The following is a 72,089-nucleotide window of genomic DNA, read 5'->3' on the forward strand; positions in this document are numbered from 1 at the left end:
TGGCAGAGCTGGGCACTGAGCAGCTCTCTAGGAAGCCATTCCATGCCTGAGCAGCCTCTGGGTGAAGAGCTGCCTCCTAATGTCCAGCCCAAATCTCCCTGTGCAGCTCTGAACTGTTCCCTGTGTCCTGTCCCCATGCACAGGATGGGTCAGGCTGGAGGGGCTCCTCTGGTGCCACCTCCCTGCTCCAGCAGGGCCATCCCAGAGCCCAGCAGTGTGTCCAGAGGGTCTGCAGTCTTGATTTCTTTTTGCCAAGGTCAGGATTAAATGTGTGAGATGGTATTTCTTGTTTGGACTCAGATGTTTGTTAGTTCTTATCTGTGTTACAGTCTCACAAACCCTGAGTTCTACAGCACTTCACTCCAACAAACTAAAAATGGAGCCCCATCTCTCTCTCTCTACAAGGCCTTTCAAGGATAAAGGTAAGAAATGACACCTAAATTATTTTTACTTTTAACCCAATAACCAACCACCCATGGCCTGCAGTGGGGATTTTTTTATCCAATTACACAAAACCACCCAAATTACACAAAACCATGGAGAAGAAGGACCAGCCTCTGTCCTAAAACCTCCATCTTGCTTTATATCTATTACTATATTCTAAAACCTTAAACTCTGAGTTTTCCACCATGTCATATCACACACTTCTATTCAAACTCCACACCCACAATCCCAGTTCTGTCATTCCATTTTGGAAGCTTCTCCATGGTCTCAGGTCAGTGCAGTGTTCTCCTGGCGGTCAGTGCCTGTCAGCACAGAAAGTCTGAAATTCTCAGTGACCAGGGTTCCAACAAGAGGGATTTGGAGTATCCCTAGGGAGGAGACTCCGCAGCCTCTCTGCTCCATCTGTTCAATGCACCAGGGAGAAGAATTCATTGTGCTCCTCTCTGGGTCCCCTCCCCAGGAAGGACAAGAGGTCACCAGTTATTCTCAAAATGGTAGCAGATAAACAAAACAATTCTCTTACACAAACACTTCCAAGTGCTCCTCTCCCCCTCCAGTAGAACCCATCTTGCTACCCTGAAGGGGTATTGTGAGGATGAATTGTTCCTTTGTTTCAAATAAGGTGAGAAAATACAAATTATACAGCTCTGAGGTTACCAAAGGAAAAGCTTGTTCATGTTGGCAATATCTGAAGTGATACATGTAGAGACTTGGAACAAAATAATCTGAATTAGCAAATGCAGTTTGAATTTTTAGCCCAGTTAAGATTTAATACCAAGTACAGCTTGCAGGGTTTTGCCTGAGGGATTTTTGCTATCACTTGTATTTGTGCTCATACAATTCCTTACCAAGAGCAGTTCTACTGTGTCATGATCAATTGTGAAAAGTTTGGACAGTGTAAGAGTTTCAAACATTTGAGTGCCAATTATTGCTGAATTTAAGGAGTTTTCACTGAGTGTTTGCTATTTGTCATTGATCAGTCCTTATGCCACCACTCGGAAAGACCTGCTGAGCAGGACAGGAGTGTTTGCAACTAGAAGGTCTCAAGGAAACCCATCCTTGTGTTTCTGCAGATACAGTTGGCTGTGCTCTGAGCAGCAGGTTCTGTTCAGATCCTCTAATGTATTTAATGTTGTATTTATCAACAGCCATGTAACCAGAAACAGGCAAAGTGTGAGGAAATTCCAGCTTTTTCTGTGTGTGGGTGAAGAATGAAGAAGTTATTTTAGGAGTCCTAATATTAGAATCACTTAAAATTGTTAATATTACCAACTCTCTATTATAGAGAACTGAGACTGCAACTGTATGAAGTGTTCCATGTAAACAGTCCTCTCAAGAAGCAGAAATGTGACTGTTAACAATAGAAACACCAATCTTTCTCAGCATGTTAAAATTCAAGTATTATAACAAAACTTTAGAGTTCAGGCAAGTTAAGGATTTCAGACAACCAGCTCATTTTTCACTAGGTAATATAATACAATATACAAGAAGCAAAACAAGGGAAAATACAATGGGCCTTCTTTAAAAGAGCCAATTAAATAACATTCCAAGTCTGATGGATATGATTCCCAGCTCAGCAGAAACTGTGGAGCAGATGTGAATTTCAGCTTGTTGGCAGAGGTTTCCCTGGGTTGTGCTCTCACAAGTTATTATTTCATTGGAAATTATGCCTCTCACCTGTGGTTAAACATGACAAATACTTTAACAGAACCACATTATATCAGGATAACATTCCCCTGTTTGGATTGTCCTAGTTTTACCTTAAGATATTACCCATTGGCAGCTCAGTAGAGTTGACAGAAAATATCCTTGTTAAGCAGTCTACAATATCATAGAAATTTAGCTCTAGTCCAGCTACATTATCCTTGAAAATTAGTTCTGTGAGGACATAACTCACCAGCAGTGATGGGTCAGAACTGGGCACTCCCAAAGTTCTGAAGCCTTGCAGAAAGCAGCACAAGGCTCTTTCTAATCTGAAACCACAAAGCTGTTTTTTTATTTTTTTTCTAGAAGAACTTTGGATTTAGCAAAGTCTGTGGCTAAAGGTGTGAGATTAGTTCTGCTCAGAAGAATCTCAGTGTTATAGTCTTGATAAATAAGAAGACTGTTGGGGTCATTCTCAGATCCCTGTGTGTTCTCCCTTCTCTCACCCCTGTACCCTTCTATTAGGTTCTTGTATTTGGCTGTAAGGGATAAGGTGCTTTGTGCTTCTCAGTTTCTAATTAAATCTGCTTCAGAGTAAGTCTTCTTGAGTGCTTCACTACAGCTGGCTCCACTCAAAGTTATTGAAGTACTATTGTTTTCTGTTAGTGACACAGAGTGAGTGGAAAAAAAGTTCTCAGTTCCTGTGAGAAAAGGATTAACTTTGTTATAGACTGGTAGCAGAGTTACCTAGATTGCAGCCCCACAGGTCAGCAAGGCCAACTTGCTATTTGAAGAAAAATTATTATGAGCCAACTGCTAGATGAGGTCAATAGCTGTGTCTAGCAGAGGTGTGGACTGGTGATTTCACTACCTGAAAGGACAACCTCACCCAAGGCAGCACCATCCTCCCAGTGAATTAGTGATGGAGTGGTTTTTGTTGTTTTGGTTTTTTTTTTTTTTGCTTATTTAACCTGACCCTTCCAAACCTGACTTTCTGCTTTTCTGAGTTTTCAGTGTGACCAAGAAGAGTTCAGGCCCACTGCAGTGTTCTATAACTAAAAGTGTATTTACAGACTGTGGTTTTCTGGTAGCCCAATTTTCCATCCTCAAACGTTGATTTTATTGTCTTGGTCAAATCAGCCTTTGATTGGGAGTGTCCTGGTTTCAGTCAGGTGCTCCAGCAGGGCCATCCCAGAGCACAGGGCACAGCACAGTGTCCATGTGGCTCTGGGATATCCCCAGGGTGGAGACTCCACAGCCTCTCTGCGCCATCTGCTCAGAATGGATTCTGAAATTCCAGCAGGTTTTCCTATTTCCTGCTGTTATTGACTGTGTGATGTTTGTAGCATTTCACTCCAATGGAATTGCAGCTATATAGGGAGATGCTGAATAACTTGGAAATTAAAGTGGGAATGAAGAGCAGGTCTTGTGCTAATTATTGCCACAGAACCTTTTCTCTTTGCCCAGGGTGACCACAGTGGCTGCTGCAGCCCAGTGGATGATTCTGTTTCAAACAACTTATTACCTCATGGTTGCAGGACATTGATCCTGCTCCTCTGTTTCATCTCCATGTTCAGCTGCACAAAAAGTGTAAAAATGCTTGTTAATTTTCCAAACAATCTCCTCTCTGGTACCTCAGTCCCACCTAATTGCATTGCAGTGGATTTTGACATCCAAACTAGAGTATAAAAAATTTGCTTTAAACTGTGGGGCAAACCCTTTTTTAATTTATGCTGATGTCTAAAGAACTTTGACACCAATGTGCTGCAGAATGCCATTTCACTGACATTGTAAAGCAAGGTTTTGCTATTTGAATCCCATACTGGGAAATGGAAACTATTTTTTATTAGTTTTATTTGAGAAACCTGGAATGCTTCCAAATATATGTCATTTTACTTAAATTTTATTTAATCAGTCCACACCTGAACCAGAAGCCAGTTATATTTTTTCAGTTTAGTTTAATTAGGAGGGGTTTGCTGAAGATTTCATCGTTTAACGCAACAAAACCAAGCAACATCTCCTGTCTTTCCCTTCTGTGTTTCTGATCTCTCTTTCCCTCTGTGGCATTGGCAGTGCATGAGGATGGAGTGGTGATATCCATGCTGGTGCCAGCTGGTCATTTTCCTTTAATTCAGGTTCCAGGTAGTGGAGCTGCTTGCTTTGCAGTAATTATTTGTTGCTCTTGCTGCTCAAGCTGAGGGCAATTTTAGTGCCCATTACTGGAAACGTTTTTAAACAAGGTAATTAGCTATTTACCAGTAATTCTTGAGTAGAATAAGAAAAAAATCCACCGTGCTACCTGATGTATTTTCACCCTAATCTGATATAGATTCTCAGCTGCGTTAATTGGCCTGGCTTGGTGGAAGCCACATTCAGTAGTGGTTTATATACCTGAGGATCTGGCCTATCTTTATTTTTTCCCTTTTACAAATCTACGTGGCTGCTCTGTTTCATTCTTTCTTTTGATCTCCACTTTTTTTCCTGCCGTCTACTTAGATCAACTTTAACCACAAAAAATAAGTAAAAAATAAACATTATTTTTAAAGATGTATATATGTGCACGCATCTGAAAGAAACTTTGTTAGAGACTATCAGCTTTGAGAAAACAAGTCTGTAAAATTCAGAGATGTGGTAATTAAACTTCCATGCATAAATTCCTTATTTTGTCTCCCCACTTGAGATACCCAGAGCCTGTTGGCTTTCACAGCACTTGACATTTTGATGGCCTTTGCATTTTAAGCCAGTTTCATTTCATCTCATTCAACACCTAGTTCAAGTTAATTTCATTTTTGGATTAGTGAAACAGGGACTGAATGCAGCTTGGAAAAGCTTGAAGAGCCTCAATTAGGAAATCTCTTTTAAAGGCAACAAGGCAATCTAATTCTTGGTGCAAAATTTAGATACTTTATACATAGATGCTTTACACATAACACAATGCAGATTTTTGTTACCTCTTTTGTTGTCTACTTTTCAGATACTGAGTAAAACAAGGGAATTAGCATCCTCATTAACTTTGGAACTGCAATGCATTTGTGGAGAATCAGCTCTCAGAATCTGTAAAAGAGCCTCTCTTGCTTTTACCTCTTCTGCAGATTTATTTGGTCTATTTGAGTTTTAACCCATGGTTATGGTGAATCAACATCGGCATTTCTGGTTCTTCTCCAAGAAGATTGGAATGTTGATAACAGGAGGTTTCTTCCTTTTCTGAGAGGTAGCTGATTATTGATAGTGCAAAAATGATTGGTCTCATCCTCATACTGGGTTAAAAGTTGTTTAGTACACTGTAGATACTTATCAGTGTGTTCTGAGAAAAGTAATTGCCCAGCACTTGGGATGTAAATGTTGCCCTGTGAGCTCTTATTAATTATTGGCCTGACCAAAACTTAAACATCCTAAAAAGAGGGGGAAAAAATCTAAAGCTACATAGGACAGGGGAAAAAATAATCAGGTGATGCTGTGAATACTGTATATATATGTAAATAAATATATATATATCTCTCATATAAAATCCATGGAATTTTGTTTGATTCTCTATTTTATTTCCACCATTATTACCATATTCTTCATCTAACAAAAAGATACAGTTCACACTCCTCCCTAATTTCTTCTGTGGAAAGAAATTCAACAGCATGAACTCCATCAATATACAGAATATTTCCTCATGACTGTCACTTTGAGAGGGGCATGATAGGAAGAGAAATGAGATTATATTGGTGTTGTTACTAGTTGAGTTCTGATGTTGGAGTTCATTAACACAGAAGGAAACACAGCTCTAGAGCCAAGACCTTCCTATGAAAATATACAACATTTAGTGTCTGCATAGTACAAAAATCACGTTTCAACCAACAAGTACTATATAGCCTTTGTTACATTTACATACTTGATTAAGGATATATTAGTTATGAGTTCTGTCAATTTACTAAAAAACAACCTAATTTCACAAAAAGATCAGTTAAACACTGTTATTTTGGTAGCTTTTTACAGTGATGGTCTTCAATAGCCACTTACTGTAATCATAGACTGTAGCATCTGCATATTTTAATTGATTTGCATATTGTTTGCTTGTTCTAGGTGGAAAATACTTATTTGGTAGCATTCATGGTTTAAAATCAGTAGATTTAGTTTTAGTTATTCTCCTCTTGTGCTGCTCCTGACTGAATGAGCAATGTTGTGCTGTAACCAAACACAATGAGTGCCTATGGTTTACAAAATCTGATGGAAGGAGCAAGAACAGCAAATATTCCATGCAGAATTTGTGGATTCAGTTGAGATGTGTGTCTCTCACTGTTACCAGTTCATGGGAGACTCTGTCCTTTGCAAGTCTTTCCATGAGAAATATGAAACTGAAAGAGCTGAGGCTTTTGATCTTGTTTTTCATCCCAGCCTCATCAATCTTCAAAACTTTTGCTCTTGGGTGTTTTCATGGATAGAGCCCATTCACCATTGTAGTTCTTACACATGAGACACTGTGGGACTGCTCCTATTGATTGGACACATTATGCTGCTATGAGTGGCTAAAAAGATCCTGCAAATTGTACAAAGATGTAAAATTCCAATAGGAGGCAATCCCACAACATTCTGTGATGCAACATCTCTTGGGGTTTTATTTAATGCCATGACTGACCATGTGATCAAAGGAATTTTTAGACTCCATGGACTAGACCTGATTGAGAATAAAGTTTTCTAATGGATGATATTTTGAAAAGAGATAGAAAAAATAGTGAATAAATAAAGTAGAGCTGAAGCTTTAGTAAGCTCAGAAGATCACAAGGTAAAATCTGCTGTCTAAGGGGAAAAGGGATTCTGGAGGGGCTGAAAGTTACTTAGGGAAGAAATAGTAAGACTAGCAAGAGCTCTCCTAAAAACAAAGGCACAGGAAGATTAGTGACACACCAAGCTGGCTAAATAATGAATTCTTCAATGACTTCATGATGAGAAAGAAGCCTACAGAATATAGAAAAGAAGTCAAAGTATTAAGAGTGTAAATATTAAAAAATAACACAGAAATATAAGCAAAACATCAAAAGACCTGGTAGAGCTCACAAGTCACAGAAAGAACAAAAGGCAGGATTCTGTAAGTATGTTAATAGTTAGAGAGAAATGAAGGGCAGAGCTGATCTGCTCCTCAGATGGGAAGGAAAAGAAGTGACAGTGGATGTTTTTAGAAGGTCAGAGTGTTAATATCTCTTCTGCATCAGTCTTAACTATAAAGCTGTGCTGTGATAATTTTAAAGGAACTAACAATGTCAAAGGAAAAAGGACTTGTGGTAGAGGGAAAGATCAGAGCAGAGACTCTTTTGTGAGTTTGGTTCTTACACATCAGCTGATCTGGGAGTCACTCAAACTGCTTGAGAGGATTGACTGAAGATGTTGGAGGCATCAGGAGCTGTCTTTGAAACAGGGAATGGCTAAAGGTCCAAAAAAGTGCAAAATGGGCATGGCTAAAGATCCCAAAAAGTGCAAAATGGGAAGGCATTTGGCTATTTTACGAAAGAAAGTGAGAGGCTGTGCTTATGAATAAGATGGGAACAAATAATGAAAGCATCTCTTTCTGAACACACACAATTAGTGAAAGAACTGATAGAACAGAATAATGAAAGAACTCATGCCAAAACACCACCATTTCTTTTGTTATATCAGGTGTTTTATTGATACGTGTGAGGTATTAGATATTTTATAGATCTTCATTTTTTTATAAAACATGTAACTCCATCTAAGAGCAGGATATTCTCATTGGCAAGCTAAAAATGTACTCTAGAAGAACCTGTTATAAAGTACCCTAGAGAATCATGCACAGAAAGTATTTTTAGTGGCCCTCTAACTAACTGTGAAGATTCACTGGGAGTGATGATGTAGAAAGTTAAGCAGGATATTAGGAAAATAATTGCTCCAGGTATTTGCTGGAGAAATTATCTTGGACTGTTACAAAATGTCATCACTTCTAGCAAAAAATTACCCTACTTACCTCAGAGATAGATTCCATAAAGGTTTTTTTTTCCCCCCATGGGAGAGAGAATAGTCTAGATTTTCTTTTAGAACTTTTTAAAAAATATTTGTACTCTAAAATATCATTCTCATTATTTTCAAGAAGAAAAAGAAACCACAGCATAGTTTTATTTTCTCCACATAAATGAATAAGATTGTTTAAATTCTTTATGGGTCAGTTATGGTCTGAACTTCCAGAAATTTCTGTTGCTCAAACATACTTCTTAGCCCAAATTCAATTTGAAATTGAATTTCCTGTAATTGATTATTCAGAAGGTTTGAAAAACAAATGATGTCCGATCCATTTGCAGGCTTTCGCAGCTTTGAGTCATTGCTTTGTCCTTGGAACCTATTGCTCTAAACCTACAGTAATAATTAAAGAACAGGATTTAAAAATGTATGACTTTATATGACACCTCCCTAACAGTATTATACTTAATATTCTGATATCCAGGGCACTGGTATTTCAGATCTCCTTGGGCTGTTCTTCCTGAAGCAGAGGGGAAGGCCACTGTCCTCTCTCCATCACCCTTCAAACACAGCCCAGCCTGATGCTAAAAACACACAGGGCTGATCATGAGACTTCACATCTCAATGTGATTATCTCAGCTCCTTTGTGCTCAGTGTGTGTATAGAATTTAATGAGGAACAACTTCTGTGATCCTCACTAATAACAAAATGGTGCTGGGAAGTCCTGCCTCTCTCAGATGTGGTTCAGTCCTGTCATAGATTTGTGCATCTGGAAGTATTGATCACTCATAAAATGGATGAGGAGCCAGACAAAAAGCAGGTGTGAGTTGTGTGTTTAATATCACCTTCCCTTGCCCTCAAGGTAACAGACATGCTGGGGTGCACCAATGTGTGACAGCACATCTCCAGCTGAAGGTAAACACTCTGAAATAATTGATATTTACCATCTTGGTGTATTTACAAAGTGACATGCTTTAACACGAGTAATAATCTCCATGTCCCTTCCAGCTGTGCAGTTTAGGCACAAACACACCTCAGTTTTTCAACTTGGGTTGAAAGGGACATCTTAAAGATCATCTTATCCCATCCCCTGTCTACATTCCTCTATCCCAGATATTTCCAAGCCCTGCCCAACCTGATCTTGGACACTTCCAGGGATCCAGGGGCAGCCACAGCTTCTCTGGGCAACTGTTTCGCTCTGGTTTTTTTGTTGAATTTTTTTTTCTTTCCTTAAAACATAGTAATCTATATTTAGATGCAGATTTCATTTCCTTTCCACTGCTAACCTGTGTTGTTTCCTTCTCCACCCTGACCTGCACTCACCAATTCAACAGGAAAATGTTGGATTTTGTTCTTACCCAAATGGGGGAAACATCTTCAGGAATCACACTGGCACATGGTGATGCTAAACTATGTCTGAACATGATAATTATGAAAATCATGGCTGCATATTTCTCATATGTATTTCTATGATGGTCACAGAACTACAGAATCCTTTCACTTGGAAAACACCTTCATGATCATTGAGTCCAAACTCTGACCAATCCTCACCTTATCACCCAGCCCAGAGTGCTGAGTGCCATGTCCAGCCATGTTACGAGGGACAGACATGTGTCACCCTGCTCTTCTGTAACAAAAATTGTGAGTTCTCTTCCCCACTGGACATTCTATCCATGTAGCCAAGAAAGTGCAAAGCCAGTTCTTTCATTCAAGAGTTAATTTGAGGACTTCCATGAAATGCACTCCCAGTTGTCTCATCAGAAGTGCTCTTTCTTGTGTCACTGCTGTGTCAGGACAGGGGAAGGGCAGTGTGGCCATTGTCACCTGTTCCCTGCAGCCCCAAAGAAAAATCTTTACAGATCTGTGAAATCCTGGGGCTATTTCTGTTCCCCTGAGCCTGGAGAGCCCACCCAGAGCCCCTTCAGTCTCAGTGTGTGTGGCATGGATTTGTGGAAGAGTCTGGTACCTCTGTATTGCAGGAAAGCCAGGACTCCTGTGTACAAGTGACCCGTGGGATCCAGCAGAAGCTGTTTATTGTTTACATTCCACACACATTTATAGTTTCTACAAACTACCAAGTACACACTTCTTGATTGGTGCTTTTCTCTTGTTCACTCCTTTTCTGCCTGCATTTCTTGGAGTATATGATTGGTTACAGTCCAGATGTTTCACAGTCCTCTGTTATCTAGTTCTTGCAGTCTTGGGATTTGGTTTTTCAGCCTCTTCTTTCTTAATTTAGTGCAATTTATGTTCCAATAGCCTTGACAGATTCCTGGGGCTTTGATAACAAATTTAAAAGCAGGCTGGCTGGTGCACACTCTGGCCTAACAAATACATTGCAACACATCTGCAGTGAAATATGTCTCCAGTAGGACAGGGAGAACATTTTGGAAGAGTTATTCCTAAGAGGTCAGGGAGCTGGAAATATGGATCAGAGGCATTTCCAGTGAGCCTGCTCTGACAGTGTACACACTCCTCTGGTAATCAGGATTAGGAAGGCAACAAATAAAAGTCACAGAAATGCAAAATTAAAGATCTATCATGAAAGGAGGAGACAAGGGAAGGTTTTTAATAAGTGGAGGAGTTAGTTTTCTCCTAATTAATGACATTAATTTGGCTGACTGAACTGTGATCAGAGACTCTGAATCATCATCTTGTCATCAAAAGGCTTTACAAGCTGCCACCTCCTCATTTCTGCTGCCAATTCACAGAGGTTGCAACTCTGCAATCTTGTGCTGCTGATTCCAGTACCCTCCATGCACAACCAAATTAGGAGGAGCTTAAAGTAAATCACTTCATCCATAGCAATGTGAGAACGATGGCCAATTAGATTAGGGCTGCAGGACTGGAGAATGGAGTTAACTTCAAATTTGGAGAGATCAGAGGTGAAAACAAACAAGGATGCTGGTCAAGAACTTCCAAACTCTCTGAGCCTCTGAACTTAAGGCAGTTTTTCATTTTTAAAAAATTCCTTTTATTGCAAGTGCATTTTTTATAGGAAAAGACACCAAAGTTTTCTGTAGGACACTTGTGAAATAGAGTAACTAGATTAAGGAAAAGTGAGTACTATGAAAATGCTTTTCTCAGGAAGGAGATCTATTTCCTTCCAGAGGATACTCTATGATGCAATAATATAATACATGCAAAATGAAAAATCATTTGTCTGTAGGTTTTGGGTGTGGGAGCTTGTGCTGTTGGCCCAAAAGTGGAATGTGTGTTTCTTAAATGCTAGAGTAGAATGATTTTTAAAAGCCAGGCTTGTTAATGAGTATCAAACCACCTTTGCTAAAGCTGTCAGTTCTCTTCCCTCTATATTTAGAGGAGATAATAGGTGTGATACATGATTCATCATGCACAGCCTCCTTCCTTATGCAAACTCAGATATGAGAAAAACTGAGATGAGGCTTTCTGCCCTTTCTTCTGAACACAAATCTCTTTGCATCGCTGACATTGAGGAATCCCAAAGACGTAACACAAATAAAGACAAGCAGATATCAGTAGCACATTGTGAATTATGCATAATTAAAAAATTTCTTTCAAGAACAGTGTGACAGGAATGACCTCTCACAAACAGTATAAAAAGCTGGGGAAAAAAAGTGCCTGTTAATTACTGTGCATTATTTAAATTGACATAATCCTTAGAGATGAAGCTGGTATTGTTGCTTGTTAGAGTTGCCAGTTTTTGCATGAAGAATTCTGTTTTCAGTTGCTTTAACTACAAATCTGCAAAGGACCAGTCAATATTTTTTGTATGAAAATTGCGCTACAGTACAATTCACTACACTCCCATATTCTCTTCATAGTAGAAAACTGATAACAGGGTGAAATAATTTCCAAAGGGAAAATGGTTATGGAAGGTTTTGTTTTATTGTACCAAAGAAAATGGCAATTTTGTTTCTATAAAAAGTGCCAGTAGTTGATGTTTTAAAACTGGAACGTGATCTCTGGCAGATGAAAGTGCTCCTTGTTAGCAAAGCTGCCTGGCTTTGAAAAATACCATATTATTCAAGTTACAGTTGGGTCAAGTTGGACCATTTCTAGGATCCAGCGATATCAACACAAAAATTCCTGTTCTCACTCTAATCCTATTTAGAAACTGAAATAAAAACCAAGCCTTTGGTGTCTATTTATTCCCATCTCTGAAAATCCTGGGTGGCCATGACAGACCATGATAGTCCCCTGTTGCTATCAGTTAACTGCAGTTGCATGCAGGAGAGTGGTGAATATTGTATTTGCAGGGTGCCCTGTGGCAGGAAGGAATGATGAATCTGATTCCATGTTCTTAGAAGGCTAATTTATTATTTTATGATACTATATTATATTAAAGAATGCTATACTAAACTATATTAAAGAATACAGAAAGGATACTTACAGAAGGCTAAAAAGATAATAATGAAAATTCCTGACCCTTTCCAGATTGGCCCTGATTGGCCAAAGAGTGAAAACAACTCCCAGCAGAATGCAATGGAACAATCACCTGTGGGTAAACAATCTCCAAACACATTCCACATGAGCACAACACAGGAGAAGCAAATGAGAGAAGAATTGTTTTCCTTTTTCTCTGAGGCTTCTCAGCTTCCCAGGAGAAAAACCCTGGGTGAAGGGATTTTTCCAGAAAATATGAATCTGACATGGTGAAGGCTTGGTGTTTAGCAAAATCATTGCTGAGCTGCTAAAGCCATTGGTGAGACCTTCCCTAGACCATTTCATGTTATCATGAACATGTTATCAGTCCTCCTCTGGGCTCTCTGAGCAGCTCCAGGTCCCTCCTGTGCTGGCCCAGGCTGGGGCAGCTCTGCAGGTGGGGTCTCACCTGAGGGGCAGCATCCCCCCCTGGATTCATGTAAAGCTCAGTGCCCATGCAGAAACCATCAGCTGTATTTTATAGAATGGACTCTAAGGTGATCTTACAATGCTTTTCAACACAGAGGACACTTCATTCCTTGCAGTTTCAGCTGAGAATTTTGGCACCACTGTCCACTTTCAGTTTGAATTTTGCCTGCTTGCAGCTGAACCTTGTGTGCTTTGTGAACGTTGGAAATTGCAGATAGGCATTTCCTGCCTTCTGCATGCTCCTGGAATGGGCACTGCCTGCACCTGGATTTGTAAGGTGTTTTCAAAGGCTTCTGCTTTAAAGGCTGAGATAAATATCATAACCTGTAGTTTCTGATAAATATGCACTATATTCATCTTTCACCATGCTGAGGAACATTTATTTTTCAGTTCTTTAGCAGGAAGCTCCATCCACACCACAGGAGTGACAGCTCAGGATTTTTGGCCTGTCAGCTGCACACGCTTGTCTGGTTTAGAGTATGGCAAATTACTTTGCTCAGCACAGAAGGCACAGAAAGTGTCAAACAGTCAATTAGAAGTATGACTAAAAATACTCATAAGCCTAGTTCTTGTAGGCTCAATTTCTCTGCCTATAAGGACTAGACAATAAGATAATTAACATTGACAACTTCAAATAAGTTACCCTAAATGTAGCTAAGTAGACATTCATGTATAAATTGAAAGCTTTTGTGCATGTCTGTGTAAGTTGCTTAAGTTTATTAAGAAACCACACTGGCATTTTTGAGAGAAACTCAGAACATTGGCAGGAATATGATAAAAATTGAACTATTGGAGAGAGCCCAGAGGTGGCTTCAGGATGAGCAGAGGGATGGAGCAGCTCTGCTGGGAGGAAAGGCTGGCACAGCTGGCATTGCTCACTTGCACAGGAGAAGCTTTGGCTGAGCTCAGGGTGGCCTTGCAGGGCCTGAAGGAGCTGCAGGAAAGATGGAGAGAGACAATTGCCAAGGGCTGGAGGGACAGGAGCCAGGGAATGGCTGCCAGTGCCAGAGGGCAGGGCTGGGATCTTGGCAATGAGGAATTGTTCCCTGTGAGGGTGGGCAGGCCCTGGCACAGGTGCCCAGAGCAGCTGGGGCTGCCCCTGCATCCCTGGCAGTGCCCAAGGCCAGGCTGGACACTGGGGCTGGAGCAGCCTGGGACAGTGGAAGGGGTGCCTGTGATGCCTTGAGAGGCTGAACCTGGGACAGAGGCTGGACAGAGCTAAGAGAATAAAATAGTAATTTACTAAAAGGACTCAATGGATCCACCTTGGGCAGCACAAGAGCCCAGCCAGGGCTACAACCAAGATGGACCCAAAATGGTCACCAAATGGATGACTGGTCAGAAGGTCTCACACTTTTTTAAGTTTTGGCCCATTTGGATATTGGAGTTAATTGTCCAGTTATTTACCTTCTTGTTTACCTCTTTTTCCATTCCCCATTGTTTATACTGTTTGCCTGAGGCTTCTATTGGTTGTCCTTGGTCTCAAGCTGGAAAAGGAATTGTTTTTCTACCTACCCTGTGAAGAGAACCTACCAACACTTAATATGAAGATCAGAGCTACACCCCTAGGCAGCACAGAATCTAAAAATTATGAAAGCCAAAACTGAAGGCATCACCTGCCCATGGCAGGGGGTGGCACTGGGTGAGCTTTAAAGTCCCTCCCAACCCAACGCATTCTCTGAGTCTGTGTTTGCTGCAGTCCTCCAGGCCAGGTGAATTTGGATATAATTTTAATCAATGCTCCCTTGCCCTGTTGGTTACACAGTGTTTTTCTTTTGCCTATTAAAATTGCTGAAGTTGACTGCAACCCACTTTCTTCTGAAATACTGGAATTGAAATGTTTCCATTGAGATTTCTCAGACACATATTTGTGAAAAGTCTAAGTTAAAAACATGGAACAAATAATAGTGAGGATTGCTTTCCCCAGAAAAATTAAATAATAGGCTGTATTGATATGCTGGTAATATTTGGAGATTCAGTTGTGCATTTAAAGTGTCCTCAATTTAAACATGTGCTCACATTCACTGCATAGCAGAATTTGGCCAACAAATTTTAAACAAAACCCTGACTTCCTTTCTTTTTTCAAAATTATCCTAAATTTGAATCCTAAATTTGATTTGAAGATCCTATCTGATCTTCCTCTTTGCCTTTTTAGTACCAATTCCTAAGATGCTTATACACTCTTAATTTTGTGCACTGACACTGTTCTGAGGATGGATGAGTGCATGCAAAAAAATTTTGAAGTGGGGACAAAAAGAATCAAGTTCTTGGTGAAGCAGGAGAATTTTATCTTGGCTATTAAAATGGGGCAGACACATAAAAATGTCTGAACTTCTCTATTTATCAGCACTTTTCAAAGCATTCAAGCGTTGCAGTCAGAGACAGTTACAGCAACTGGTTGCTGGGTCTACACAGGTATCATATTTGTAACCATTAGTATGCAGACAGCAGATGATTAAATGCACTTGTGATAAAATGTGACACCATATTATAAATGAGAATGGAAAATGAATTTATAACCATAAATCATGTATTAAAATATATGTGACACGCTCAGACTGATGAAGACAATGCCAAAATAACAAATACTGGATATGTCAGTTTTATCATAAGAAGAAAAGATGTTTTCTTTGTGTTCTGTTTTATGTCTTTTTTGTTGTTGCTGCTTAAATTCATGTGTCTCAGCAAAGAATAACAACAGAGGTGTGGCTTTGGCAAATCTGTTAACTTTTGGTGGATGTCAGTCAGCAATCCTTTCTAACATTGAATAAGACCATTAAATTCTTCTTCAGAAAATTCATATAAATTGAATTGACATAATCTCTTTAATCATAATAAGCATTTTTTCCAAAGTTTTTCTATAGAAATGTGAAGATTCCATCCAATTAATATAAAATAATTCCCCTGAGAAGCTGTCAGAGGTTTCACTGTCTATGTAGCTTTATTAAAGATTCATTGTCAAGGAGATTGAGGGAATTTTTGAGATTATCTGGGCACACAGACCATCTTCTCAGTCCTGGGCATAAGAGATGTCCCAAACCTGGTGAATTGTCCTATAACACATATTTCTTAGAAGATTTATTAACATTCTCACTGAACTTGGGTGTATGTTCAGGAGATCCAAGTTAGATAGACCCACAGCTTCAGTGTATAAATTATTTTGTGTGCAAACTCAAGTAGGGACTTCTGGTTTTGCTGGATCAGAGATTTTATCCTTCCAAGCTCTAAATCCTGAAGCATTTCTTTCATTTCTTGCTTTAAGCACTCTGTTTCAGTTGATTATTAACCCTGCACAAGCAAAATTAGTCCAGAGAGCTTTAAGGCAGTGTCAGATTGATAACAGAAAAGCCACTGAGATGGATATTCTCAGCTGATAACAGAAAAGCTATTGAGATGGATATTCTCAGCTGAGGTTTCATGGACAGGAAGCTTTTTGGAGACTCAAAAAAAAAAAAAAAAGCTGTTGTTGAAATCTCAGGCAAAAAAATGTTGTCCTTAAATGTAGTATAGAAAGGGGAAATGCTTAAAAAAACCCCAAACCACCCAAACCCACATCAGTTTTATGTGAATTTAGCCTTTAAATAACTTACTACTTTTCTTTAGAAAAATCTTTATTAATTATATTTAAACCCACAGCATGCAAGGTTTGATTAGATAATGATATGTACTGTGTATAACACAGTTGACTACTGTAAAGAATAATTCTCTACACAACATGAAAGTGAATTTTGTTCATGTTTTTAATCTTAATTATTTTTTTGCAATTTACTTTTATTTCCTTTCTATTTAAAGGCACTAATCAAGGTTGGCAGGAATGTATTAGGTGCTTTTACAAACATGCAGGAAAAGACAAAGTTTCAGCTGAATTATTTTAAATCAGAACACAAAAAAGCCCCCATGGAATAGGCATGAGCAGATAAATCTATTTGTCTAAGGTCACACAGAAGGTTGGTGGGAGAGCTTGGAGTAGAACTCCTGATATCTGACTTCCAATATGAGAGTCCTAATAAATAATTCATGTAATTTCTCTGTTTTTATCTCCTCAGACTTGTCACGAGTGTGCTCTGAGACATTCTGTATTCATTCTAGAACCATTTTTTGTAAAAAGCTCAAATATTGTTTGATTATGGCTGTCTGATGTTCTCAATCCTAATTCCTGTTTCATGGATGGTTACATGGGAATACAAGGCCTTTTCCCCCAAAATACAAACCTCAGCCACAGTATTAGACCATCCCAAATCCAGTGGGGCTGAGGTGGGGTTGTGCAGAGGAGGAAATGCTTAGGGTTACTCACAAAAAAAAAACCAAAAGGGTTTCAGCACTGGCAAATGAAAGACATCTCAGTGTTCCTCTCTTCTGGATAGGCAGCATAGTGCTGGTTTTAAACAAATTTATCAGAATTTAGGTAACAGTAATTTTAAGTATCTAAACTTATGAAATTTAGTTGAATAGAAGGTTTAGAGTATCACTTTTGGAAACTATATTTCCTAGAAATGTTCAGTCACTCAGTAATGAAAAAATTGAGATTGAAGTAAAATTTCTATTAAAATTCAAATTACTATTCATGGAAAATACTTTATTCATTCTACTCTGATATTTATAAATTATACAGAAATATATATGTGCCCAGACAGTCTGGACTACATTTCCTAAGTGCCTGACTGTAAATCTAGGGGAAAAATGTGGTAAAATTTGGAAATTACTTTCTCAATCTACAGCTTGGATCTCATTTACATTATGTCCTCCACCATTCTTACTTTTATTATAGGAGAGAAAATATTCTGGTGGTTGCATAATTAAGCTTAGGGAAAGACCTCTGGTTGTTTCAGAAAATATAAAAAACCCCTAATTTACTAGATAATGTTGAATGTAATTTCTGAAATAAAAATGAAAAGCAGGTACTCAGGAACGAATATTTTATTTTCTGCTTTAAGTTCATTTGCACAATAGAAGGGTCTGGCTTTGGAAGTGCTTTCTTAGCCAAGAGGTGGCCACTGCTTTCTGCACTTGGCATCTTTCACTCAGTTAGGAAAAGAGAGTTTTCCTTCAGGGAAGGGAAGCCCAAAGTACCTGACCAAGGTGTAGCCAGGGGGTGGCCTGTGCTCCCAGGGACAGGGACAGGAGGAGAGGGAACGGCCTCAGGCCTGTGAGGAACCCCTGAGGGAGCTGGGGGTGCTCAGCCTGGAGAAAAGGAGGCTCAGGGGTGCCCCCATCACTGCACAGCTCCTGAAAGGGGCCTGTGCTCAGTGGGGCTGGGCTCTTTCTCCAGCAGCACTGACACAACCAGAGCACACAGCCCCAAGCTGCATTGAAGGAAATATAGGTTGGATATTAGGAAAAAGTTTTTACAGACAGGGTGATAAAGTTCTGGAATGGCTGCCCAGGGAGGTGGTGGAGTCCCCATGCCTGGGTGTGTTTAACAAAGCCTGGATGTGGCTCTGGGTGCCAGGGTTTAGTTGAGCTGTTGGGGCTGGGTTGGACTCCTGATCTTGAAGGTCTCTCCCAACCCAGTGATTCTGTGAATTCTGTGAATTCTGTGAATTCTGTGAATTCAGGCTGGGCCAGGGCAGGCTCAGGGTGGGCACCAGCAGGAATTTCCCCATGGAAAGGCTGCTCAGGCCTTGGCAGGGGCTGCCCAGGGAGCTTTGCAGTGCCCATCCCTGCAGGTGTCCCAGGAAGGGCTGGAGGTGGCACTCAGGGCTCTGGGCTGGGGACAAGGTGGGCATCAGGCACAGCTGGGACTCCATGGGCTGGGAGGGATTTTCTAACCTCACTGGTTCTGCAACTGAAGTAATTAATTGCAATATTTACCAACCCTGAGATCAGCTCAGTTAATCAGAGCATGGTGCTGGTAACACAAAGGTTGTGGTTGTGATCCCCACATGGGCTGTTCACTTAAGCATTGGACTCAATGATCCTTTTGGGTCCCTTCCTACTCAGAAATTTCTGTGATTCTATGAACCCTTTGTAACCCATCTCACTGCTTCCATGGGGAAATTCCTGCTGGTGCCCACCCTGAGCCCAGCCTGAGGCCGTTCCCTCTGCTCCTGTCCCTGTCCCTGGGAGCACAGCCCGACCCCCCGGCTGTCCCCTCCTGGCAGGGAGTTGTGCAGAGCCACAAGGGCCCCCCTGAGCCTCCTTTGCTCCAGGCTCAGCCCCTGCCCAGCTCCCTCAGGCCCTGCTGGGGCTCCAGCCCCTTCCCCAGCTCCGTTCCCTGCCCTGGACACGCTCCAGCCCCTCCATGTCCTTCCTGAGCTGTGCAAATCCACGCTGCTCTTACCTCCAGTTTTTTGTGGATCACAAAACTGCAGCAGCATTTTCTGTTGGTGTGGCTGGGATTTAATACCTGATGAATACATTCAATATTACAGAGAAGTATTTCTTTGGAAAGTAGTCTTGGTAACCACAGCAGAAGTGTCACAACAGAGAACTGTCATGCTTAATTGTTCAAATTATACTGTGGCCGTTATTTACCAAATATAAAATTAAATACTTTATGTATAATTGCTGAAGAAATTGAAACAGAAAATTATACAACTGGAGAGCAGGAATTCTGTTAAGTGAACTATTTGTACTCATTATCTTCAGTACCATTATTCTGTGGTCAGAAATATACATTAGCTCTGATGAGAGTGTGATGTTTTCAGGAAAATATTATTATGCTGTTAATAAGATAAATTGTTTCAAAATAGCCTCTAAGACACCTTGATGTTGTGTGTCACATTTTAGAATATCCATACCTTATTTTCCACAGTAAATAAATTAGCTGTCATTTTATCCCCATCTGTATATTTTATCACCTCTTCCCCTGTTTTGCTTCAATAAACACCAGGAGCAAATCAAACATAGAACATAAATATCTACATGAGGTGGGAATGGCTGAATACATATTCCCACAATAGAAAAATAATTTCCTTCATCAGCAGTTGTTCAGGTCCCTAATTCTGAGGACAGAACCTTGACTCTTGTGGTAATATTTATTATCTCCTTCAGCCTTCCTTCCTCTGAGTACTTTGTTGATCTGTGTATGGAATCTGTAAGGATGACACACGATTTTGGGAAATGTTCCATATTTTTTATGGGTGTTGGTCTCTTCTTCCAAGCAATAATGTTTTCTCAAATGTAATTTAGCTGCTTTCAAACATTTGAATATATGAGACTTTTCCAGTACAAATATGTAATTTGGATGCCAGTATGGTAATCAGAGACTGACTAATATTAATATAATGAATAATAATGGATAAATAATGGATAAAATATGAAGTGAAATACCACAAGGATTGACTCCCCAGTTTAACACAGAATAAGATACACATTTGGATTGTAGCTTTGTTTCTTTTTCAGCTAAATAAATTTTAACTTGGGTAAAATCAATATAGCTAAGGATAATTTAATGAAAAGACACAAATTGTATTTTCTTCTCTCTTCAAAATAAATTAATTCACAAGGTACTTTATCTTGTTTAAAACTCAGCCCTAGAGATACCAAATAAAGTTATTTTAATGTGGAAAAATAAACTCAGTGCAGTGGAGAGGAGTTTAACAACATTGATAAATAAAATCTAAACATCAATACTTGTTAGCATTCCTTTACCTGCACTTTTTTCTGATTTAATGAAAACCTTGCAGTATTTCTTAACACTAGAGCAATATTGATTATATAATATTATCATTTGCTACCTGAAAGCCCAGTTTATTCAAATATGTATACACATAATCTATGAAAAGCAATAAAATAAAAAGGTCAACCATCTAAATAAATTATAGCCAAGGCAGTAATTTCACAGTACTTAATAAAAACAATAACTTGTAATGAAGCCTGGGAATATCTTGAAAATTTGACTAGCAACTGGTTGTAGTGTCAAAATGATTCAATACAGAAGGTACATTTAAACAGATTTAGTTGTTGCTCTATCTTCTTCTAAACCCCTGTCTTTAAGAAAACTTTTACATGATTAATTCAGAGAATTGCAGAATGGTGTGGGTTAGACCTTAAATCCCATCCAGTGCCACCCCAGCCATGGCAGGGACCCCTTCCACTGTCCCAGGCTGCTCCAGCCCCAGTGTCCAGCCTGGCCTTGGGCACTGCCAGGGATCCAGGGGCAGCCCCAGCTGCTCTGGGCACCCTGTGCCAGGGCCTGCCCACCCTGCCAGGGAACAATTCCTCATTGCCAATGTGAGAAATGGTTACTCACTTTTCATAATTTAGAAAGGTTTATTAAACTTTATAAAGAATACAACAGAACACTGAATAAAGACAAAGGTTCCAGCACCAGGAGCAGAGGATTTCCCCACCCTGTGCTCACCCACACAATGGAGATTTGGCCTTTTAACCCTTTAACCCCTCCCAAAGTTCTGTCCATGGACCCCTTCTTCACTGTCCAGTGGAGGAGATCTCTTCCCAAATCCTGACTGGAGCTCAGATGTCACCACAGTGACCAGCAGCCCTCCCAGATGTCCCTTGGTAGCCACGTGAGGGGGTACAACAGAACTACAAACCTGTAAAACTTTTCTTAGCCTATAAACATGAAGTTTGTCAGTTAATTGTGAGAGTCAATCATCACATTACTCATTTATCACACCAAGATCCCAGCCAGCCCTGCCCTCTGGCACTGGCAGCCATTCCCTGGCTCCTGTCCCTGCAGCCCTTGGCAGTTGTCTCTCTCCATCTTTCCTGCAGCTCCTTCAGGCCCTCAAGGCCACCCTGAGCTCAGCCAAAGCTTCTCCTGTGCAGGTGAGCAATGCCAGCTGTGCCAGCCTTTCCTCCCAGCAGAGCTGCTCCATCCCTCTGCCCATCCTGGAGCCTCCTCTGGGCTCTCTGAGTAGCTCCAGGTCCCTCCTGAGCTGGCCCAGGCTGGGGCAGCTCTGCAGGTGGAAAATCACTGAGGGGCAGAGGGGCAGAATCCCCTCCCCTGCTGCCCACACTGCTTTTGAAACAGGGCCGTTCACAGGGGAGTCCTGGGGGTAGTTCTGGGCATCATTACATAAAAAAGGACATTAAAGCACTAGAGAGGTTCCAGAAGTGGCCATGAAGTTGGTGAAGGGTCTGGAGGGGCCACCTGAGGAGCAGCTGAGGGCACTGGGCTGGTTCAGCTGCAGCAGAGGAGCTGAGGGCAGAGCTCCAATATCAACATATTGCAGTTAATTCATGCTTAAGGTGTGACAAAAAATGAAAGATATGAAATCTCAGATGGGAATGCTTAGAAGAAATGTGGTCTTTGTACACAGCTAAAAGCTGGAAGAGTGTCAGAGCTGAGGAACAAATTCTGTAATATAGACAATATCCTAAGTGCCATCCTTACCTGTGCTCCTCTGCAATGACCACTGTGAGGCCACAGGACACCTCTTATTGTACATTTTCATTTTGGTAAGTGCTGTATGGTGTGCAGACTTCACCTACTGCTCCAAAGGAGAGAATTATTTTGATTATTACATTTTGATCTCTTGGTTCACACATCCTAGGTTTGATCACTTCCTGTTTGGTTCAAGTCATTAAACATTTTTTCTTGATGGATGAGGTTTGTCATAATTTTAAATGAAATATGTTTTGAAAACATTATTCAAGTCTAAGATTTTGCAGATAAAGTGAAGGCTGTACTATGACCCACTTAGGCAGAAAGATTAGCCAAAATTGTTTTTGGCTGTCTGATTTTCATAAGACACACAGAGGACACAATGAGCCTCTTAAACTCCAGCTGCATCCAAGCAAACCTGCCCCCAGCAGAACTGCAGGGAAAACCTGAAGATGTGGTGTTAAAAACACGAACATGTGATGTTAAAAAAGGCAAAAATCAAAATATTGGTATGCAAAAATCAACTGTCAAGCTATGCCAAAATTCAGACTAGACAAAATGTCCCCCCACATTTGTACTAGGAAAAAAATCCTGCAATGATACCAAAAATAATACAGGAATAAAATCTGTTTGGAGAAGAGATAGCAGGGAAGGGAAGGGATGTGACTGAGATCACTGGAGGAGGAGGATGAGCTGCTGGTGATGCCACCAGAGCTTCTCTCCATGGTTGTCTGGAACACAAAATATCTGTAGAAAACCTAAAAGTGATGGCAGGGTGCCAGATCATTGCCTGGACATATTCACAGGCCATTTCTTTCTTACTGATGGAGCAGGAGGATTGAAAAGGGAAACATGCATAGCCTTGGAATCAATTTGCCACTTCTTCCTCCTGATTCTCATACCTTTATTACAAAATATTCTGGAATACCTCAGCTTTTAGGATAAGGTCCAAATGTGTCTTGTTACTGTTAAAATATTGTATAAATCATAGAAGGTTATTCCAGGCTTTGGGCTGCCTGATAGTAGCTTCTGTGAAATGGGAGAGAGAGCTGTTGCAAAAGCAGTGTTTTTATTCCTCTGATTAATGCTCTACTTAAAGAATTCCACTAAAGTCTCTGGACCTACCCAAACTTTCCAAGTTATGTGCAGATAACTCCTCATGCCTTTGTCACAAGAGTAGGTTGTATCCTGTATTCCTGCTGAGCACTGGAACAGAGAACCATGATGAAATGTATAAAATACTGACTTAATTCCCTGAAAATTTGTCCTTTCCATCATTTCTACAAGTCTTAGATAAAGAATAGCATTGCTGGAATAGGGCATTTGCATTTTTTGCCAGGCTTGCTTTATATCACTTTGGAAAATATCCCAATGAATCCTATGTAAACATTATTAGAAAACAATGCTTTATTAAGACTCCAGGGTCTGTCTGCTTAAACAGCTTCTGCATCTCCCAGCAGTGAGTATCAATCCCATTTTTTATGTATTTTACATTGCATTTTTGACATTGCAAAAGTAACTTCACAAATTAAGCCATTATTTTAAAATTTGCATGGGAATGTCTGTTTTCTGGGGACTTTCATAAAAGTTTAATGAAACCGAAGCTATTAGGTTCAGTTTTTTCTTCTGGAAAGTATTCTGCCTTTTGGAACACACATTATGTTTACATTTTAAGTTGCCCTAGCATATCAATTAGTAAACATGCTTATGAGATTGTCCATTTAAAACAACATTTTTACACTACATATAGCCCTGTAAATCACAGGATGCTGACAACATGAAATGCCAGCTGTGAAATGAGAAACTGATGAAAACGCAGTAATTCTGAATTTTAATATAATATAAATCATGTCAGCAATATTTGTGAATAGCAGCTGTCAAGATTTCATTTGAACTGCATGTATTATGATATTTTTATATTCTCTTCTTTTCTGATAAATTAGACCTCCCTCTGCCCCCTCCCAACCTTGCTGTTATGATAACCTTTGCAAGGATTGGAAATTGGTATAAAAATTTTGACTGAATGGCTTGAAATGGATTGTCACAATGTTCAAACAGAGAGAATAATGGCTTCAGAGTTACAGAAAGCAGCTTTAGATCAGATATTGTGGAGGAATTGTTCCCTGGCAGGGTGGGCAGGCCCTGGCACAGGGTGCCCAGAGCAGCTGGGGCTGCCCCTGCATCCCTGGCAGTGCCCAAGGCCAGGCTGGACACTGGGGCTGGAGCAGCCTGGGACAGTGGAAGGTGTCCCTGCCATGGCAGGGGTGGAATCAGATGATCTTTAAGTTCCCTATCAGCCCAGGAAATTCCATGATTCTCTGAATTAAGACTGTGGTCAGAAACATCACCTACATTATAGTTTTGCTATTTATTTTAAAAACTCGGCATTTAAAATTTTCCAAAGCATGTTTTATTTAAAGATGTGATGGGGGCTGGAGAATTCTATCGAGCAGATTGTGATCTTCAGAGTCTTATCCTGCAAAGAAATCCAATAGATCAGAATGGTTCTTTATGGTGGTGGTTTAGATATGGGGAAGTAGCTGCAGAATCAGATCCCCAGTGTCAGGAGGTCTGTGTCTCTGCACTGCCTGCCAGTGCTGTCTGCATGCTGAGAAAATGAAGTTTAGGCTGGAATGCCTAAAAGGAACAAATATTTTCTGAGGTTTTTCTTATTGTGTATTCATCTAAAGCAAAGGAATTTGTCCATGACTGCAAAAACCCCTCTGTTTTCTTGTCTGCTCTCTGAACGCTGGAGTTTGTTCCCATCATCTCCTAAGGCATCAAGAAAAATCAGGAAATGCTGCTGTATTTGAATGTGCTCTGAAATGCTGGTGTTTCAGGGAGTGATATAATCACAACTAAATGAGTTGCCTGTAGGATAAGGAATTCAGATGTCTGTCAGTGCAAGTGACCCGATTTGTATTGAGTTTTAGGAAGATAAAATTGAATTGCTGGCATAATTTAATATGATTTCCTTCAAAAATCAGTGTATAAAATCATTTAAGCCTATTCTTTGGACAGCAGAAACGAACAGTATTAAACAGTTGTAGCAGCAAGGTGTGATGTGCAGATTTTCCTACAGGCAGCTCCCACTTTGGAGCTGAGGCTGGGTGTGGGACACAGGGAATTCCTAAAGCTGGGAGAGGCAATCATGGGGAAGCTGAGTTCCATCAGAGGAGGAGCAGCTAGCAGCCCTTGCTCTGATTTCCCAGTCCCTTGGCCTTTCCATAGTTTAGGCTGGGTCAGTAATTCTCATGGAAGGCTTGATTTGCTGTGAAGGTTGTGTGGGCTGCTGCTCATGGCACGGGGGTGTCGCCGGCCATGTGCCACCCTGCTGGCACCCCACTCCTCCTGTCTAATGCAGAAATAAACACGCAAAAGCAACATCATCAAGAATTCTTTCATGAGGAAGCCCCCATGTTTCAGCAGCATTTCATGCTCAGCTGGCAGTGATTGGAGTGAAACCCAGAGGGCAATCACAGGAGTTACAGAACTGTCATTTGAAGGAAAAATCTTTTCCCTTTCCCAATATACAGACTGGATAGAGCAAAAGGGAAGGGAACTTCAGCAAAAACAAATGTCAGTTGAAGGTAATGAGGCACAAATCTGCTTTATAGTGGGAAGAAACTCATAGAGAAATTATTAAATAGCTTTTCAAAACATAAACACTTACAGAAACTGCTCCTGGAGTTAAAAAGGGCAAAGTTTGCAAACATAACAACATTGGTCCAAAAGAGAGGAGCAAAATCCCAGTGACTGCCTGCAGGGGTGTGCTGTGCACTAATTGCAGCTCAAGGATTCTAGAGGGAGGATTCAGATTCATATCCAGAATGGAATAACCAGGTGGTTTGCAAACACATACTCTGTAATTCCAGGAGCTCACACTTTGGCTTTGAGGGAATTTGGGACTTTCTATTCAATAAAAAAATTGGTGACCATCCTGAGAAAGTGTTGATAACTTTGATTTTCTGATTTGCACCTCCCTTTTGTGGAACACAGCACTGAGTACAGTGACTTCCTCTGCTCCAACACTATCAAATCACTGAAAAATGCAAACAAAATTAAGTACTTTGATCCACTTCTGATTAAATAATATTTTCCCCTAACATAATGGTGGCTGCTGCAGTCTGGAAGTTCGGAGTCCTTTATCTGGATGAAAATATGGAGCATGTCTTTCCACTCAGAAAATAGCAAATTAATAGTTTGTTAGGAACTTTTAAGCATGAGGAAACAGGCTGGGGCAGAAAAATCCTGTAAACTACTAAGAGCATGAGAGGTAATATTTGCTGACTAAGACAAGAAGCAATCAGAGATGGATTTTTACCATTTTAAAGTTTATTTGTTAGTCCTAGAAGGCAGTAACCAAACCTTTAATACAAACTAAATAAATAAATAAGTGGTATATATATAAGTGTATATAAATGTATATATATATATGTAAATGAACTTCAGAGCTGGTATTATTTGTTGGCTTTTGGGAGCTTAAAAATAAATTAAATTCAAATCAAAAGGCTCTTTCTTTTAATGGCCTGATTGCAGCTCTGGCCAGTACCACATCTATGCCACAGGGAAGATGAGAAATGATCGTTCCTTTTATTCAGGCCTGTAATTTCTAAAAGTCTACGTTTACAAACTTCTAGAAATGGTTGCACCTTCAGAATCATTGTGCTTCTTACCAGATGATGAATAATTCTCATTTAAATTTTGTTGTCTCCTTGAGAATTTAGTGATTACTCCTGAAATCCTTTGTGTTAGAGTAGATTTTTTTAAAAACCCAAGTTGTGATAAATATTTGTCATGGACCCTTTAGGGGATTTCTGCTCCCATCTGAAGAGGTTTAGTCTCACTTCTCTGTTTAATTTCTGCACAAATGCTGTCTCATAGCTCTTATCACTGATGCCTCTTTAAATCTTTTCTACTACTTTATTTTTTAAGCTGAAGTGATCAAAATTGTTGGATTGTGACTAATTAATGTAGTGACATAGTCATGTCTTTTCTCTTCAGTAATTTTTAATGCTCTACTTCCCTTTTTGAACAGTTCTGTTCTCATTTGAATGTATCCAAAGAACAATCCAAAGTGAAATGAAGTTCTGTCTCCCAAGAGAAAACAGTAGCAAAAATATATATCCTGATGCTGATTCTTTTCCATTGGCATTTCTTTACATTTAGCATTATTTAATTTCATTTATTTTATAACCTTTAGTATTGTGAAGTCCTTCAACAGCTTTTCACATAAATGTTTTCTTTCATTACCCAGAATAATTCTGTATAATCAACAAAATTTTACCTCAGCATTCTTTGGTTCTTCTGGATCCCGTGTTGAATAGTCTATGTCTTAACATAAATCCTTCCCTAATTCCCTTGGTATCTTTCCTGTTATGGCAACAAGTCTTTCTTCTTATCCATTATATCCAGTCTTTAAAACTGTCAATATTCCTTAAGAGAAGCTTCTCCTTTATCTATTGCCATGTCAGTTCTCTGCTGAGCTTTTGGAAATGCATCATGTGAAGGAAAACTTTAAATAATCCTCTGGATCTGCAGTTCCTTAACAAATGGATCCATAAGGTTGGGTTCCCTCTATGCAAAGTGATTTGATTTATCAATTTGTTTATAATTTTTGTTCTTTATTTAGATTTCTACAAATTTTCTAAGTGTCAGGGTCAGATTTCCTCATTTGTACTCATGAAATCATACCTGGGTCCCATTTTAAACACAGATTGCACTTACCACCCTCTGCTCAGTTGCTGAAGAAGATTATCCAATAGGTAACACATCATCCTCAGAGTCCAGCAAGTTTATATTTAATTACATTAGAATTTCTAGGTGAATAATTACTTCAATTGTCAGCTTGTGATGACTGTTTTTTTACTTCCTGAAACCATTTTTTTTATTAGCATTTAAAACTGAGGCAGCTCCAGAACTTGTAATTTTTTAAGAATTGTTTAATTGTTGCATATAGGTAAAACCTTACAATGAGAAGGCCTTGTAAAATCATGGCTCAGGCCATCAGGTTTAGCTGCTTTGGCTAAGAAGGGAAGGACTGTGGGAAAGTGACTGAGCTGAATTAGGGGTAGAAAAACAAGTTATGTCACCATTACTTGTTCACATCATGGTGTGTGGTGGTTGGCTGAATTATTGTTGTGCCTTAGGTTGGAAGATGTGCCTGGGTTGTGTGTTCTGTTCCCATCTGTCAGAGCTGGGGCAGTTCTCCTCTGTTCATGGGGCAGTTTTTTCTTTATCTCTCCCACAGCCAATCCTCCCTCCAGGAGATCTCTGCTGTTAATGGTCCATTAATTATTAATTATCTTCTGTCCATGGCCACTGAGTGTCCCTGCATGGCTGATCCAATTCCATCATCCCATGGGGAGATGCTCCGCCCAGGGCAGGAGCCAAGCATTCCTACCTGGATCCAATCTGAGCTTTGGGACAGCCCAGCAGCCTTTGCCCCCTGCATTGCCAGAGGAGCAGCTTCTGCTGCCCTGCATGGCCAGAGGGAGCCCAGGCCCATCTCCAGCAGCCCTGGAGCTGCAGAGGAAAACTCCCCCCTTGTGCAGGATCCCTGCTCCAGCAGAGCCACAGCTGGCACTGCAGGAGGGCTGAGCCCCCATGGGATGGGGCTGTGCCACCCCCTGACACACAGGGGACAGGGCCTGCTCTGACTCTGGCAGGGTTTGTTTGTACTCTTGCATTTGTATTTTTAATTTTCCTAGTCAAGAACTGTCATTCCTACTCCCATATATTTGCCTGAGAACTTCTTAATTTCAAAATTCTAACAATTTGGAGGGAGGGGTTTACATTTTCCATTTCAGGGGAGGTTCCTGCCTTCCCTAGCAGACACCTGTCTGTTCAAACCAAGAGAGTTTGTTATGATTTAAAACCCTGTAACTGATAAAGGCCTAACTGCTCAGAAAGATCTGGTTTTTGTAATGAAGCAGCTCTCCTTTGCACTGCCTGGGGACTCTGCATTGCTTTGCTTCCTACATTTTATGAATCTCCCAAACCTTCACAGGAAGCACTGGTGGAAAGAGTCTGTCTGGCTTTTTTGTTGTCCTCTGAATTTCCTTGAATTCTCTTTTCATTCCTTGATAATCTGTCAGCCCTACCAACTCTGGCATGGCTTTAAGGTCCCTTCTAACCCAAAGCACTCGAGGATTCTGATTCTCTGGTTGATTACAGGATCTCTTCCAGCTTATGGCTGCTGAGACATAGTCACTTCTTTTTATTCTGCTTGCAGATGTTCTATAGGGACTGGAAAGCATTCATATGATAATTAAGTAAGTTGAGATTGTTGGAATATGAATAAACAAGTTTGTAAATACCAATTATATGCATTTATTGAGCGTGAGCTGAACAAATGTTTCTAAATGCTTTATTTGAGAAAGGAAGTTCAGTTACAAACCAAGTCTTAAAAACCTCTGCCTTGGGACTTCATAAGTAAAAGAGAAAGAAATAATTCATACATTCCATCCACACAATCTCCTTTTCTCATAGCTATCTGTATCCCAGAAATCATATTTGGAGTGCCACTATTGCAGAGATACAGCTCCTTTTGGCTGGAATAAGCTTTCATGCATCAGAGCAGCAACAAAACTAAAATTTGATTTTTTCCAGATACATTTTTTATGATATGTCAAGCGCTGCTGCAAACTTTGGGGATGCTTCATGTGACAAGGTGAGCTGTAACATCAAAATATTCTGAGCTTTCAAGTTGAACCTGGCAGTCCTTTGTTCACTGCTCAGTTCAGAGCTGCACATCTGTGCACGTTGTCACTCCGAGGTACACAACCTGCAGCTGGCAGGACTTGGGGAAATGGAGGTGCCCAGGCTGCCAGACTGATCCTCCCTCCACAGGGAAGGGTCCCCATCACTCATTCATCACTTTGTCTCTCCCAGTTTTTCATGTGGTTCCAAATGCATTTGTATTCATCCAAGAGGAGGAGTCAGGAAACGCGAGGCGCTGTCAGATTTGTGTGCTGTCCCACTTGGTCCTTTTAATGTCCTGCTGTGTTTCATTGAAGTTCTTCATCATGAGACAAGCAGCTGTGGTCTTCTGCAGGTGGATTTTTTCAGATTCTTAGAACTGATCCATCGGTCTGACGAGTATGGGAATTTCTTGGAGAAATGCTGTGAAAGAAAACTTCCAAAAAAAGTACTTTTTTCATCACAAATTTTCTGCATTTAGAACAGGCATAAAGTTTATTTCTGACAAAAAGTTAATATAAAAGAATTCCTGACATCTAGAAAGAATTAAGGAAATCATACCAAGCACTTTCTTATTCAGGCAGTTCCCATGTAAGATATTTTAATTTTGAACTCTTATTATCTCATATGTAAAAATGCCAATTCCTCAAATGAAGCCAAAGCATTCACAGACCTTTTCCTTCCAGGGATTCCCATGCTGGTATCCCACATCCTCTGAGTATTTCAGGAGTCATTGTGCTTCACTGCCTTTTACTGGAAACTGAGTTGGAGGAGTATAATTAGTTCTGAATAAGTAGTTAAGACATGTACACAGTGAAGATGAACACTTGATCCAGCAGCCAATCTCATGTTCTAGACCAGATCTTTTTATTTATGAAAAAGCAACTTAACCTTAAAAAACAAAACCAAACAAACATAAGCAAAAACCCCCACAATCTGAAACCTGTGCATTTGGCATTGCATTTTTGTAAACAACTGCTGAAAAAAGGAGTGCAAAAAGTACACAAATTTCAGATTATGTTTAATTTGCTTGGTTTAGGACTTTAACTGTCAGGTCACAAAGTTTAAGAGAAGTTAAAAAATCATCTTTTTCGGATTATTCAGAAGTGTGTTGGATTAATCATCTTTATCTTGTAATTTTTCAAGAAATACACAAGCACAGAGGAATATTAACAAAGAGAAATTTGATTATTATCAAAAAAGTGATTACTAATGAAGAGAATACTGAGTTTTTGTGAAAAACAAGTAAATCCATATAACTTCTTTCACTTCAATCTGATTATATACAGTCTGCTAATAGCATCTAATATAAAAAAAAGCTTAGTTTTTTCCTGTAGTTGTGAATGCTTCAAATGCTGCCATTTTTAGGATTTTTAGGATTTTTAGGATTTTTTTTTTGCTTCGAAAGTGGCAGAAAAGCTGTTTTAAGAATTTGGAAGTGAGCACATAGATTTCTAGTAGGAAAAAAATCAACATAAGACATTGCAAAAGTTTCATTTCAGAGCCAATATATACACATTCCCAACTTTTTTGAATTTTAATCTTTTTTTTACCCTTCCCTCTTTCCCCCTTTCAGCAGAGTTTGGCCTCATGTGCTTAGATCATAAAATAATTCCTTTAAAAATCTGAACTTACTGCAGCCTGTCATTCCGGTGTGGCTGGCATCTTCAGATCTCTTGCAGGAGGAAGGTGACATTAATCTGCCAGTCCTCTTTCACAAGTTTGTGACTTTTTTGAGGCCCTGAGGCAAACACATGTGCCCAGTCACTAAAGGATTTGCTAATGCTCCTGCAGAGCAGCGAGTCTCTACCCCAGCAGCTGTTGTTTAGTGATAGATCACTGAAGCAAAAAATTATGCTGGTATAAAAAATAGATCTTGAACCACAGCTCTCATTCTTATGCCTTTGTTGTGCATTAGTGGCAAACCTCTGGGATTTATTTAGCTGTAATCATTCGTTACTGAGGGGCAGAGTGTCTTTCAGACACTGGTGATGGAGTCACCTTTGAAACAAGTGCAAATGAGTCCAAATCGTTCAGCAATCCATCCTCCCCGGGTTACATTTTGGAACCGGCACATCCTTCAAGAGCCTGTTCAGCATGTATCACACTAACAGCAGTAGAAAGAAAAGACATTTGACTTTTTTATCCTATATTTCTGAGACATTTTAATTAGTTTACTGTCTGGATTTGTACTCCTTTATTGAACAATGGCAGCTATACACAGCAAGCACCAGGAGGCAAATGCTGCTCCTCTTTACACTGAGGGGGAAAAACACCTGTGGGGTGTCTGGCCAAAGCTCAGCGGGGCCAAGAATAGTGGCCAACAATTTGGGATTGACAGCAGAAGTGTCACCAGAGTATTGGTTTTTTGAGGTTGGGATTGAAGGCACTTGAGACAGTAGTTCATGTTCAGACTTAGGTGTTTATTATTTCTTATTAGTGAAACAGTCTCACAACTATGAGTTTGGCAGCGTTTCATTAGAAAGCACAAAATGGCTAACTATCTCTTGTTATAAGATTTTTTGGAACTAAACTATCTAATTAAGAAAGGACACTTAGATTATTTTCTCTTTTAACTCAATAATTGACTTTTTAAAGCCCACAGTGTGGACTTTTTTGTCTAATTACAAAACATTACCTAAACTTATGAAGAAGAAGGAAGAAGAAGTTGAAGAAGAACAATTTGCTTTCACCCTAAAATTTCCATTTTGCTTCATATTTATTTTTATATTTTAAAACTCTAAACTCTAGGTTTTCTACTTTGTGATATCACACACTTCTAACTGACTATACACCTGTAACCCCAGTGGTATCAATCAATTTTGGAAGTCTTCTCTACAGCTTTAGGTCAAATGTAGTGTTCTCTTGTGGGTCTGTGCTTTTAAGCATAGAAAGTTTAAAATTCTCAGCATCCAGAATTCCAGCACCAGAGGACACTCAGGGCTGCTTGGGGTGGGGCTGTTACTTCAACTGCCTTTTCATGCTCATTCATTTCCAAAATCAAGGGGAAAAATGTAATTTTTAACATAGAATTTAGTTTGCAGTTCAGAGATGAAGATAAGAAAGCTCCTAAGACAGCTGAGAGAGCACTTGAGGCACTACCTGTCCCAAATATCTGATCAGAGTGGGGAATTGAATGCACAGGTTTTGAAGTTTTCATACTGAATAAAAACATTTCCACTTGTATATAAAAAAATTAAACCATCCCCAAAAGGTTGTTGGTTTTGGTTTTAAGTTTTTGTTCTGTTTTGTTCTCAGAAAACTATTTGATGCACTCTGAATAATTCAGATGATGTCTGTGGTTTGGGAGTGATAGCTAATATATGGATCCTTGCAATTACCAATCTCATACTATAGTTAGTGACTTGAAAAAACAACAACAAAAAAACCCACCTAAAATCAGGATAAACTGCAGATTCAAAACTGCAGATATGTTTTTAAGGAGACAAAGAGAGCTTCTGAAATTTTCAATTTTAATCCCTCTATATCCTATTTTTTCCCTTTTGGTCATGGATTCTCAGCTTTCTCTCTTAAGTCCAAAGTGTTGTCACTGTGTACTAGCCTGAAAACACCCTGGACAGAGCAGAATCACAGCTTTCCCCCTCTGGTTTTATTGGGAGGGCTTGATCCTGCCTCACTTTGTGAGCAGTTCTCTAAATCATGTTTTTGTGTGAACAAGTTTTTCTGTTAAATTAAAAGAGTGAAAAAGAAAAGATAAGAATGCTTTCATTTAGCAGTCAAATAATTAAAACAGACCCAGAAAACCTTTTACTTCCTTGTTTCCACCTGAAGTAAATAGTGGCCATTTCCCCCAAAGCAGGTCCCAGTGACTGTTCCAGGGCAGGAATTCTCAATTCCTTCACCTTGGGTGGACTTTCTGATTCCATTTTTACTGCTTGGATCATTTTTCCCAGTACTAGTTTCAAGTGAAATAGAGTCAGTAGTAAGTGAGAAATCATCTTCTATATTCTCACTTAGCTAATATTTAACTTAACCAAACTGAGCTTAACAATTATGCCTCTGTCACTCTCCCTCAAATATATATATATATATATAGCTGTTATATATAGTACCTTCCTCAAGCTTAAATAGATCAGCACTTTGCATAATTATCATAATAGACAACTCACATTTAATCTATCATTTAACACATAAAAAATAGCCTAGCTAAATAAATAACCAAAATAACCTAGCAAAATCTGTGAACACTGAATGATATTTATTGTCAATAATTCCCACAGAACTGCTGCATTTGAAAAACCAGAGCTGCTTGGTTAGGTCTAAATACCAAAGTCCAAACCAACTTTTCCTGTGATTTTAAGGATCAGTGAAAGGTGGGTTTGAGTCCTACACCATTGTCTTGGTTTGAACAGACAGGTGTCTGCTAAGGAAGGCAGGAGCCTCCCCTGAAATGGAAAATGTAAATCCCCTCCCTCTGAATTATTATAATTTTGAAATTAAAGGGCTCTCAGGCAAAGATATGGGAGTAGGAATAACAGTTCTTGACTAGGAAAATTAAAAATACAAATGCAAGAGTACAAACAAACCCTGCCAGAGTCAGAGCAGGCCCTGTCCCCTGTGTGTCAGGGGGTGGCACAGCCCCATCCCATGGGGGCTCAGCCCTCCTGCAGTGCCAGCTGTGGCTCTGCTGGAGCAGGGATCCTGCACAAGGGGGGAGTTTTCCTCTGCAGCTCCAGGGCTGCTGGAGATGGGCCTGGGCTCCCTCTGGCCATGCAGGGCAGCAGAAGCTGCTCCTCTGGCAATGCACTGGGCAAAGGCTGCTGGGCTGTCCCAAAGCTCAGATTGGATCCAGGTAGGAATGCTTGGCTCCTGCCCTGGGCGGAGCATCTCCCCATGGGATGATGGGATTGGATCAGCCCTGCAGGGACACTCGATTAACAGAAGAGATCTCCTGGAGGGGGGATTGGCTGTGGGAGAGATAAAGGAAACTGCCCCATGAACAGAGGAGAACTGCCCCAGCTCTGACAGATGGGAACAGAACACCCACGCCAGCTAAATCTTGCATTTGCAACCTAAGACAGCCATGGAAATGCTTATGCAGTGTCATTCCAAGCACTTTATTTATGTGAATGAGCTGGGATTTCCTGAGGTAGAGACATTTTTCCTTGCAGGCTGTGTTTTGGATTTTCCCTGAGCACAGGGCTGATAACTCAGAGGTGTTTTTGTTGCTCAGCAGGGCTCACAGGCATTTCCTGCCTCTCAGCCCTCCCCACCACCAAGGGGCGTGAGGGGTCACAAGAAGCTGGGAGGGGACACAGCCTGGACAGCTGACCCCAACTGACCCAAGGGATGTTCCACACCATGAAATGTCAGGCTCCAGGTTTAAAACTGGGGAAAGAAGGAGGAAGGGGGCATTGGGAGTAATGATGTTTGTTTTTCAGTCACAGCTCTGAGTGATGGGATCCTGTTCTCCTGGAGATGGTGAACACCTGCCTGCCCATGGTAGGTGTGGAATGAATTCCTTCTTTTGCTTTTCTTGACTGTGAGAATTTTGCTTTATCAATTAAACTTTCTTTATCTCAGCTCACAAGTATTAGAATCATGGAACCATAGAGTGCTTTGGGTTGAAAGGGATGTTAATGCTCATCCAGTGCCAGCCCTGCCATGGGCAGGGACCCCTTCCACTGTCCCAGGCTGCTCCAAGCCGTGTCCAGCCTGGCCTTGGGCACTGCCAGGGATGGAGCTTTTCCCACTTTTACATTTCAGTTCTCTCCCCCATGTTGGTGTGGGGGGAGTGGGTGAGTGGCTCTGTGGGGCTTGGTTCCAATCTGGGGTTAAAGCATGACACCACTCATGAGTTTTTAACCCATTTATCTCCTTCTACACATCTCAATTTCAGTCCTGGGCAGTTTATATCAGTTGGTTATGGGGAAAACTGCAAACTTACCAAGGCAATAGTTTAAAATTCTTTGTTTTTTCCTTTTAGATGTAGAGTAACAGATTTTTAATGAGTTGCTAGTGGTTTTAACTTAAGCGTTTAGCACTGCATTTATGAAACTCCCTCCTTTTTAAACATGACTGATTATGAACCAGGCAAGGTAGGAAACAACAAATAAATTTGAACATGTAGGGAATCAAGTTTTGCTATTTGACTGTATGATTCCTTTCAGAAATAAACACACTTCTCATCTTTTAAAAAGATCATTACAGAGAAATTAATTCTACCAAGAACATGAAAAGAGACTGAGAATAACATTAATGCTTTATATGAAACTTACTATTATTCATCATGTAGTACTGAGAAGATTGCTAATAATCAAATTACAAACAAATAAACACCAGCAGCAGTAACTGTTACTGCATGAAAAAAGGTAATCTTCTAACTCCTGGGTTTTTTTTGTCCCTGGGCTAAACTAAGTAATGTCTTAGAGAATTGTAACTTCTCTTCTCCTGTAGGATAGCAGCATAATTTTTCAGTTGTTTGCCAGAGTCAAGTGAGAAATATTGTTTTACTAGGAAGCACTGAGCCTTGGAAAAAGGTGTGACCTGGCTCCTTCCTCCAATTTCTCTCTTGTATCTTGGGGCAAAATTTTGTCTAAAAAATTCTCTTTCTAAACTTAGGGAAGTGGGGAAAAATCTTGAATATAATCCAGGTACTTGCCATCTTCTGCTTGAAAGCAGTGAAAGGAGAGGACACAAAGCATTTGTGTACTTCAGTGTTTTACCTTGTTAGTCTGAAACACCAAGAATAACACATTTTCACTGTACTGAGCATATTTTTCCTGTGCTTGAGCAAAGCTTTAGCAGCTGCCTGTGGGGGAGTGCATGTCCCGTTTACTCTTTGAAGCTTTCCTGCTTCAGAAGGAAGTGAATTCACATCCTGCTGTGTGGAGGAGTAGGGCTGAGGTAAGGAGGCTTGACCTGTGAAATATTTGTTAGTTTGGGGTCTGCTCTAACCGTTAGCCAGGCCTGCTTTCATTTGGAATAGTCAAAAATCTTAACAACTGTTGTCACGAGAGGTTGAATGAATCTGCGGGAGTACCTGAACAAGGAAAAAAATGTTATAGATTTTGTGAGGGGGAAGGATCTTGAAGCCACAGCTCTTTGTGGGAACAACAAATGGAGAGTTCTGGTATCAGATCGGTTCAGTGGTCATGCAGAAGTCAAACAATGGGGAGAATTGTTCCATCCCAGCCCTGGAGTGCACAGATCAGTGATTTCCAGGAACATTGGGAGAGTAAAAGCAGCTTTTATACCAGCCATAAACACCTTTCAGACACAGGAAACAGTACATTTTATATAGCATTAAATGTTATATATTTGGAATATTAAAACATCACATTTCACTGAACATTTATAATAGTTGACATACATTTTCTCAGCCTTGTAATTCATAATGCTCATCAACATTTTCAAGTGTGCAGAATTCATGGAAATTTTATTTCCTAAGAGGATCAACTGCTGTCTATATTTTGTTGTTGAAATATAAAGAAAAATTGTGAATACAATTCCTTGTTTTGCATGGTTATTTATTTTATTAGTCCAAGTGAGAAAATTCTTCCATGTTCCATTAATCTTGTTTGATTTTTTTACTCTTTGCATTAATGCTCAATTATAATAACATTTTGTGTTTCATTTTACTCTTTGCTATCTAGTACAGAAAAAACTACTATTAATAGTGGGTTCAATCAATTTCTAAGTGCATACATTTCCTCTAGGTACTGATCTAATTGCAATCATAGGAGACATTAAAGAAACATGCTCTAAAAATGGGAAAATTGTCTAAGTACCAGTGCTGTATACAATGAGTAAACATGTACATGATTCTTCTAAGTGCTTCTGGAGTGAAACTCTATTAATTCACATAAATAATCAAATACATAATTCAAGATGCCTTCCAAAATGTGAATTATACACTTGACCTAAAAGACAGCAAACACTTGAGCAACCATTTCTGTATTTCAGAGAGGATGGCTCAATTTTACCCCAGCTCTGCCTCTTTACAGGTGGATTTTATGTGTCAGGAGTGCTCAAATGTGACCCTGAACAGCTGCAGTGGGGTTCTCACCCACATGGGCCGGCCCTGTGGGGTTTGGGCTCTGGGTAAGCTCAGCCCCCAGTCTTTAGTCCTCATTTGAGACACTGACAGCTGTCCTTGCCCTGTCTCTGGTGGTGCACGTGGCACACTGTGGCATTCACATTCCCTGGAAAAATCCCTTCACCCAGAGTTTTTCTCCTGGGAAGCTGAGAAGCCTCAGAGAAAAAGGAAAACAATTCTTATCTCATTTGCTTCTCCTGTGTTGTGCTCCTGTGGAATGTGTTTGGAGATTGTTTACCCACAGGTGATTGTTCCATTGCATTCTGCTGGGAGTTGTTTTCACTCTTTGGCCAATCAGGGCCAAGCTGTGTTGGGATTTTGGAGAGAGTCAGGAGTTTTCATTATTATCTTTTTAGCCTTCTGTAAGGATCCTCTCTGTATTCTTTAGTACAGTTTAGTATAGCATTCTTTATTGTATTATAGTATCAAAATTATAAATTAGGCTTCTGAGAACATGGAGTCAGATTCATCCTTCCTTCCTTCCTTCATCGGGGCATTCCCTACAAACACAACAGCACACCTGATGTCCCCTCTGCTCAGAGGGTGGCTCAATGACTCCTCACATGCACATTTGAACCTGGAGCTGTCTTTGGCCACATCTGCCCAGTCACTTGGACCTGTGTCACAGCCCTGCTGTCACTTGTCTCAGCCCCCATCTCCTTGTGCTTCTGTCTGGGCCTTCTGTTTGGGCCCTGTTCCTGTTTCACCATTTGAATTATTCGAGACAGCCCCTGGACCTTGCCCCAGCAGCAGTCCCTGTGTGCTGTGCTCAGATCCAGCACATCTGCTGTGGGGAGCCTCCCTGGCTCCCTCCCCATCCCCTGGCTGCTTCCTGACACACCAAATACTCTGTCTGTCTTGGATGGTGTGGTTTCCATGCTGGGAAAGCTATTGCATCTCCCCAGAAGCAATCTCAGCAGGGCAGTGACAGAAACAAAAGGCAAGTTGTTGGGAGCACCCAAATTACAGCTCCTGGGAATGGAATGGCAGGTGAATACTATTGAGTGTCAAGCTAAAACAAAGAGACTTGAACTTCTGAGCTGGAAACTCTGCATCTTTTCCTATCACACAAGAGCTTTGCATTTCAGTTTCAATTCTAGTGCAGTTTCAATTCCAGCATTCTGCAATACATCATTTTCTAGTGAAAAGAAATATAATATGAAATAGTTTCTTTTTTTTCTATCAGCCTTGATCTCTGAATGATGAACTGTATTTCAACCAAACAACTTGGTATTGAAGAGGTCTAATTTCTTGCCATTTGAAATCACTATCTGATTCATATGCCAGTACTAATTAAAATTGGGAACATGATACCCTGTCCTCACCTGTCTGCTCTCCAAGTGATAGAGGGCTGGGAGAAATATTCCAGTAAGAACCAGAATAGCAATTTTTGCCAGAAAAATAAGTAATATTTAGATGAAATAGTATTCTTCAGCTCTGGCACCATTTTCTAGATCACAGTGTTTATGTATGCAGACTTTAGGCAGTTGCATTAGAAGGGATTGCTCTAGTGCTGAAAATAGTATTTCATGCAAAATAAAGAAAGGTAGGGAGGGGAAATTGGCTTTCTATCTTACCAGATTTTAGTGATCTAATTAAAAAGATCCAACTGCATTTCTAGATAAATATAAAATGAAATTGTCCTAATTCTTACTTTTAAACTGGTGAATGCGGCTAAAGTGGAAATAGCAAATTTTTCATAGAAGATTTTCTTCCTGTGAGCTCAATCAAAGTACAATGACATTCACTTTCAAGGTCTGTGTAGTAGCTCTTGAATGTATTATTCTCCTAATGATACCTGGGTTTGTACTGAAGTTATCAAATGTATTATTAGACATTTAGGCATGTATTTTCAGTTTTGCTCTTTTATGCTTGCTCAGGGCAAAATATTTTTCCAAGACAGGAGTGAACTGTAGCTTCTAGTCGGGGATGAGATCCATGTGTAGCATAGAGAGGTGTTTGTGTGTTGTTCTGTAAAGTGAATGCTGAGGAGGCAAAGTGTCAGGGTTGGCTGTGGCCACAGCCCACCCAAACACAGTGCAGAAAGAAAAAGGTTCCATATTCACAGAATCACAGAATTGTTGGGGTTGGAAGGAGCCTTTGGAGATCCTCCAGTCCAACCCCTTGCCAGGGCAGGGTGACCTGGAGCAGGTGACACAGGGACATGCCCAGGTGGGCTGGGATGTGTCCAGAGAGGAGAGTCCAGGCCCTCCCTGGGCACTGACCCAGGGCTCTGCCACCCTCCATGGAAAGAAGTTCTCCCTCACGTTGATGTGGAGCTCGCTGTGGTTTGGTTTGTGTCCATTGCTCCCTGTCCTGTCCCTGGGCACCCCTGGAAGGAGTCTGGCACCATCCCCTGCCAGCCCCTGGAGATATTGGTGAGGATTCATCACCCCCTGTCAGGCTTTTCTCCTCCAGGCTGGGCAGGCCCAGCTCCCACAGCCTCTCCTCATCACGGAGATCCTCCAGACCCAAAATCATCCTTGTGACCTCTCCTGGACCATCTCCAGCAGCTCCTTGTCCTTCTTGAGCTGTTGAGCCCAGAATTGAACCCAGCACTCCAGCTGGTCCTCAGTGGCTGAGTATTGTGGGAAATTTAGGATTCTTGTATAACTGATGAATATGATTAAGTAGAAGTTGTTTATTGTTTATATTACACACACTTTTATGGATTTTACAAACTGTTAAGTACACTTGCTTAGTGTTTTTGTCTTGCTCTCTCGGTTTCTCTTTTTATTTCTTAGTATCTGTGACTAGTTATTTCTTATTTTTTTATTTCTTAGTTATCTGTGACAATCTTCTGTTACTTAATTTTTGTGATTCTGGTATTTGGTTTTTCAGTTTCTTCATTCTTATTTTAGCACATTTTATGTCTTAGTAACTGTAAGAATATCGTGTTATATCTCCAATCACCCAGTGCAAAACAACAACTGAATAAACTGTTTAGTGCAATCCACCAAGTAACCCTGATGAATTCCACAGTGCCCTGAGACAGTTCTGATAAGAGCAGTTACCAGTGGTGTGGCTGGTGCGCACTGTGAGTTGTTCAGATACATTGCTGCAGCTGGGCAGAGGGGCAGGCTCCCCTCCCCAGCCTGCTGGAGATGCTCCTCCTGATGCCCCCCAGGATCCCTTTGGCCCTCCTGGCTGACAGGAGTCCACTTGTGACCCACCAGGAGCCCGGGCCTTTCTCCAGAGAGCTGCTCCAGGAGCTCAGCCCCAGCCTGGGCCTTGCTCGGGCAGCTCCTCCTCTCTCATTCCTCTGACTGTGGGGTTTGTGCTCTGAGCTGGCATTTCCTTGCTCTCACACCTCTGCTCAGGAGAACTGATGGTGAAGAGGTGGATCACTGAGCCCTTACCCTGGCACAGTTTAATCCCATCAGCACTCAGTGAAAGCCAAGGGCTCTGGATTCCAGCTGTGTGAATTTATCAGAGCAGGGAGCCCTTGGGCAGAGCTTGACTAAGCAACCCTTTCCAACATGATGTGGCTGACCTTGAAATTCCTGTCAGTCTTTATCTACGTGGAACACTGTCATTGTGGGAACAATATACATGACACAGGCCTGGAAGTAATTTTAAATCTTAAAATATTATTCCTCAATTGACATACCTTCATTTTTTTTCCAACAACAAAGCTCTGTAAACCTTTGGTGTATTTATGCACTATAACTTATAGCAAAATTAAGAGGTTTAAACAGGGCAGTTTCCCATTATAGTTGTCAGTATTCTATATAAAATTTGAGAGGATTAGTCAGCAACTGGATAAAACAAGCCTCTGTATCAGAACTGTATTAATCTTCATGGTGTTGCTACTGTTGACTAAATGTTGGAAGGTATTTAGCAGACCAATAGTAACCATTTGATATCTTCAGAATGATAGTGCAAAATTAAACTACAATTAAAATGGCTTAAAATAGTTTTAAAGACCATTTTATATAATAATACATTACTTCTTGTGTATTAATAGAAGGTATGAATGTAAGTGTTCTGCATTTGTTTATTCCTTTAAAAAGATAGTACTACTACTACAAAAAAAAGCTTATTATACATTTGAACACATATCTAACTCTCTACTAGCTAGGAGCAAGTTTACAGAAACCCACACAAAATATTCTGAAATATTCTGACCTTTCTGAATAATTGAAGATGGCTTTGCATTTTTACCAGCATCTCCATAAACTCAGTATGGCATCAATGACAGTTCACCACAACCTCAGCCATAGAGTGGCATTTACAAACATATTTAGAGAGCTTTACTGTAAGTAATGAAATTATTAGAGAGCAACTAGGACAAATATATCTGAATGTTAAAATGTGCTTTATGAGCTCAATAATTCTCATGGTAAACATATATTTTTTCTGAAGCCCTTGTGACTAAGAGCTAGACTTTGTGCAATTGTGAAGTGGGTGGGCGATGAAATTGCTGTTTTTCTGTTTTCTTCCTGCATGAGATTGTAGCCTACATACAGAAAAAAACTGATACTATATTTCTGGGAAATGTTTTAGTTGTGGCTATTTTCTTTTTTTTTAATAGAATCATAGACGCCTTGTCTTCACCCACTGAACTTCTACATTTTCCTCAACTGTTGTTCCTATTAATATTGAAAAGCATTTTCAGGTCTGAACCTGACCTAGTAGAGGAGAAGCAAACTCTCAGAACTGGAAATATGTGACTCAATGGAGAACATCCATTTTTATGAGTTACTTGGGGGCTGAGGCAGCTCTAAGGCAAAACTACTACAAGATTTTCCATTTAATTTCTTTATTGTTCTCACACCCATCCTCCAAAAAAACACCCAAACAAACAAGAAACAACCAAAAACCCAGATACACTTCTAAATTTAGCTTTGCTGTTATCAGAGGAGAAATAACTACAAAATCTGCTCTTCCACCTCTTCAGCTGGAAGTGATGTGGTCATCTTTCTTCTTGGAAGAGAACATAAATTTTATGTGTGAAAAAGCATTTGTGATATTGAAAATTGTTAGTTAATCACAGCCCTTTTTGGGAACAGGACTAAATATAATGAGAGTATTAATAGGGGTCAAGCTAAAAAAGGAATGTTAAAAATCAATACCAACAGCTGGACTGTTACAGGGCTAGAGCAATGCTAAGTTAGTTGTCTCCAAGTACTCCTAAGTGCTTAATTTGGAAAACCACCACTCTCCTTGTGGTTTAGACTCTGTTATATTCACATATAATCCCCATTTTTTCAGCACTCAGATGCCCAAGCTCCTGAAATTTTATGTTCATCAGCATAGGATGAGCTGCTTAGAAATTCCCGTAATATCTGAATTTTCTGACAAGAGGTGTCTGCATGTCACTGTACCCAAAAAGCTTCAGACTGGTCTCAAGACTGGGGCCCTGCTGCAGTTAGATTGAAATGAACTCTGCACTTCTGGATGTCCAACACCCCTCTGTGAGTGGATATTTATATGGATGCTGATGATGACATTTTCCACCCATTCTTTATCATAACTCTGGAATGCAGGAGAGTGTTCTCATTCTCGTGGAAGTGTCAGCACCTGTGCAGTTCCTGCATGTGGAGAAACAATTATTGGCTTAGACAATCAACAAAGTAATTGAGATACTTTCCTTGCTGCCAGTGCAGTGGCACAAACTGAAAACCAGGAGATATTGTGCCCAAGATTCCTTTTCAGGAGCTGATTATGCTGCCTCTATAAACACATCATTTGTTTAAAGTCAGCAAATATGTTTCCCCCTCTTGTTTTTTTTCATTCTTCTCCCACATCATTGATGAAACATTCTCTCAGTTAACATGCTGAGGGCAGAAAATGCTTGGAGCCCACAAATAAGACACCAAGAGTTGTGTTGGTTTTCTGTTAGGAGTGGGTTGTGTAAAGGAGCGTCAGGATAAGGTTATTTAAAACACTCACTTGTCCTTGATTTCTTCAATGGTCAGTATTTAAACAATCAAAGTAGAATTTTTAAATTATATTCAAAATTTCAAGTTACTTAAATGTTTAGGCAACTGCTTTATATTTTTTGATTCTGGTTGTTGTAGCATAGCTAAGCTGGATCAGTACAGACCATGTGCAGATGTGGGAGGCTGTACTTAGGGAGAGTAAACTGCTTCCAAAATACAGAAAAATGAATCATTTCAAGTTTCATTTCCTTTTGTACTCATTGAGAAATTGTATCAATTCAAGCTACCATTGATTTCTGATTCATACTCCAATAATTTAATTTTTACTTTTACTTTTCATATCACTAGAAGTAAAAAAAAATTGCCATTTACATTTATCACATCAGATGAAATACTTTTAGTCTGAAAACTTTTCTACTTTAAATTTAGTTTGAATTTGAGAGTGAAAAATTCTTTTTACTATTGTTACACTGCAAAGCAGGAAATACCTTTCTGATTAAGCCCTTTGAATTGAGCACATGGAGATGAATCCCTGTGGTTTGTCTCAGTGTAAAGTGCTCTTTATTCCGTATGGAATGGCTTCCAATAATCATTCCTCTGGAACACAGAAATCCTTTTGTTCCTTTTTCATGTGTGCTTATCTTTCTTTCTGAGAAAACTGTGAAACAGAAGTGATCAAGAGAGAGTATTGATTCCAGAGAGAGTGATGTGAACCCAAACTGGGACACCATAAAGGGACAGGAGGATTTTGATGCCTGTTTCCATAGGCCATGGGAGTAGATTGTGAGTTTTGTATCATGTTGCCAACGGGTGGGTGGAGAGAACATTGCTCTAGGAATGGAAGCAGTGAGAGCCAGGAGAGTGAAGGAGAGTGAAACTTCCTTTGGTGGAATGGCCTTTATGGGATACAGAGTCTGCTCCAAATATCAACAGAAAGGAACCTACTGCATATAACATATTTACATGAATTCAGCCTGTAGAGCAGATGGTTGTGGTTCCTCCTGGTGAACTCTGTCCTGCTGCCAAAGGAGGCCTCACTGCAGAGGTGTCTCCTGTCAGTCAAGGGTGTGGCAACAAAAAAAAAGGAAAAAGGGTCACTAATTTTCCTTGCTGGAGTCTCGGGCTTTTAGTTGTTAATTGCTGCCCTGAGATGTGTGAAAGGTCTCTGTTCGGCCCATGTGTCCAAAGAACGAGTCAGACCTCTTCAGTTTTTGGTCTTGAAGTTGTTTATTTATTCTTATCTATTACATTTTCTTTCTGCCCAGCCGAGATCTGCTCAGCAGGGCAGCCAAGGGCACTCTGACCGCCCCCGAGGCGGTGTTGTCTTTGTATACTACAAACTACATATAACATATTTACAATTTCTTTCCAATACCTATCACCTATATTAGACAGTGCACATCTATTCTAAACCAATCCCAAAGTGCCAGCATCACAGCAGAAGATGGAGACCAAGAAGAAGAAGAAGAAGAAAGGCTGGACATGCCCAGTTCCCTCCATCTTGTCCCTATAACCCCCATACCATAAATTCTAAAATCTCCATTTTCACCCTGTGATAATTTTATTATTATACTATTTAAACTTCTGTGACTTTCAGGTCCTCATACAGAGCTGGTAATTTGCTCCATGGGTCAAAATCAAATCCCCAGGTGCTCTGGGCTGTGTGCCAGGGTCTCTGAGCCCCCCGGCGGGGTTCTCGGCAACTCTGAACACCCGGAGGGATGCACTGAGTTCTGACACTGGAGTGTGGCCTTAGTCTGGAGTACATTCTTTATAACTGTGGCCTTGCAGGGCCTGAAGGAGCTGCAGGGAAGATGGAGAGAGTTGTGGCATTCACATTCCCTGGAAAAATCCCTTTGCCCAGGGTTTTTCTCCTGGGAAGCTGAGAGGCCTCAGAGAAAAAGGAAAACAATTCTTATCTCATTTGCTTCTCCTGTGTGGGGCTCACGTGGAATGTGTTTGGAGATTGTTTACCCACAGGTGATTGTTCCATTGCATTCTGCTGGGAGTTGTTTTCACTCTTTGGCCAATCAGGGCCAAGCTGGAAAGAGTCAGGAGTTTTCATTATTGTTTCTTTAGCCTTCTGTAAGCATCCTTTCTGTATTCTTTAGTATAGTATACAGTATTCTTTAATATAATATAATATTAGTATTACTAATAGTAGTAGTAGTAATACTAATACTATTATTAGTAATACTAATTCTTTAATATAATATAGTATCAGTATATAGTATTCTTTAATATAATATAGTATTAGAAAGTAATAAATTAGCCTTCTGAGAGCATGGAGTCAGAAGCATCATTCCTGCCTTCGTTGGGGCATTCCCTGCAAATACAATAGGAAGACAATTGCCAAGGGTTGGAGGCTCAGGACACAGGGAATGGCTGCCAGTGCCAGAGGGCAGGGCTGGGTGGGATCTTGGCAATGAGGAATTGTTCCCTGGCAGGGTGGGCAGGCCCTGGCACAGGGTGCCCAGAGCAGCTGGGGCTGCCCCTGGATCCCTGGCAGTGCCCAAGGCCAGGCTGGACACTGGGGCTGGAGCAGCCTGAGACAGTGGAAGGTGTCCCTGACATGGCTGGGGTGGGATGGGATCAGCTCTGTGTTCCCTCCCAGCCCAAACCATTCTAAGATTCTACAATGTAGAAAGGCTTGGAAACCCAAGAACTCTTTTGCAAGGCCTGGGAATAAGTGTTCCACTGCAATTTGGAAGTGTGGAGAAAAATAAAAGGCACTCCAATACTCTGTGCCATTTTTTCATATCACATTACCTGGCTGCAGCTTGTATTCCTAAACCTTTCACGACAGCAAAATCTAAGCCAAACCCTGTCTTTCTAAAATGACATTAACACCCCCAAATACTTCTAAAATAACTGTTTTTATAGATGTCCTGCACTGTTTCATCCACTCTGCATTACTGTGGATGCTGTGAGGTAATGTTTTCTTTTGCACTCAGTAGCCAGGATGGGTGAAGTCTTGCAGAATTTCCTTGGTGGGCTCTGCCATCTGCTGTGGATCAAAGGTCAGCAAGTCTGTGAATAGTAAATACCACACAGCAAAATTTCATAGGAAGAAGCTTCAAATTAAATTAGTTTGAAGATTTAATTTAAATACATTAAGGAAATAAGCAAAAATGTGTCTGTCACAATTGTTCTGAATGCCAACTCTGCTGCCTAGAAAAAGTTCTTTATTACCAAGCTTGAAAGGAAATGTTATCTCTTAGTTATTTCATTGTTAAAAAGTTAAAAGTTCACACAGTTAGAATGCTCAGGTCAGATTTGTATCATCTTCCTGCCACATTCATGAGTTCAGCAGTAATTCGATAAACAGCTTAATTTTTTTGCTTATAAGCTGGGATTCCAGTTAGAGGATTTAATTGCAAAGCCTATTTTAGGCTCTTTTTTAATACTGTGGTGTGGTGGCAGCACACTAATGTGATGTTTTGTGATTCAACATGTGCAGAATAAAGTGTGTTTAGGACGTAGGAGTAGGGTACTAATCACAAGAAATGAGGAAAAAATACATAATTCTTTTATACATTGTTTCAATGAAAAATTGTACTGCATTGCAAAAATGTAGAAATGCGGGATGCAGACTTGTTTAATGCAGTTTATACATGTATATTCTTTTCAGCTTTCTAAACAGGAAATTAAAATTTACAGGAATGTGATTCTCTGTTTTGAAAGGTGTTCTTTCTAAAGGAAAGCAGACTGTCAGGGCAGGTAGCTGTATATTGATTTTTAGGTTTTGGTTGAGAAGCCAAACAAAGAACATAAAAGGCATATCTTGATATTATGATAAAGAAATGTGAATTCTGCCTCCTATGCAGAACAGACCAAGAGTGTCTGTCACTTCTGTGCCTCCTGTGCTTGAATCTCATCACTAAGCAAAGATTTCAATTGGAGACACATTTTCAAAGTGTGTTCTAATTAACCAGGCTTTACTTCAACTGATATTGTTGAGCATCCTGGAATGCTACCTAGGAAATTTTACTAACTAGGAAAATTGGAGACACTTGGTTCCAACTCTTCCCATGGTCAGCTGGAAGATGGAAAGACATTTCTTGGTCTGATTGAACAAACAGCTGCAGTTTAATTGGAGATGTCTGTAAATTTAGTCTTACAAAACTGCTTTTCTGATGCAGGAGAAGATTGAGGTCAGATCATTTTGTTTCCTTGTAGAGTTTCCTTGGGTAACACAATTCCTAATGAACACAACATTTGCAGGTTGAGTTCACCTATGGCAAGGGTGTGTCAGATCCAGGGGCTGAATTTAATAAATGGAGTAGTAATTAAACAAGTTACTATTTTAAATCTCTATTATATAAGTGTGGCTTGGTATTTTGCTATTTTAAAATTTTTGTTTTGTGTAAAAAAGGATAATTTTTCCTCCTCTGTCAAAATCTTATTGTAAGGATTATATGGCATTGACTAGCCTGACCATAAGAACTTCTTTCTGTATTTTACTGTTTCAGAAATCAGTAAAATAACAGTACTATGACAATTGTCAAAGACAGCTTTCCTTTCAAAATGATGGTGAGTCCCATTATAATCATCAAGGCTACCCTCTATTCACTGCCCTCTGAACACCCCTTCTGACTTTTTACTTTGGGCTGGGAAGATGTCAGAGAAAGGAGTCAATGAATGTGAAAGATCATCAGAGTAGGTGCAATAATGTTGGATTTACTTGTATTTCCTTTTCCCCACCCAGTGAACCTTTTCATAGTTTCATGCAGAAAAATGAGGCCCCACCCTGTCCCAGTCAGGATCTGATTTTAGTGTCACCTGCTGGAGCCTGGAGGTGGCACCAGATGCTCCATTGCTGTCCCCTCCAGCCTGACCCATTCTGTAATTCTCTTATTCCATATTTTGTTCTGCTTTTGTGTTTTTGCTGTGATTCTTGTCCTACTCAAGCTATTGAATTCATTTAAGAAAGTTGTGACCAGTGCATTTCTCATTGGACAAATTTGGGTCAATAGTTGCTGTGGTGCAGGAAATACTTAATTAGAGAATGCTGCAAAATGTTTATTTCTATCAAAAATAGTTTCAAAGATGCTGTATTTATTTTCACAATAAAATAGGATTTTCCTTCATTTAAGTGAATATGTTTGTCCTCTCATATTTGATCTCAACAATAACTATACAGGTTTATCTAAGATTTTTCTGTTCCACTTTTTTGAACTCTTTCTTTTTCATTAAATGAGCTCTTTTAGTTCATTTTTCCACATGGTCTTGCTGTCTTTAGAAATATATGTCCATAAAGACATAAATTCTGTCTTAAATGCAGCAAGACTTTTCTAGATATCAAACTCTTTTTTACCATTTCCTTTGTTCTTCTGCTTTAAGAAAATGCATCACTCAACTTTATTTGTGATTTGTGTTGGTTTTTTAATTTTCAAATTTATCAGAGTAAATCTATGTCTTTATCTGCATTATTCTTCTCATTGAGGTAACAGTGCAATTTGCAAAATAAATTTAAATTGAAAGCAAAACCCCCCAGTTTTAAAACAAATGCTTTTTTTAAAACAAAAGCATTTAAAACAAATGCTTTCAAAATTTTATCTCAATGGAATTTCAGAAAATGCAGTTTAGGGGTTTTCTGTTTCTCCTTTCAGAATTTATCTCTGTTTCATCTATCCAACTTCGTGTAGTCCACTTCTGACTAAGCAGAGGATATTGCAATTCCTAACACAATGGGCCTGGTGCTGAAATTTAAAATAAATTTAAAAGGTTTTTTGTTCCTGGATCTCAGATTTTCATGAATACTTGATTAAAAAACAAAACAAAACAAAACAACAAAAACAAAACAAAAAACCCCAAAGTAAATATTTTCACAACTACAGATCATTGGATATTCAGTGCAAAATGCGCAGCAATTATTTATGGAAGCAAGAGTTTTCATTATTTATGTTCATTTGTTGTGTGAACAAAAGAGTTCACAGAAGAACACAGAGCTGGAAAAGGCATTTCTAGAGTCTGTTTCAGGAAAATACCATTTTAGTGCTCCTAATTTACATCATTTAGCTCAGACACTGCATTCTGATACCTGCAAGGGAAGGAAATGTAAGAAATGTTCAAAATGAGTGCTGGGGTATTTTCATGTGTTCTGTTTGAGAAATTCACCACTGCTGGATTTGTGACTCCTCTTAAATGACTGTACATGCATTTCAAACACAGATTGCTTTCCCTGATCTTGGATATCTTTGCTTATAATTAAAATCAGTTCAACAATGGGCATAAAACTAATGTTGCACCAACAATGCAATGTTGTCTCCTTGATTCTTTTAACGTTTCATTTGCAGACATTTCATTTTACCACTGAAATGATTTTGTTCAGTGCTTCCTATACCCTTTTAAACTGAAATTATCAGCTATTATTCTCAACTAGAAAATAGTACTTTAAAACAAATTTTATGAGGAAGATCAGAGGAAAAGAAGTGAAGCAGAGCAGCTGGACATGATGGTAGAAGCAAATGGGAATAGCCAGAGTGATTAACTCCTCCTTTGAGCAATAGCAGAAGCACTGAGAAGATTAAAAGTCACTTCTAGAAAAGGGATGAGTTTGGATGCAGAGGAGAGAAATGTGTGATAACCCCCACCTCTCTCTTGGATTTGAATCAGTAGAGATTACATGAAATTCCTTGTGGCTGAAACACTATTGCAGAGTGGCTGTGCTTGCTTTTCTGCAGAGGTGAGTGCAAAAAAGCAATATCCAACTTTAGGAGCAGAATTAGGAGCAGGTAGAAACAACAGAACTCCTAAAAAATACCAGATGCCATGGACCTGAATTATTTTTCATTCAACTGTTTCTAGAGTCTGTCATATTTTTATACACATATGTGTATGTATGCACACATATATATTTGATTGGTTATTTTCAGAAATTAATACAAGATTTAAGCAAAATCCTTGCTTTCTTATCAGTGCTACTTGAAAGAACTTTTAGCCTTCAAAAATACATTCAATATCCCACCAATTATGAGAAAATTAAAGCTCAGTGGTCAACATGGTGGAAGAAGATGATTTGATTTTGATAACCGAAGAAGTGCAAAATAAACATAGAACTTGGGAACAAGAATCCAAACTAAGAAATGCTTGAAAAGACATGAGGAAAAGCATGGAAATTAATGTAAAAGGAAAGAATGAGTAGCTGGGTTTATACTGTCTCTTTCTTCTTTCCATTCTTTTAATACCATTAATTTAACTCATTTTAGTATATGTGTATTTTTATGGAATTATAAGTCAAGGTCAATGACCAGGTCTGAATGGAGAAGTGTCTCTGAATTCTAACTGGATTTTAAGGCTTTGCTGAGCTTGAGGAAGTGCTCTAAAAGTTTTTAATGTTCCCACCTATGGTAATTCAGCTTTCTGAGCCTTGGTTACAAGGAAGCCAAGTTGAATTCGGTGGCAAACTCAAGAAACACTTTTTGGATAAAACATTTCATGGCTTCTGCAGCCCTTCAGGACTCTCCTCCTGTTTCCCCTGTCTACCTTTTTAGGCTTGGTTTTGGAGCAGGGTTAAACCATTGTAATTCCAGGCTCCAATCCCAGACATTTCATATTTCTGTTATCATAAGAGGCTGTGAGGGATCATGAGAGAAATTACTGTTTTATGGATGATTGCACAGGTGAGAACAGCTCTGGCACTGCAGGCTGGGAGCTGAGGATACACACAAACTCAGGTGCTGTGGTGCCCAAAGCAGGACAGCAGGTTACACAGACAGCAAGCAGCTCTGCAGCCCTGGGCTGCTCCTTAAAGAAAACTGGAGACATAATATTGCTTTTGGGGTTTGAAGGACTTGGAGGGACTGGAGAGAGGTAATGAAGGACAGGAGGTGAGGAATGAGTCACACAACAGCTCCAGTTGAGTGCAAAGGACTGAGTAGAGGGAAGGAGGAGACAGATCAAAGCTTAACAAGTGAAGGACTTAGTTAAATAAAAAAAAACCAAACCCAAAACATTGGACATCTGAACTGTTTGTAAAAGTGCCAGGACAAAAGTGGCTATTTTAGCCACAAAATGGATTATATTTTAACATTTTTATTTATCTTCAGAATATTGCACAGGAGCATCATAAGTGATGGGAATGGGGATTGTTTAGTGCTGCTGACATCTGTTCCAGACCAGCAATGAATCTCCCTGAGAGAGATGAATGGAAGAGAGAGGCACTGTGAGACAGGGCATTAGCAGTCAGGATCAGGTTACTCACATTGATTTTTACTTACAATTTACTTTGTTATGAAGGGAAGTTTGGAAATTTCTTCCACATGAGAAATGACTTCATTCACTGTGAAGTCAGTAAAACAAACCATTGATTTCCATATGACAAATATTAAAATAATCTCTAGCAGCATATTTAGTGTGGAGATATTTCAACCAATATTGCCTAAAGTACTTTACTTTAGCAGATACAGGAGCTGCTTCCTAGAAGAAAAGATATGCTGATATTCCTTTGGTTTTCATCATGACATTCATTAACATTCTTAAAAATCACCTATATTCCAGTGCTTGGTATTTACACAATGCTCTTCCTATATGCTTATGTTTAAAAAATATTAACTAATGGATATTTAAATCAGAGGCTAATGCTGTAACATTTCAGATACAGCTGCAGGGATTCCCTTAAATTAGAGATTCCAAAATACTCACTGCAATTTGACAGCTTTCTGTCCTTGGCTGATGGCTGCTTGGACTGGAACCTCAGTGAGTTCATCAGATTGTCCCTCACTCATGCACATTTGCTTTAATTACCCTGTCAGCTGACCCTGGTTGGTTAATGTACATATTCTATAGATGTAGATTCTATTCTACAACACCAAGGAGGTGTTGCAGAGCAGCCATTTGGGGTGGGCATGGCAGAGAGCAAACCCTGCAGTTTGCACTCCTGGATTTGTGAGGAAATGAATCTCTGATTTCAGCCAGCACTTGGGAGGATTCCCGCTCTTCTCCAGCTTCTGTGCTTGCAGCTTTTGAAATACACACCAGAGGGATTAAAAAACCCACAATATGAATAGTGGTGAGATTTTTCTGACCAAAGAGATCTTCAGAGCATTTTGCCTTTCCCTGCTGGCACAGTCCCAGCTGGCAGAGATTTCCTGCTGGGTTTGTCTTGTGGCAAACAGGCCATTTCTGCTGGGAGCCACAGAGGGGAACGTCACCTCCTGCCTGGAAAGCATCTCAGCAATTCCACATATCCCTGTGTAGTTGTTTCTGCAGGAAAATCCCCCAGCCCAGAAGCACCATGAGTGCTATGGTTTGCAGAGATAGCCATGTGAAACACAGAGTTTGCAGAGAACAAATGAAGCAGCAGCTGCTTCTGGCAAGGGATTGTTGTATTTTTGTTGCTGCATTTCTGCCTCAGGACTTCTATTTACATATATATGAATACATATATATATATATATATAAAATTATATAAATATATATTCATATATACACACATATAAATATATTTTAATAAAAATTTCAAACATAAAATATGTATAAATACGTATGCACTTATATGCATACATATATATTTACATATGTATATTTATATGCATGTTACCTACTGAGGTAAACCAGCTGTCGAAAATACAAAATAACTGTTTTTTTTTTTTTTGTTTTTTTTTTAAAAGTCTTTGGGCCTGCATGTTCCATCTCTGAAAGTCTGAGTTCCCTATTGTGAAGATAAAGGAAATATTGGCTCCCCTGAGTCACACAAAGTCATATTTGAAGTTAAAATTCTGCCTCATAAGTGAGCCTGAGGAGGGTTTACCCAAGTTTGGTAGAACTGTGGGAAGGCTGAGTGTTGGTGGAGTAACTACAGTTGAGGGGGATAATCACTGTACAGCTGGAGGGGATGCTTAGCCTGCTGTGCACCTGAGGGAGACTTATTCATGCAAGAACAAAGAGAATTTGAACCCACTCATGTCTTACTCATGGTAGGGAGATTATGAATATTCGAGCTCAACATTCAGAGCCACAATAAAAGTTAATACAACAATAATTACAGCAACCACAGAAGGAATTCAAACCATAGGGATGGTGTGTTTCCAATACCCCCAAAGACTCTGCACTCTAAGCCGCAGCTTCTTTTTCTTTAGGAATATGAGGAATTGGATTGCAGCTGGCTTGGCAGAGCCTTGGATGTTTCTACCAGCCATAAACATACCCACCAGTGCTATCCTACAGAAATGAGCACTCATTCTGCTCCTTCTGCCATTAAAGGAGCACTTGAACACAATTTTCTTTCCCTCTCTCACTGCTCAGTGAAGCTCGTGCTTGCAAAATGTCAGTGTTTGCAATAAATCTCATTTTGCTAATTAATCTTACCCTGGTAAGGGAATTGAGATGAAGATTCAAGTTAAAATTTTCTGACACTTTTATTTGCAGTGTAGCTACCCCACTTCACTGTTTTTCTAGAGTTGAATATGACACTCAGACTGGGCTTTTTTTCCCCCAAAAACCTCAGAATCCAATTTCACCAACATGACAAGCAGAAGTTCTGCTCATGAAAAGAAGTACTCAGCAGCAAGATATCTGTCTGTTCCTAAAAGTTCTTCTATGCAAAAGCATCAAATATTTTGCAAATCTGTGGGCTTTTGATATATTTATAATCCTGGATTAAATTTTTTTGCCTTTTTTCCCCTACTACTTTGTTACCTGAATAACAAGATGTTATGTTATTGGTTTTTCTGGTGTGATTGAATAGGTTAGTTTATTTTTCCACCAAATCATATTTAGAAAGGATTTATCTGGGATAAAAGTAAAGAAGCTGCATTCTCTTACCCTCCTTAAAACTTGATTTTTGAGGGAAGGTGGAAACAAAAGCAAGTACTAATTGAATTTTGGCTGATATCACATCTGATTCCAATTTAGCTGATCTTAATTTCAGGAAGATTCTATACAGAAAAAAAGTGACTGATGGCTGTTTATGCTGTCACTTTATACTCAGAGCTGCATAATGATGAGTCTAACTGTGAATATTCATGCTCAGGTATAGCAGGTATTGGGTGTAATGCACTGCTCAGTAGAATTCATGATACTTCAGAAGAACATGATACTTAAGAATGACCATTTTTCATAGGGACTGTCATATTTTTTCCTGTTACTGTCATAGAATTAGAACAAAAAGTTCAGAATTGCAATACCAGCTTCTAACTAGCTTTTTAATACCAGAATTTTATCATACCTCGTTCATAGAAGAAAATATTTCAAAAGAAGAAAAGGCAGAATTATTTTTCATTTCTGCTCTTATCTGTTTTGTACTTTCAGCACTTTACACTGAAAGGACATGTTCATTGAACAAGAAGCAAGTAGAGAAGAGACCTGGGAAAATAAAGAAGGAGAAATTATGTTTGGAGCATATCATGCCACAGAAGACACAGAACAGACAGAGGTTTAGTGTCCAACAATTGAACAGTTTGTTACTCATACCCTATGTTGAACAAACAATTATCTCCACTGCTCTCAGCTCTGCAGTACTCTTGGATCTTATTTATTCAGAGGGATAACTTTATCAACAGGTTTCCTTCTTCATTTCTTCTCTGGGGAATATCTCAGCTTTGGAACAACTTCTGAAGGCATTAGACAAAGATGATTTGAACAGGACAAGCACAAAGGTTCTAAGTGCTGGTGTCCTTGCAATCAGGAGCTGCTGTAAATACCTGGTGTAAACCAAAGTGTTTATGACCAAGATGTTGATTGATAAGTTTATAGAAATTGTGTCAGCTGTACTGCACTGACACTAATAAATTAACCCAGGAGTGGAGATTTATCTGTTACATCATTTTCAATAAAAAGAACTAAAGAGATTTTTTCACTTGCTAGTAAAGCAGGTGAAGCCTGGGGATGGTGAACTATTCACTCCCCAAGAAATGGAGTTTTAGGGTATCTGGGACTCCTCATATTTTTTGTAAAACTGTCAGACCAAGGTACTTGGGAGTTTGCTGTTCACCTGCCAACATACAGGTACAAGAAATTCCACTCATGTCTTTTGAACTTCCCTTTCCTCTTGGCAGCATGTCCTCACCAGCTGCTACTTTGCTGTCACAGGCCTTTGAGTGAAACATTTCTGCTTTGCTCTGCTCATTCCAGTGTCAAAGTGAGACATTGGCTCCATCACCTGGTGGTTGGGACAACTTCCTTAGAACTGGGACCAAAGTGAAAGGGTTTGGCTTCCAATCTGCTTTTTTCCTGATACAAAACAGAATTTTCAGATGGGTGGTTTATACACACATGACTTCTGTTAGAGTAAACATTGTATACAGGGAAGAAAAATATTATTTCAGAGTTTTATCTAAAAGTTTTTTGTCCCAAAACAAAGCACACCCTTTTGAGCCCTTATTTATTAGATGTGAAACAAATGTACTGATGGAAAAAAACCTCAAGATTTATTGGCCTAACTTGGTCCAACTAATTTCCTTTTTGTTCCCTTTGTTCAGCTATCAAACTAAAGAGAAGTCTTCATTCAGTTCTGGAAACTACTGTGTTTTGACAAAGTCCAAAATTTTCTTTTATTCTTCAGATTGACTACAGTTTCTTCTTTTGCAACAGCTGGAAGTAATTATGTTTTATCATTTAGCTGGATAAATGGTTATTGTTCAAGCAGTCTCTAAAGGAAGTAAACTTTTAATGGAACAAACTAAAAAACCCAACAATATATGAATATATATTAGGTTTAACTTATTCCCAGTGTTTGCATAGTTAAGGAAAGAAGTAGAAAAAAATTGAGGATATCTCATTTCCATGATACGATACAGTCCAATGCTCCCTTTCCTTTGAGCTTGGAGAAGGCTGATCTTTAATTGCTTCAAATTTAAGTCAGTGTTTTAGGGTTTAGGAACACACCAAGAAAGGGACCACAAAGCCCATCCAGTGCCACCCCAGCCATGGCAGGGACACCTTCCACTGTCCCAGGCTGCTCCAGCCCCAGTGTCCAGCCTGGCCTTGGGCACTGCCAGGGATCCAGGGGCAGCCCCAGCTGCTCTGGGCACCTGTGCCAGGGCCTGCCCACCCTGCCAGGGAACAATTCCTCATTGCCAAGATCCCATCTAAATGTAGTTTGAGGCCATCTCTCCTTGTTCTGTCACTGCAGTTCCTGAGGAATTGTCCCTCTCTTGTTTCCCTGCAGCCCCTGGAAGGGGCTGTGAGGTCTCCACACAACTTCTCTCCAGGCTGAGCTGTCCCAGCTTTCACCAACTCCAGCAGAAGGCCACTACATAAAGTAGCATAGAAAAGTGAGTCATTTACCTTTTTCTCCTAATGAGATGAATAATGAGGAAAAAGCCAGGTTAATGTTCCAAGGAGCTTAATTAGAATCAGGTGAGAGCTTGAAAAGGCAACTAAGGTGCTTTCAGGCAGTGCTTATAGAAAAGGCTTAATTAAGAAGACTGATGGCCTTTTACTTAAGTCTCTTCAAGAGTGTAGAGAGTCTTGTTTAACTCCTCCAGATCCAGCAGCAAACTAGATTTGAAATTCTAGCATTTTTCTTAGTATAACAAAACGCCATCTTTGTGGCTGCAGTGGGCTGTGCTGCAGTCTCCTTTCTCTGGGGTACTAACAGGAGTGCAGTGTCATGAGGGGCACAGGGGAAAGTACAATTAAATAGGAATTAAATAAAAAGTTTACTGGTAATTGAAGCATTCATAAAATTGCAAATATTTCAGTACAACTGCAGCGCAAACAATTGAATGGTAGATTACAAAAGTATTTTATAGCTAAGACTGCTGTGATTTTTTTTATTTGCTTGCAATACACAAATCTCACACGGAATTCATTTAGTCATCTTAAAATCCACACAAGCTTTAAATGTATCACTTTAGTCAAAGGGTTTTTTCCTTCCTTTTTTTTTTTACCCTGCAAGAACAATAAGGTATATGAGGTATTTTAGCTGCAGGGTGCATATTTGGAGAAAGTGCTTCCTGCAGAGTTCCTCTGCCTTTCTTGTAAATTAGCTGCAGAAACCCTGGTCATGTTACAGTATGACATTTAGTTTTCTAATCTGTTTAATGCCATGGTTTGCACATGATGTGTTCTGATGTGCTTTTATGTTTTTGATAGTAAAAAACCACATTAGAGTTGCAGTAGGGATTCTTACCACAGACAATATAACTTGTAACAAATTGCATATTTCAGAAGAAATATAACAAACGGTCTAACCTTTTATCATGTTCATTATTCTAGAAATACAGCCCTCATGTTATCTCTCTGTTCCTTGGTATAATTTATGAGCACCATGTTGGACACACATCAATGCTGCATCCATATCAGTTCCATTCATGCATATTTCAGTGACTTCAGACTGAAAAAACCCCAAACTTAGCATTTGTCTGGGCTGAAATAGTCACTTGAGATACTTTGTAATCAATAATTACATGCATTTGTGTACCTGTGAGTTTATACACAGACACACACACACACTGCAACTCTTCTAGGGTGGAAGAATTATCTTGTATTTCAGCTGCACTGAGTTACAAGTTAATCATCATCTTTTTGCAGTTATTCCTACAAAAGAGTTTGTAAAAGGAAAATAATGACTTGTGCTCATTCAAGCCTTCACACTGCTCTTACTCCAATTTGGTTGAAGCTGCACTAGCTTTGCTACTGCTAAATATTATTTTTCCAAAGGAAATAGGCATTTTTCCTGCAAAGATTATCTTCTTTCCTCTTACTTAGCAGAATTTCAAAATATAAATATATGTAATGGGAAAGAGTCTGGGGTTAAGAGGGGAGCAAGATAGGAGAACTGAAAGACTTGAAATTATTCAGAACAAAAGCTAAAGGCTCTTTCTTTTAATGTGACCTTCACCTTCTCTCTTCTCTCTTCTCTCCCTCCCCCCCACTTTTGGTTTCAATCTATTTCTGTAATCACAGCCTTGGAAATTCTCCTGTCTTTAACTCAGTGAGTCCTGTAAGCACAAGGAAAAAAATAATCCAGATGAATGTGCAGGAGGATCCAATCCCAGCAATTTGTCTGGAAAATGAGTTACAACAGTACTGTCATCATCAAATGAATTATTCACTGAAGAATACTCAGCTGGAAGTTGTACTTTTGTGTTCCTATCCAGAACAAACGATTTCAGATCGTTATCCCAGTTCCCAAAATCTCCATGCACAACAAACCACCATCATCTTGACACCTACTAATTACTCTGCACAACCGTTGCACCTAATTGTGTGTTCACCAGCAGATGATGAAGAGCTGAACCTAAATTCCAAGGTTTGTTTGTCTACTTGAGGCTTTTTAAATTAAAATGTTCTGCATGAAGTGGATGGCGTTTGTCAAAAAGCTGCAGGAAGCTACAGATGTGGACTGTTCATTTTTATATCCTGTGTTGAGCAAAATAGGCAGTGGGAGGAGACTCCTACAGATCAGTCTTAGAAAAATTCTTGATTTGTAAGGGAAGAATGGTAAGGAAAAATGTTTTTATTCCTTAGCTCACAAGAGTCTATCATGTCTGAAAGGTTTTGGCATTTGGGGAAGGTGCCTAATGACTGGAAAATTGCAAACATGCCAGGCAAGGATGGGGATGTGGGAAATACAGGCTGGGCAGACTGGAAATATAACCTAGAGAGGGTCAGAGACTTGGGACAGAACGAGCCCAGGGGTAGGCACACAGTTTGGGGTCATTGAGATGGGGCTGTGTTGCAGGCACACAGTTTGGGATGGGGCTGTGCTGTAGGCACACAGTTTGTGATAATTGGGATGGGGCTGTGCTGCAGGCACACAGTTTGGGGTCATTGGGATGGGGCTGTGTTGCAGGCACACAGTTTGGGATGGGGCTGTGCTGTAGGCACACAGTTGATGGTAACTGGGATGGAACTGGCCCATCCCCAATGTGTTCCAGCTGTGAGAAGCAGGTGAGCAGCACTGAGAGCAATGAGCCATGGAGTGCCCAGGTGTGCAATCACTGACCAACCACAGAGGGACAGAGGGCACACAGGTGCAGTGCATTAACATGAGGGGATAAAAGGTTGGGATAAGAACCAGAAGGGAGTTGCTTACAGCTTTCTGGAGTGACTTGGTGTAATTCTGCAGGGGCAGATGCCTGAAGCCTTCTGGAGTGATGTGGTGTTACTCTGCATGGACAGACTCCTGAAGCCTCCTGATGAGGTAAGGTGTTACTCTGTGTGGGGGAATGCTTAAAGCCTTCTGGAATTGTGAAGGGATGCTCTGTGTGTTGTGGCTGCCTCAACTGTGACATGTGCTGGACACCCAGGGACCTGAGCTGCTCCTGCTTGGTGAGGGGGTCACCATCCATAGGGATCAATGTAGGGTGAAGGGTTAGCAGTGAAGGCTTCCCTCTCCCAGGCCCTTCATGGACAGGAGCCCTAGGGAAAAGGGGGTTCTCCTGTTCCCATCAGTTTTGGGGAACCCTCTTGAGTGCTGGTTTTGGGCTCATGTGGGTATGAGCAACGCCCAAAATGTGGAGGGGCTGAGGCATGAAAGGAAGGAGCTTTGTTTGTGTACCTGGGAGAAGGGGATGCTGAGAAAAAGGGAATCTCATTCCAGTAGTCTAGGTCAACAGACACAGAGGGAACAGGTTTATTCAATTACTTTTACTATTGTTATATGAAGTGATTTGGGATTTATTTATAGCATAAATACTGGGTTTCTTTACAGTATAAGCTATATATGGATAGTCTCTTTACATTGTAAGTTTAGGATTGAAACCAAAAAACCTTTAGGATTTCTTAATACTTTGTCTACTGCACATTCTTTCCATCCCTGCCAGTTGCTTTTCATGTGCCTGGAGTATTCAAGGTAATTTCTGTGTTGTCTTTGCAATCTACCTTATCAAGATAAAAATAGTATCTTCTTAATATATAACTTCCACAATTGTAATTGGAGTCAGTGTGGGACAATTCCAAGAGAGAAGCTTAAATTAGAAGCAGTGGACTATATTTAGAGGTGTTAGGCAGCAAAGTCCTGGTTTAAGGAAAAGTGAAGCCCTGGGTTTGTACCTGAGGTGCTGAGCCCTGCACAGACTCACTCAGGCACTGCTGGGTTGCAGAGTCCTTTCCCAGGGCCACTGGCAGCTCACCCAGGTGTCAAGAGCCCCTTCACAGCATTTCCTCTGGAACTTTCTCTACATTCATTTGTCCTATGGTATTTCAAAGAAATGCAAAAAATGTCACACTTGGAGAACATTGTTTGGGGAAAGAAAATGTCAGTTCTGATGCTTTTTTTCTGTTATGATAAAAAATTGTGGAAGGAGAATAGACAAGAGAAATAGAGTAAACAAAATCTGAAGTGTTGGGGAAAAGCACTGTATGTGCAAGCTCTCCCAAAATTCCTAACAGGAAAAAGAATTTAAATCCAGTAGTTCCTACTGGGATGCACAGCCCCCTTTTACTGAGCAGAACTGCAATGTTAAGAGCCCTGACATTAAAAGCAAAAAGCCTATTGAGGCAGCTAAGGTTTAACTTAATTATTATTTACTGACCTTACTATGACTATGTAGGACAATGTGGATTAAAGCCAATACTATGTGAAATGGTCACTTTGCAGATTTTTTTTCCTATAATTTTCTGTAACTTTTCAGTTCCTAAATTACTACTCAGCAAAACTCTTTCTCCAACAGCCCCCCTAAATCAAGATAAATATTAGTCATCTCTCACTTAGTGTTAAAACCCTATTCTGCTTGTGCCTTTTGAAATTTGTCATGGCTGTGTCTTACCTTGGCACTGCCCTTTTCCAGGGAGCTGGCCAAAGTGCTGTTTGTGCCAGAGGCACAGCCTCATCCAGACTAATTCTGGATAACTGAAAGGTCAGAGCCACAAAGAAACAGCAGGTGCAATTACTGCCACCAAAGAAGGGTGCAGCAAACACAGAGTTCACTATTGTCTCTTGCACTGGTGTGCACAGAGTCCTGATCTTGGGAACAGAATGGAAAGCAATAATTAAGGCCTTTAATTTATCCCTGAAATGTTAAAAGAAGTCTGACAGATTAAACATCAGTTGTGACAAAAAGAGCAGGAGTCCTGTGTTTATTGAAAAGATGGCGGTTTAGAGGGAGTTATTCTTTCTCTGCTGGGCAGGAGGCCCCTTGACAACTCCAAGGGATATTATTATTTCCTCCCTTTTTGTCTCAGACTTGTGGGAGAAATAAACACACGTTCTTTGGGTGACTGATTCTGGCAATTAGCAGAGAACCTGAGTCTGCTAATAAAGCATTAGCAGAATGTGATATTTTTCCAGCAGTTTCATTTTTAATTCTCTATGAAGAGACATAACTGGCTGTACTAATTTAATTCAGATAGCTTTTTTCTTTTTCTGACCTGCCATGTCACATAGGGTGTAAAAATGTGCCCAAAGAAAATGTAATGCTGGGTTGCAGAACAATGTTTTTCTTCAAACATAAAGTTTCAATACCTCAGAAGTGGAAAAATTTATACTTGTACCATTAATGACTTTTTTTTTTCAAAATACCTCATCCCCATCTTGTTAGAGTAAAAATAACCTCCTCTCCTTCACCAGCAGAGTTCAGAGAATATTTCAGTTTAGGAGAAGCTTTTGAAATTTTGCCATTGTTTCTTTTTCCATGTAAGACAAAGAATTGGATTGTTTTTGCAAAAACAAAATTGTCAAGGTGTCTGTGTTCTGCTTAAAGCCTGATTTTTGATTTGAGAAGAATTGTCATGTTGGAAAATGGTGACAGTAGGACACAGTATGTCCTTGCTAAGACTTGGGCTGGTTGCAAGTGCTTATCTGTGAGGAACTGAGGAATTGGATCTGGGTTTTTCCATCCATTCCAGTGGGACATTCCTACTTTCTGCACAGAACTTCCTCTGGGATGTTCATTCTGCATTCTGTTGACTCTGTTCACCTTTCTAAAGGATAAATCAGATTCCTTAATTTCTTTACACATTAAGCACAACGACATTGAGAAAGTCAATTATCTCTGTTACGTGTTTCCTTATCAAGGGTTTGCTCTTGTCTCCTTGATCAGGACAGGCTGCAGCTTTCTCCTGTGTCTGGGGGGTTTGGGTTAATTTTGGCTGGCCCCAGCTCAGTGTGGCACAGATTAGCATGGGGGGCAGTCCCAGGGCAGTGTCTCAGGAGGGGCCAGGATGGGACTTCTGTGACCTTTTCACTCCTGGGAAAGATCTTGAGGGGCTGGAGCCCCAGGAGGGCTGAGGGAGCTGGATCTGGCCAGGCTGGATCCATGGGCTGAGGGACAGCAGGACCAAGTGCCAGGTCCTGCCCTGGGCTCACCCCAACCCCATGGAGCTGGGCTGGCAAAGAGGGGCTGGAAAGCTGCTGGTGGCAAAGGCCCTGGGGGTGCTGGGGACAGGGCTGGGCACAAAGGCAGCAGTGCCAGAGGCCAGTGGCACCTGGGCTGTGCCAGGCCTGGGGTGGCAGCAGGCCCAGGGCAGGGCCCGGCCCCTGGGCTGGCCCCGCTGAGGGACCTCGAGGCCTGCGGCCACTGCTGGGCCTGTCATGGCCACCAGAGCCCTGCAGGGGCTGGAGCGTGTCCAGGGCAGGGAACGGAGCTGGGGAAGGGGCTGGAGCCCCAGCAGGGGCTGAGGGAGCTGGGCAGGGGCTGAGCCTGGAGCAAAGGAGGCTCAGGGGGGCCCTTGTGGCTCTGCACAACTCCCTGCCAGGAGGGGACAGCCGGGGGGTCGGGCTGTGCTCCCAGGGACAGGGACAGGAGCAGAGGGAACGGCCTCAGGCTGGGCTCAGGGTGGGCACCAGCAGGAATTTCCCCATGGAAAGGCTGCTCAGGCCTTGGCAGGGGCTGCCCAGGGAGCTTTGCAGTGCCCAGCCCTGCAGGTGTCCCAGGAAGGGCTGGAGGTGGCACTCAGGGCTCTGGGCTGGGGACAAGGTGGGCATCGGGCACAGCTGGGACTCCGTGGGCTGGCAGGGATTTTCCAACCTTAATGATTGTGGGATTTTGTGATATTAATATTGTTATAGTCAGTGTCTGAGTCACCATAAAGTCTTAGAAAACAGAACGTTCTTATGGATGCTATAAGGAACCGAACTAAAATCCAAGGAAAGATGAACTTGTAAAACAAGATTTCACTGCTTTTTCTTGCTTTTCATTCTAAGTGTGCAGCGTTTCTTTAATATATAAAAATATGAGGAAATCAACGTTGCTAAAAATTTTAAATTGCCTTTTTTTTTTTTTGCCAAGGTGCATGACTGGAAAGTTACTAATTTATGATTTTTTTCTTTCCTTCACCTCTGTCTAAGAGGGAAGAAGAAGCTGAATGAAACCTTTGAAGATTAGGTTTTTGTTGTTTAAAATTTAAAGAGCAAACAAAAAATGATCAAAACTGCTCCTTGACAAATCCTGTTAAAATAAATCGTAGTTTGTATCTTCTTAATGTTGGTTTCTTTGTTCTAATTGGCTTCCAAAAAAAAAAAAACAAACGAAAAACAAAACCAAAAAAACCCTAAAGAACCCAAATCAAAACCACAGGTTTTCCATTCAGATCTGAATGTTTAAGAAAAGTGTTTAACAACAACTTGTTGTGTTATGATTCTAAACTTTTACCATACCAATTATAAACTTCAGAAAAAGGAAAAAAATTACCTCTAGATGTCTATAGCAACTTGGTGGAAATGACAGAATAATTAGAATTAATTAGTTTAAACTGCTGTAGCAAACAATATATAATCCCTAATTGTGTGATAAAAGTGGCTACTTGTGACACTTAATGTATTCCAGGCACCTAAAGTGGAGCCATAATGGTTCTTTTTAATGTTGCTGTGTTCTCACTATGCTGGATATGTCACTTTATAGCCTCCTTGCAGCTTTTAGACAATAAAAGCCCCAGTGTTAATGCAGCTAGCAGCCCTTGCAGACTAGTTAAGCTCAATATGCAATTGTTGGTCTTAATGTGGCCTAAGAGAAGGTGCCTACTGAGACCTGCCCCAGCAGTGCCAGTCAAAGGAAAACACTGCAATTTACACATTTTGCATGCCCACGCCTTCCAAACTGGGTACAGTGGCTTTCCTAGGTGGAAAATAACAAAATACTGCAAGTTAAAGGATTGTTTAGAAATCAGGTCACTAAAAGTGGAATGTAAACCAGCCAGGAGATTGGTGCTGTCTCTGAACTCCTGCCCTGTGGGATGGATTCCACTGCCAGCAGTGTATTTGTTAATTGCTGCTGTTGTGATCCAAGAAGCTTCTCAGACCTTGACACTAATATCGAACATCTAAATTAAATTCCCTCTTGATGATGCAAAGGTACCTCAGAACAGCTTTCTGCATTACCTCATGGAAATTTTCTGTTCCAAAGGTCTGCAGCCAATTTTCTCCTCCTGCCATTAATCTCTCTGCATTGTACTGTCTATCCAACTAGCAATAACATTTTACTAACTATCAAACTGCTTTCCAAATTAATTTCTGTCATTATTAGAACATGGTGGTTTATAAATTTGTCTGTTAGTGTAGAGTAAGTCAATTTTTATTCACTTAAAAAATAGCAAGTCAAATGTTAAGATATATTTTTTTGATATCAATAAGTTACATCCAGAGTTTTATTTCAGCCAAATGAGATGATATTTTCCTTTAATATTAAATTGTGTTAGCTATGTGAAAACTCACTAGATCTCTCTGGACATGGCTTAATAAATCACACAAGCTTGAGAGTAATGAACTACATTGACCTGTATGTAATGAACTACATGACCCAGCTGAGCTTGCTTGGAGTCACAGCACCTACTCCTCTCCCATTGTGTTAATGTGTGTTTATTATTGTGTTTGAGGCCATGAGGTGAAGGTAAAACATCTAGAGAAGGGTCCAGATTGAATTTCTGCCAGATAGATAAGCTTTACAAGAGAGGGAAATCTGCCTTTTCTGTTCCACACCTGTCTGCAGGGCATTGAGCAGGGTCAGCCTGAGCTGACAGCAGTCAAGTTCAATGTCACTCCGTGCCTGGAGAGGAAATACCTGGAGTTGGTGTCACCTAGACTTTGTAGGAACTTCCTAAACTTGACTTACAGTGTTGTATGCCTCAAGTACAAATGAGGTGTGCTGGTAGAGTTGATAAGAAATGTCTCTCAGACATTTTTGGGAGCTCCAGGTGTCAAGATGACATGGGCACGTGGCAATGACTCACATTTGCTCACACAAAAGGCAGCACAAATCCAAGCTTTCATCCTGGCATTGCTGGATTTGCCTCAAACCATTCACCAGTGTGGTTTTATACTTTAGGAAGAAAATTTAGGAAGACTCTCCTCTTTATTCAGGAGGAGATTCCTGGCTGTGAGGGTGGTGAGAAGCTGTGGCTGCCCCTCAGCTCAGAGGAGTGAGCAGGGCACTGGGATCAGCTGTGCTCCCCCAGCAGGGTTTTACAGCTTTTCCTCGCAGAGCCTCCCTTTTCCCACAGCTCCAATCCAAGATGAGGAGCAGCACTGCCCCAGAGCTGGTTCTGGAGACAGGGAGTGAAAATTCTCCTGGGGGAGGAGGTGCTGCAGGATCCCCACACCTTGTTCAGAGCCCTGACAGCAATGGCTGTGGACACTAATGAGGATTCAGCTGTAATTAGTATAATCTGATCAGAACATTTTTTATGTAATTGAGACTATTGGCTTCAGGTGTAGTCATTTTCAAGCTTTTATGAGAAAGGCTATCACCTTGTCTGGCAGAAGGTAGTTTTAGTTTCCTACTTTTTAGAGGTTAAAAATTCATTCCTGAAAAGTTATTTTAAGCTTTTAATTTCAAACTACTGCTTTTGAAGTAATGAATGCTAGGAATCTTGTGAGGACTCAGTGTCTATTGCTCAATAATAAATGCAATTAGTTTAAGATTTTTCAACTGCTATATAAAATGTGGGGTTTTTTCCTAGAGAAATGAAGTTTGTTACTATAAAAGGCTTTCACAAAAAAAGTAATATCTGGTGGGCTCCTGTACCTGTCAAACTGAAGGAGTTTCTCCAACATGGCTTATGGGGGAGAAAGTACTTTTTTTTTATCTGTTCATTCCTTATTTATATACCTTTTTATCCTCTTTATATCAAGTTTTCCATTCAGATCTGAGTGTTTAAGAAAAGTGTTTAACAACAACTTACTTGCTGTGTTATGATTCTAAACTTTTACCATACCAAGTAAATTTATTATTTATGTAAATTATTTAAATGTGTGACTGGACTTTGTCATCACGAACCAATTCTCTCATGTGAGAACTGAAATTCTTTCTTTTCTGAACATCATGATTTTTAAAATTTGCTTCCATCTCTTAGTTCCACTTTTGTACCTTCGTGTGTTTTAGCCTTGCTGTTCCCATTCTGCCCCAGCTGTAAAATGGTAGAAGACAAGGGGGAATGGCTGCCAGTGCCGGAGGGCAGGGCTGGGTGGGATCTTGGCAATCAGGAATTGTTCCCTGGCAGGGTGGGCAGGCCCTGGCACAGGGTGCCCAGAGCAGCTGGGGCTGCCCCTGCATCCCTGGCAGTGCCCAAGGCCAGGCTGGACACTGGGGCTGGAGCAGCCTGGGACAGGGGAAGGTGTCCCTGCCATGGCAGGGGTGGCACTGGATGGGCTTTAATGTCCCCCCAACCCATTCTGGGATTCCATGATTAACTTTGAATGATACTTAATCCTGTAACTTTTTTATTTTCCATGCAATAATCCTTCCTTTCCTTCCCTGTATATTTCCCCACTTTCACACCACCTTACAAAGAAGCCAGGGAGTTCTGTTAATTCAAGGAGACTTCCATGCTGCCCCACAGTTATTGCCAGGTACCCAGGGCTCTCGGAACATGAACCCTTGGCCAGAACATTTTGGGAAGTCTCCCTTTCCCGACCCTAGTGGAGTTTGTACAACCATGGAGTTGTTTAGGTTGGAAAAGACCTTTCAGATCATTGAGTACAACCATTAGCTCAGCACTGCCAACCCCACCCCACACCAAGGTCGCCAGTGCCCTGTGTGTCCTTAAATCCCTCCAGGAATGGTGACTCCACCATGTCCCTGTGCCCGGCCTGGGCTGTGATGGTTGTAATCACCCAATGCACTGGTAAACCTGGAGGTTACTTCAACTGGAACCCTCCTGTGTCTTAAAGATTCATTTAAGAGAGCACTGAATCTAGACTTAGGAATGTCTTCAGATAGGCAGGAGTAGTACTGAGAAAAATAATTATCTTATCCATCAAAATTATGTTGGGAAACTTATGTTGCTTTCCATTATTTTCACTGTCATTCCAAATGCCAAATTTTCTGTGAAATTTGGAGATTACTTTCTTGAACAAGTCACAGAGAACTGCAACATCACAAGTCAAATAAATAGGAAAATCAATTCTTATAACTCAGGCAAATGCTATGAACAAGTAATTGTAATAGCATTTTTTTCTTGCAGCCTCACATCAACATATTGTACACTGACATAAAAATAGATTACGCTATCTCTGAAATTAAAAATGGATCTGTATATCTATATTTCCCTAGACATTCTCATATTGTACAGTATTTGATCAATTCTCACTCTCTTTCATAACTATTGATGGAACAACAAATTATTCAGAAATAACTGATCTGTGCTGGAATCCGTTCCCAGATTTCTTATTGTATCAATATATTATTTTCTAATTTATGATTGTGTTTTCTTATTTATGGTTTCAAAGCACAGGCATATTTATATCTCAAACTCATCAAGAAGTTCTGTAGACACAATTATTCTGTAAAACCCTGCAGTGAACTTATGTCAACAGGTTATTTTTACTTAAATGGTTTGGTACAGAATTTGTAGAGCAAGTCTCTGTTGGAAAACATTCTGTGTCATCTGTAAAAGTATGCCCTGGTGGAGTTTTGTGTTTGTCAAAAAGTTAGTTTTGCTCTTTAAGTAAATAAAAATTCTTTTTCTCGTTATACCACAGATGTTTTTTGCAGGCTTAATAAATTTTACCATAGAATATCAGTAATTGCTAGATGGACCTAAATCAGCTAGTTTAGGCTTCTGCTAACTGGTCTGGGGAGCAAAATAGACAAGATATTGGCCATTATTCCAATCACTGAGATGTGTTCAGAATTGCAGATGTTTTTTGACAAATGTGCCCTACCACGAGTGTTTGCAGTATAGAAAATATTTGCAACTTTGAGTTCTTCAGGCTGGGCTGCATTAATATTGCCTCTGAATTTCTGGTTACTATCCCCAAACAGTTTCCAGGCTGATGAATTTACATGCATTAAATCCTAGTTAAAATTCTGGCTTGGTGTTCATCCCCATTTAGATTCACTTGCCTGATTTTTGATAGTCCTGCAACAGTTTAAATCCAGAATATTTATGAAAGCAACAATGACTGTTGAACAGGAAAGCTATATCTGTCTTAGGAAGAGTTAACCTGAGACTTAAATTTACAGTTTATTATGTCAATTTATGAGGCCAGACCAAGTGGCAAGGCCATAATGAAATTGGTCCAAAGGAAATAAAATAGAAGAATAAAAGAAATAGGTGATGAAAGAACCACAAAGCACAGCAGAAAAATTAGCAAAAGCTTGAAACAAAGTCTTTGTGATAAGAAAATATCACTACAAGTGTTACATTATCAGTCAGAGAGTGGGATAAAATTTACTTAGACATTCCAGGACCTCCTGCATTGAAAATGTCAGTCAGAGTAACTAATTCTGTGCTTTACAGGAAGTTTCCTGAAGAACTGACAAGGGTGTCTCTGAACAGTACAGCAGAAAGAATAGGAGCAGATGAAAAATTGGAATACAGATGGCTCTCTTTAGCAAGAGCAGAAAAATCACAGTAATCCATATTAAGATAGCATAATATGTGTTCTTCAGAGGGCTGGAAAGCACTGGGGAAATTGGATTCAAGTCCTTTTTGCTTCAGTAGAGAAATAATAGTGATTCATTCTATTAATCCTAATGGCAGGTTTAGGAAGTGAGATCCAGTATGTGCAAGTACTGCCAGGGGGGTTGTTGGGGTTGCCTGTTCTGGTCTGGGGTGGTGGATGCCAGGCACTGATCCCATCCCAGTGGGGTGCACGAACATTTCTTCAGAGCCAGAGGCTTCAGGGACTCTTGGAGTCCAGAGAACAAACAATATTTAACCACAGGAATACAGTGAAATATAACTTTACATGGGAATTGCAGATATTACAGACCTACATGCTAAACTCATTAAGTGATCAAGGAGCAAAGCATGCTAAATTACCATGGCTTATTGCCAAATATTTAGAGGCAAATACATTCATTCATACAAATTTTAAACTGGGCAAGACTGTCAGCTTTAGATTACACAACAGTTTCAGAAATAGAGCAGCTAGTTGTTTACACAAGCACTTTGGAAGACAAAGCTGAGCTTTTTAATTACCTTCAGAGACATTTTCTAGTATGCTTATTAAAATTTTAATCTATACCTTGCTAAATCATCATATTAATTGATTAAATTAATTATGAGTACATGATATTTATATAGAGTCCACAAAAATGTTACAGTCATACCTATGATTATTTTTTATCTGTGTTATTTTAGAAGAGGACATTAAAGACTACTCACTTGAAACTTTGTGGTCCTTTTGCCACAATGTCAGGCTCAGCCTCACAGAAGGTTTTCTAGCAAAAAAAATGCAAAACCATCATTGGTGATCTCGAGTCACCATTTACAGTTGAGGCTTGTCTTGGGTAGAAACTATTTGTTCTTTTAAATAATTCTCAGCTCTGGTTTATGATCCTCTGGCTTTAGTTCTGTGCCAGGCAGAAGAACTTTTCTGTCATAGGAAGGAAAAATAAACCTTTCCAAGACTTTTCTCTGTAATCTACACCAACAAAGTGATTCTATCACTTGAACTGTGCTCAGATTGTTTTCCTAACTCAGCAGTAGAGCTCTGGCTAATTTTGCCTACCTTGTCTCAGAACTTTTGGAAATGCAGCAATGAGTGGAGCATTGTAAATGTTAAAAGATATTGTTCCTAAACATTTATCCATTTCCAAGTGGAATTTAATTCAAACCAGATTGTTGATATTAACATTAATGTTTTCCTTGGATTTATACTAAAGAAAATCCATTAATTTGAATATTGACCAAAACAGGCTTTTGCTGTAATTACAGCAGAGTCATGGCAAAAAAATTGCTTTGGGCATCATAAAAATGAGTTGGGCTAAATTTTTAAAACTAATAAGTAATTTATTAAGTCCCAAGATAAAAGAATGCAGTGTGACTCAGCTGCTTATACAGCTCAATTGGAATTGTGAATATTCTCAGTGAAGGAATTGGAGTCAGCTGGGATGGAAGTTATGTCTACAAAAGATTCATCACATGATAAACAGAATATTTCAGTGAAGACCTGGAATATGTCTACAGACAGAAGTTTAACAGGCATCCTCTGCTGAATTCACTTTTCCCATCAGTATTTAGTCCGTATCTGCCTGTGAGCAGCTTGAGCTTATATATTCCAATGAAGTCATTAGTCTATCGGGGTAGAAGTTATGTTTGACCAGCCAAATTTGGATATTCTGCACTGAAATCAATTTGACCCAGGCTTGTAAGTGCCTCATATTTTGTATTATTTTCTGCTGTCTTAGTTACACGGTGAGAAGGAAGAGCAAAAGGACAAATAAACATGCCAATAAAAGGAGACAAGTAAGCTATTATCCATCCTTTGACTGTTTACACTGAATAAAATGGGAATTAGTATTCCAGGCTTGTGGCTCTACCTCTTGGCTCTTAGACTTTTAAATGCAGTTGCTAATAATCCCCATGCATTCCTGCTGCTGACAGATATGCCACAATACTTTAATCAGCACTGGCTACAAGGCTAATAAAGGTTACTAATAAAATAAAATTCTGTAGGGGCTTCCTCTTTACAGGCAATATCAAGCCCTATGAACTTTTAATGCCTCCTCTCTCCATTTAGATAGTCATGGCTCAAAGCCCATATTAAAAATAGCAAGGAATGCTTATTCTGAAGTGTTTGAAAATATTGCAAATTATACTGTAGGACTGGCTTACTCCAAACTAATCTTATCCCTTACTGACCTTTGCAGAAACACTTCTCTTTCATTTGGCAGCTTCATTTCCCTCCTTTCCTTCTGTCTTATTCCCCTGTCCTTTTACCTGTGGTTTATTTAGTCATCAGGAATTGGGGAGATGGGGCAGCTGATTTTAACTGTGTAGCTGATAGGTTTGTTGAGCTCACCCAGAAGCAAATACCTATTTTTCATTCCATTTCCATTGCAGCTTCATTTTCATCTCAATATTGTATTCCACAGCAGCTGCACAATACGTTTCTTCTGAGGAAAGCAATGAATGTATTTACTCTTTTCTTTGCCTCTGAATGGGGTACTGTGGATTTTTCCATCCTTTATATTACTATTCATTTTATTAAAAAAAAAATTAA

The sequence above is a fragment of the Molothrus aeneus genome, chromosome 11 (assembly GCF_037042795.1).
Source record: "Molothrus aeneus isolate 106 chromosome 11, BPBGC_Maene_1.0, whole genome shotgun sequence".
Taxonomy (NCBI): Eukaryota; Metazoa; Chordata; class Aves; order Passeriformes; family Icteridae; genus Molothrus; species Molothrus aeneus.